At 52.1% G+C, this 66,054-nt stretch overlaps 2 protein-coding genes across 3 annotated transcripts; one reads left to right on the forward strand and one right to left on the reverse strand.

Annotated features, from left to right (window-relative positions):
* Positions 1-20,479: 20,479 nt before the first annotated feature.
* SHROOM3 (shroom family member 3) lies at positions 20,480-47,924 on the forward strand. Of its 2 annotated transcripts, none has more exons than XM_066184749.1 (9): positions 20,480-20,603; positions 27,992-28,123; positions 30,241-33,433; positions 35,578-35,654; positions 38,544-39,440; positions 40,424-40,918; positions 41,689-41,839; positions 44,893-45,165; positions 45,703-47,924. In XM_066184749.1, the coding sequence occupies exons 2-9, from the start codon at positions 28,065-28,067 to the stop codon at positions 46,060-46,062; spliced, it is 5,505 nt and encodes a 1,834-aa protein (XP_066040846.1). In that variant the 5' UTR covers positions 20,480-20,603; positions 27,992-28,064; the 3' UTR covers positions 46,063-47,924. The 2 variants fall into 2 exon arrangements, with proteins under 2 accessions (XP_066040846.1, XP_066040845.1); XM_066184748.1 differs by having other exon boundaries at positions 20,529-20,603; positions 40,427-40,918.
* Positions 47,925-53,568: 5,644 nt separating this feature from the next.
* LOC136290402 (16 kDa beta-galactoside-binding lectin) lies at positions 53,569-56,347 on the reverse strand. The gene is made up of 4 exons (XM_066184750.1): positions 56,266-56,347; positions 54,572-54,651; positions 54,270-54,441; positions 53,569-53,777 (listed from the first exon to the last, which is right to left on the reverse strand). The coding sequence occupies exons 1-4, from the start codon at positions 56,272-56,274 to the stop codon at positions 53,634-53,636; spliced, it is 405 nt and encodes a 134-aa protein (XP_066040847.1). The 5' UTR covers positions 56,275-56,347; the 3' UTR covers positions 53,569-53,633.
* Positions 56,348-66,054: the final 9,707 nt, after the last annotated feature.

Raw genomic sequence — 66,054 nt, forward strand, 5'->3', positions numbered from 1 at the left:
CAGAGAAAACACGGACATTTCAGTGAAAACCAGAGTTCCCCCCAAGCGCAGTTGCGCGTCCAGAGACTGCGCCGACCAGTTTGTCCCTGTGAGGCCGGCATTCAGTCAGCCTTTCCGGCGAAGACAAACAGGGTTATCTCCTCGAGTGTGCTTGGAGCTGCCATGAAAGGGAGGCTCTTGTGCCCACTTCCGAGAGGAACCAGGGTTGATGCTCTCCTGTCACGTCGGGACCTTGTTGTGCCTGTTTGTCCCCGGTTAATGACATCCGGTGCTGATCGCTGGTGCCACGGTAGCTTCCAGCACTGCCCACTCTGGGACTTGATTTTCCTTGTGCTGCTACTCCAGATTGCCAAAATGCAGTAGATTAGAGGCAAGCTTTAATTTGGGAAATTCAGCCTGACCTGGGATCTTGCTGGGAGCTCCTCTAAGACTTGCCCAGGTGTCTGAGGTGGCCCATTTCTCCTCCCTGCCAGGGTTATGGTGCAGCCAAGTCCCTGCCTTGGGCTTTTGTGGCTCTGCTGTGGCAAAGGAGAACGGCTCTCAGTGTTTCCTTGCTCTCACACACTGGAACTGTTTGCACATTTAGAGCAAGCAATGCTTTATACTGTTTACATGAAAGGAGGAAGGCGAAATAAATTTAACAAAAGGAGAGTGAGAACATCTTGTGAACCTGCTGTTCTCAGATCTCTCCGATAAGGACAGTTCCAAGTGCGTGAGAAGTCTCCTACTCCAAGATTTATTTACTTCTGAAAGAAAAGCCACCTTCATCTCATTATTTTATTTTCAATACAGGTTTTAATTTGGTGAGAAAATATCTTCCCCTTAAAGAACCTATTCTGCCTCATTAACTCCTATAAAAAGCACCCCCCCCAAGGCTGAAATGTTTAAAGAAGCATAAATTAAGGCTAAGTTTGTTGTTTGCCGCTTTCATCAACAAACAACCTTAAAGAGGACTCACAAAAGGTTCTGTAAACTAAATTTATTAGTGAGCAGGAAAACAGGCCCTCAGCTGCAGCCTCCTCCCCTTCCCAACCCCCTGGATTTGGAGGGGGGTGGGTTTTTGGAGTCACTGGTTTTGTTTACAGTGTCTTATTCTCTTGGGCAGCTTGTTGTGGTCCCATGGATCTCTGTCAGACTTTTGTGATGCAGCTGAACTGAAGTGACTTGGGACAGTCTGTCAATTAGGTCTTCAAACCCTTCTCCCTTTTTTCTCTGCTGTACAAACGTCCTTTTTTTCCTCTTCCCTAAATCTTTTTGTCAGTAGCTCAGAAGGAAAAAGGGTTTTTTCACTGCCAGAGCAAACTGCCTTCCCTTCACCTCTCTGGGATGATGGAGGAAAAGTGGATTCACATGTGTTTTGTGCACTTTTCCTCTCCTTGGAACGTGTAAGAAGCCTTCTGTTATTTCCTCTTTATGCTATCGTCACGATGTATTTCTCTTAGGGATGTCTCCACGCACAGAGGGGTGCTCACGGTGACTGCAGTACCAAGAACCAGGGGAAAACTTAGGGGCATAATCTAGAAAGTTTCCGTGCAGAGGACAGGATAGTTGAATAAAAACATTAGGAATTAACTTCCCTGAGTCGCCACATCTGAATATGGGATTTCTTTCCAAATTCCCCTTAGAATTTCCTCCTAACAGTGAACTTCTGCAGAAACCTCTTGCATCCAGACTCAGTTCAATCTCAATCTTTTCATTGGGTTTATTTGGGTGAAGTCTTCATGAGGAGATTTAATAATCGGTTTTATTCATTGCTGCAGGACTTGGACTTCCTCACTTAATTTTTTTTCACAGCTATCTTAAGTTCAGTCTGAGATATGCAGTGTAGGAGAGGTCCTATAAAAATCCTTTTTGTTCACTGGAAAAAATGGCCTTGACCCATTAGAGAGCAATTTGATACTTATCTGAACACCTCCTCACCTTCCAGGAGTTAATTTGACTTGGAGATGAGCCAAGACAGGGAGTTTCTCTGAACTTCTCCCAGCTTTTCAGGCTTGGATTCAATGAGTCCTGGCTCTGAACAACTCATGGTTCAAGTTTTCCAAACTGAAAGGCGACTGGGCACGGTCTGGAAAACCGAGCCTCCCTGGGAGTTCTGTTCCCCCCCGACTGATGGCCCTGGCTCCAGCCCCTCTGTGCTCTCACTCTTCATGCCCTGTGGGTAGGTCAGCGCCGCCAACACCCCTCAAAGGAAATCATCCTTCTTCAATGCAGCCCATGGTTTATCTCAAAACCTAATTTCCTCTGTCCAGCCCACGCCTTCCCTTCCTCCCCCGGCAGGCTTGACAAGGGTCTCACATTTCACACCAGCTGCCTGAGCAAATGCAGGATGGGCCCTACCGTGCTGCAGCCTGGCATCTGCAGTGCCCCGCAAGCCAGGGGCACGAGGAACAGCCACAGCACAGACCTCCTTTGGGGCTGTTTCACGTTGCCTTTTCATCCTCCACACAAGAGCTTTTCTCCATCTCTGAACCAGCCACATCCCAGCCCTGTGTCCAGCAGCTCATGTTGCCAGAAACAAGAGGCTGAGAAAACAGGGAAGTGTGGGATGAGGGGGAGAACAGGAATCCAGAACCACTCTTCCAGAGCCATCACTGTGGGCATGCAGGGCTCCTCCCCCTCACAGCTTTATTTAAACAGGAAGAGGGAAGCTTCCTTGGTTATCCCGTGCCCCCAGGAGCACGCTGTTCACTGGGCATGGCAGTACCGGGCATCCAGCTGCCAGGGAGCCAGGCGGGTGGAGAACAGGAACACTGGAGGGGTTTTTGTGATGACTGGAAAAAAAAACAAAAGAGAAAGTACTCCTGGATGAATGCCTGAGTCCCTTGGTTCCCCACAGCAGAGAGATTCCTGTCATCTCTGGGAAGGGATGGGATGTGGATGTGCATAGTCCTAGGGCGTCTTCATCTACTCCCAAGAGCAAACAAAGACGATGCCTGTCGGTGGTGGTGGTGGCTGTCAGACGGTGGTGTGCACACAGAGTTTTTAGGCTCTCTGTCCCTGTTCCAGCGCAGCTGGCAGGCTCTGGAACTGATGGCAGCAGTGTGTACACTGCCTGTTCACTGTGACGTGGGAGCTGAAGTGAAACTACCTGCACGCTTTTGATCCAGGTGGGAAAGGGCAGGGAGATGGGCAGGGGCTTCACTGGACCTTCCAGACACCAACTCATACCTGTTTCTGCCATAATTCACTCCACTTCCAGTGTAACTTGCTGCAACTGGGAGACACAGGCTGGGAATCCACCTGGGCACTGAAGGGTCCAGCTCTGGTTTCTTCAGGTTTTCTGTAGGTCCAAGGGCCGCCCTTTTCAAAGCAGTGAGAACACCGGCAGGATAGAGGAAAACTTACAAAGACCCGTGATCGTTGAGGGAGATTATGTGACTTCTCCTTTTTGTGCTTAGATAGGATTAAACTGCCGCCGGAAGCAAACACCAAGTAAGAAACCAAAGTCCTGCAGAAAAATATTAAAAGCAGCCCTCTGAGTCCTCCCCCGGTTCTTACCCCTGGCAGGATATGATATTTGATACTGGTGTCACAAGAGTCACCTGATGGAGAAATCCTCATAGTTACAGATGTTCTTTCATTTTTTTGTACGGAAGGGCTCTCTTCCCAGAATAAGCACTGAAGGGCACGTAGGCTGGTCCTGCTGGAAAAAGTTCTGGAGGTAGCTCAGTGGGAGCTGAGCTGTGCTGTCCCATACGGGACATGCCACCTGCGGCTGCTCCACCTGAACAGGGAGCAAACACTTTTCCATTGAAGCAGGATCGGGAGGCAATTGCACAAAGGCCAAGGTGTGACCAGGATGGGTTTAGCTGTGTAGGGCCAGTGGGGCATTCCAGCTGGGACGCTGGCATGAGGTGAGCTGTGGACCTCCAAGATGTGTCTGCCATCAGACAGAGCTCCCTGCAGCACCTCAGCTCTGGGGTGTGGGTGTTTGGACCCATGCCCAATCAGTCTGGAAGAGAGGCTGTGCTCGCTGCTCCAGGGCAGCACAGATGGAAGGTGTGCGGAAGGTTTCGTTTTGTCAGCAGTATGTGCTTGTTGTGATCCCTCCCAGTGGATTCCCACTTGGATTAGCTGCCTGTCATCCGCCTCAGGGCGAGTCCCTGTGCTATGGTAAGTGCTGTCTTGCTTCAGTAAACAGTCCAAGGTTATGGGGAGCTTGGAGTTTATGCTACGGGTGGTAATGTTTTTGTTGCTGTTTTTATCACAGAAGGACAAGTGTTCATGGGTTTTTATGATCACATCCTAAACCCGGACTTTGTTTCATTGCCTGGTAACGTCTGTGACCCTGTTTGCCACTCAGTATCTTGCCAAATGGCTGGCCAAGATGCAAAGTACACTTTAAAGTGTTTAAAATGCCAATAAAACCATCTGGAATTTCACGGAGCCAATGGTCCTGGGTCCTTCTGGGTCCTAACGGAATGATCCTGAGCAGGTGGCATACACTGCATGTGCTGGTGTGGGAATAAACGGTGTTCCATGTAGCTTCCCAGTCAGAGAGGGGAGAAACCATGCCTTTGGGAGAAGTGATAGCAAAAGCCATGCCTCCTGCGGGTGACATCTGCTCGGAGGAGCTCCGCTGGCAGCAGGGTCACCCTGGCTGGTGGCTGCAGACATTGGCTCTTGAGCTGGATGATGGGTGTGCTCGGCTTGGATCAGAAAGGGCCTCTTGCTGGGAAAGGGGACGGGAAGGCAGGCACCACCTGAGTCATTCATCCTTATTACCAGGCTGTTTAATCCTGCTTCCCAAACCTGCCCTTTTGTGTCACAGGACAGAGATCTAGAGCTGTTGAAATTATTAACCCATCATGATGACGGCATCCCCTCAGGCACGTGCGTGGGAGGGGTCTGTTGTTGTCCCCGGTGGAAATCCAGCTGTGAGAGCTCAAAGCCATCACAAGACAGATGTGTCACAGCACCCCAGGTTTCGTGCAGACAAAATACTCTCCCTAGGAAGCACAAGTGAAAAAAATACAGAAAATGGCCCTTAATCTGCTGAGGGAGGTGCCCGCCTGATGATGGGTTTCATCCTTAGGACTCAGGAGTGACACTCACTGCCTTTGTAACCTCACCTCTGGTGTTTCTTCTGCATCTCCCGTGCTGGTTTATTACTATGATTTCTGCAGCCGATGAAGTGTTAACCATTTCAGGCTGTTGATTATGAGTGTGCAGGCAGGGAAAGAGACATCAACATGAAAACTAGCACTGGCTGACAATTTCACCTGATACAGACGCACCCATTCAATATTGTAGTTCAAATGAGACCAGCAGGAACCATTTTAAGCTAAGTCAGAATTAAGTTACGTATAAACAGAAGGAAAATTATCTACGTAACATGTGATAGCTTAACAGTGGGTGAACAAATGGTTTCAGGGAGGCCAGTGCCTCTTGTGAAGAGCGTGGTGGGAGTGGGATTCTTTCCTGCTCAGATTAAGATCCCATCCCTTTCCCTCACTCTATAAAATAGCAGTCTCTTTTTATATAGAACCGGGGTACTTTGGGGTGATGTTTGGATATTCCTGGATAAAAGATCCATTAGGGGCCAGATACTCACATTGTGAAGAGCAACTTTTCCAGCATCTCCTTCAGTCACCTCTTTGGGTTCAAAAGGTATTTTCTTCCCTTCACATTCCCACATTTACTGTCTTCATTCTGCATGGCTCTCTGGTGCTGCCAGCAGCTTGCAGAGGAGTTTGAGTTCAGGGGTTGTTAAAAGAGCGGGCGCTGTATTCGCATCCACGTGCAAATCCCAAAAGCAGGGATGAACATGGAGCCACCCTTTGAGGGGAAACAGCTACCAGATGAAAACCAGGAGTCTTAAAGGAGGGTACAGAGCAGAAGGGGAAAGGCAAGTGTTTGGCATCAGAAGGGCAGGAAGGAGGATGCCAAATGGTGGCAGGGTGGGAAAGCAGAAACCGATTTCATTTCACCTGCAAAATCTGCCACCACTGAGAAGGGGAAAATTAAATCCTGCAGCCTTTATCCAGGAACACGTCCACACCACCAGGTCTGGCCACTTTAATTCCTAGGCACAAACCAGCTTGGCTCCGACTTAGCACCATGCTTGTTTCATGCCAGCCGAAAGCAGGGCATTAGAAGTGCAAATTCTTACTTGAAACTTGAACAGCTCCTTCCCTTGTGTAACACAGATCATTGTGCGGTGTGAAGGGTTTTCTTTAGTTTTTCACAACAGTACGAGAAGTGGAAAGGGTTTATTTACTTTGTCTCTGCCTGTCGTCTTCCTTTGTGAGACACAACAGTTCAACTTCACGTAGTTTTAAAATAATTTTAATATAGCTCATTTGCTGGTTAAATGTCCCGAGTGAAACTAACTTAGCAGGTGACAGCGGACGCTGTTAAAGCCACCACGGCAGTAACGTGGCTCTGCTGTGGCCCGTGCCACTCGCTCCCGAGGCAGGACCTCAGCGGGATCAGCGGGCAGTCGGAAGCACCCGCAACGGCCTCTGATTTATGGCAAGGTGCGACCGGACTTTCACAGGGACAGGGGAAGAGCGGCAGCGCTTTGGAGGGAGCCCGGTTCTCCGAGGTCTGCGCCCGGCCGGGAGCTCAGGCGGAGTTCGCGCTGGTGGCGCGGGGATGGAGATGCGGCGGCCGGGATGCGGGGGCGTGCGGGGGGCTCCGGGCTGCAGCCGCCGTGCCGGGGGGGGGCTCCCCCGGTGCGGGGCGGCGCTGGGGGCGGGCTGCCCGCCGCGGCACCTGCCGGGGGCGGCCGGAGGCGCCGCCGGGCTCCGGCGCCCTCGCCCGGCGCGGCTGCGAGCGCGGAGCCGTGCGCGCCGCGGGGCGCGGTGAGTGCAGCGCGCTGCGGAGGGCCGGGAGCGGGCAACGCGCGGAGAGCGGGGGAGCGCGGGACGCGCGGGGGCGCGGTGCTGGAGGCGGCGGGGGTGCGGGAGCCGGCGTCAGGGGTGCGGGGCAGGCGCGCTCCTGCTCCAAAGGCCGGGCAGGGCGGGCTGGCTGAAGGCGGCGGCCCCGCAGCCCGGCCGGCACCGGCGCTGTCTCCCGGAGAAGGGCGCCCGCCCCGTCGCCTTCCAACCGCTGTTTCCTTGTTCGGTGTTTGCGGGACCTCTGGGTGCTGGGAAGAAGCAGTCGGGGAGGGAAGTGGTGTAGGATGAGAGCTCTCCGTGCCGCGCTGCCCCCTGTCCGTGTGTGAAACTCCTCGCTCGGAGCGGTTCTCCAGGTGGGAGCTGAACGCCGGCGTTGTGCTGTGATGGCACGGAGGCGTCCGGGCTGCAGCTGGGCAAGGGCTGCGGGCTTTGAGGGTCCCTTTACTGCTCTTTCTCTGGAGGCAATTGCCGGGCGGCAGAGCGGCGGGAGGTTTCGTGTGCGCTCTCGCTGTGTTACACGTTTTAGGAAGCAGTGTAGTGTTCCTGCAGGGAGTTTTGCTGGCAGGCACCTTGCAACGAGATACTGGGACAGAAGCTGAGAAGTTTTATCACCTGGTTGGAATGACTCACAGACTGCTTAAAATGGCTAAGAAGAGAATTACATTCAAATGTAACACTGTTAGCCTGCATTTTTCTTTGTAAATTTGGGAGGCATGTGGCCCTCAGACCTCATTTGCCTTCACTCCAGCTTTCTCCCCTACTTCTTCTGCCCACGAGGTCCAAAGGTCTGCTCTTCTCACTACCTGCTGTAATGCCTTTTAAACCCTGATCTCTGTATGTTCATCTGGCTAAAAAAAACCAGCCTTAAATTTAGTTGGCTTAAATGCCACCCGCAGCACCCACTTGCACACGTTCATTTCCCAGCCTGAGCCCTCTTTAGCCCGGTCAGCAGAGGGCTGAAGCTCAGCAGCTCGCTGTGTTTGCTCAGCCCTGGGGGCCTGACTCTGCTCCTGCAAGGTGCTTGTGCAGATTTTCCTTGATACCAGCAGAAACAGCAGTAGGGAAAACTCAATGCCCTAAAACTCCTTTGACTAAGAGAGGTGAAGTCCAGGCCAGCCTGCAGCTGGGAGAGGGAGGGGTGCTCTGCACGTCGGTAATGTGGGGATTTAGAGGATTGAGAGCTTGTTGGCCCACATTAAATGGTGCTTGGCACCTTCTTTAATCGAAGAGGGAAGTTCAGCTCAACTGAAATCAGGATTACTGTAAATTTTAAGGGAAAGTTCATGTAATAATCACAGAGGCTTATCTTCCAGAGGTCAGCAGGCCAGAAGTTTAACTATAAAACGTTGCTCAAAAGGCAGTAACGACACACAAGGCCAGCTGCAGCCTACTTGGCAGTGCTCTGCAGGGAGGGCTGCTGCCGTGGCGCGTGGGAGCCCTGCCCCTGGGAGACGGGCAAGCTGTGGTCCTGCAGCAGCCAGGGGCCTCCGCAAATCCCCCTGTGTTCAGCAGGCCTGAACAGATCCCTTATGAGAATAAAAGCAGGTTGATGTAGAGCCTTTCTCCCTCTATAGAGTATCCTAGCTCTTTGCAGCAGTGGGAGAAAAGCTGGGGCTCTGGCGGGAGGATGCAGCTGGCATTGGTGAGCAGATGGACTTGGGAAGGCCGCTGAGGGAAGAGCGGTGACGGGGAAAACATCCTTCCTGCGTTTGTTTAGTTAGGGTGGACCCTGCTTTAATGGTCAGCCCTCTGGGTGAGCAGCCATCCTTCACTCGGTGTTTGCAGAGCAGCTGGCACGGTGGGACCTGGTCCATCCCATCCCTGCGCTTCTTCACCCCAGCAGCAGTGTAAGTAAATAAAACAGGAGGATATGACATCAAACAGGGTGTTTTATAATGCCCTGTGTGATTCCCACTTGGATAACATTGGTTCAGGCCCAGAGTGGCTGTGGCTGGCGCTGGCAAGCTGCTGGACTTTAACAGGTGTGGGAGTAGAGAGTGGCTCATGGTCAGCAGGATCAGGCTGTAGCCACGCTACTCAGTATCTCAAGGGGCACACTACTCAGGTGCTCAGGTTAGTGGGAAAGAAAACCTGTGTGTTTGAAACCATGATTTAGGAGGCTGTTCCCAAGTTTAACTGGAATGAAAAGCTTGGCTGCCCTTGATGTGCTGCATTGCTGCGTGCTTGCCTCTGTTCACATGAGAGCCACTTCCCTAATCCTTTACATTCAAGTTGCACCAGGGCTCAAATTAGTGGCAGTGTCCTTGGGTTTAAAGAAGCATGAGGAATTCCAGTCATCAGTTGTTCATGAGGGAAAGGAATTGGGTGGGTTTTTGATGTAGCAGTAACTGCTGTATTGGCTCAGCTCTAGAGGTTGGGATCAGAAGGGTAAATTTATGCCTTTGAAAGAGGAATTTGATGGAAATGAAACCAGCCCACTTCACCCTGATTAGATTTCATCATGTTGTGCCTTCAAAATGCCTTCAGCAGCCTGGCAACAAGGGCAGAGATTTGAGAAACATCCAAAAGTTAAAAGGACATGGTTACTATGGATTATCAGCGTGTCTGTTATTTAAAAAAAAAAAAAAAAAAATCTCATCTCTACTATTCTTTCAGCAACTCAAAACGGTGTTGAAGAAAAGTATTCAGGGAGACAATAAAAATAGCCAGGCCAAGTGCTCTCCAGCAGTGGCCTGATCCCATCTCGTGTGCTGCGGAGGGCACAGATTCCTTTGCAGTTACAGACGGGCTCCAGGCTGGAGACAGACTCCATTTCAGCCTAATTTAAGCAAAGTACGCGATGATTACTGGTGGCCAGTACAGTTATGGTGGGGACAGGGCCCCCTTGCACCATGGCTGCATCCTCGTCATGCTATGGCAGCTTGAATTTCCCAGGCTAGATGGGAGCAAATGTGTGCTATAGTAAGGCATAGCTGTAAAAACTCAGCTACAGCCCTGATGGAAATGTCGCGCCTGGAGTGCGTTTGTCCAGTCCTGTGTTTCCCCATCCGGGCTAGGGAGAAGTAAATGGCATATACCACCCCACAGGGGCAGGAATGATCCGCAGGGAGGAGAAGCTGGGCTCTTTGAAGTGGCTCTTGCAGCCAAGGAGTTTGCCTTGTGAAATCATGGTTTGATTTGTTTGTCTTCCTGTGCAGACATCGTTTGCCTGGGAGCCCACTCACTCCTTGCTGGCTAGAGTGCTTAATTCCCTGCAGGCCAGACCTTGGTGCGGATCTGGTCTGTGTTGGGGAGGGAGTGGTTAAGCCAGGCCACAGAGAGGCGTGTGTTGAGAGTGGATGGAAAGGGAAGGTTTTATGGGGCCCAGTGGCTCTGTTGTGAAGGATGCCAAACCTCCAGGCTGGAAACTGGGGGGCTATCACTGTTGAGGCCAAAAGGGAGCTTAGTTTCCAAGTGGCTACTGAGTTTACTACCTTGTTTCTGTCAAAGGTTTGCAGGGGTGATGCTGATTAATGTCATGTCCTTTCCTCAAGCCTGTCTATTCCCTTCCTCTACCATCCCACCAGGCTCAGCCTGACACTGTTTATTAAGCCACTTGTCCCTTATTAGCGAGGAATAAATATTGACGCTGATGGCTGCTTAACGGGATATGCGTTTGCTGCTTTCTCTCCAAATGAGTTTGGCACTTGTGACTCAATTTGTGTTGGGGACTGGCTCCGCCAAGGTTCCATTTTGGGAGGGGTGTTGGTAATGACAATGATTGTCGGCGTGTGCTGCGCAGGAGGAGAGGCTGGGAGTGGGGATATGTGCTGCTGCCCTTTTTCCTGTTGAGGTGCAGAGATCTCCAGGCTGTGACTCCAAATCACTGCCTGTCCCCAGCAAAGGTGTGGCTTCCTTTGAGAGGGTGCTGCTGTTCGCACTGGGGAAGAAGAGTTTTTGATGTCTCGTTAACCTGTAACTGCTGTGAAAGCCTCAGGTCGGACTGCCCCTTGGCAGTGCTGTGAGTGTTCCTCTCCTCCCTCCTCCCTGCTTCCTTAATGTGCTTGGGGGCGGCCACCCCAAGGAAATGCAGCTCAAGCTGTTTCAGAATGTTTTGGGTGGATTTTTAAGATGCGTCTGAAGTGAGGAAAGTCCCATTAAAAGCTGACAGGCATTTAGGCTAAGTGGGGTTTTCGGGGTTTCCCAAGAGCTGTGAGAGGTTTTGCGTCTACAGAGCAGCACCTTCATGTTCCTGGAAACCCAGGAGGATGCTAGGCTCTAGTGGAATTTCTCTTGACTCGTCCTCGGAGTGCTTCACCTCAGTGGTACTGGAGGGGCAGCTTCACTGGGGAAGCCCCAGCCTCATCCAGGTGAGATTCCCACAGCCCCTGCAGGTGCTAATCCGGTCCTGCAGCGCTTGCAGAGAACATCCCAAGACCCAGGCTCAGACCTTGCTTCGAGCCCAAGGAGCGATTTGGGTCTAGACTCAGGATCATCAGCCCAAAGCCCAGCAGACAGGGTGATGGGGAAGAGTTTTCCTGCTGGCCGGGCACGTGGAAAAGGTCCCACACCCTGGGCTGTGTGCAGGAAAGATGCTTGTGGTATCCCCTCAGCAGAAGGATGGCAGATGACTCCCGATGCTGCTGAAACGGCTCCCTGCTGGGGGGGAGTGGAGTCAGGAGGGCCAGTGGCCCCTTCGGGGTGTTTCTGTGAGAACCAAGGGGATGCACTGAGGCACAGGACCAGGCACAGGACCAGGGGCAGGGACTCCTCTCTCATGTCATGTTCCTTGTCACAGCTGCAGCCCTCATTCTTTTCCAAGCTCATCTCTGCTGGACTGCCGGATGCTAAAAATATTTTGAGTGATAAACTGATATTTATTAGCGTAGCAGCCAGCATTTCTGTCACTTGCGTTGGGCTCTCTCACTGAGCTGGCCAAGCCCTCATCTCCTCACTCAATCTATCACATCACTTTTCACTTGGGCAACTCTCCTGCTGGAATCATCAGGAAGTAAATGGAATGCTGGTGTTCAGGAATTTGTCCCGGAAGAGGTTGGTGTGCAGGATGGAGCAGCAGCTCATAAGGAGTAGCTCATATTCTGGGGATTAGGCATTGCTACACTTTTAAAGGTGATTTAGACCTGTGTGCTCCACCCGTCAAGGAACTGCAATTAAAATCTGGAATACCAGGAAGCACTGCAAACAATCAGGTTAGAGAGAGCTGAGAGACAGCTCAGCTGCTGCAGACCTGAGTTCCTGGTGCTGAATGTCCACTGTGCCTGTGACAAATATGAGTATGAGGCGTTCTTCTGCCTCCTCTGAAGAGATGCTCGGATTGTCACTCTGTTAGCACAAATCACTGAGACCGGTTTCCAGAAAGCAGCTGAGCCACTGTTGCAGCACTTTGGTAGAATCCGTATTTCCACAGGAGAGCTGCTGGCCTAAAATTTCAGGGTGTGTTCCTTAAAGTGCAAGGTGTCGCCAGTGCAGGCGAGGAAGAGAGATCCAGCTGTGCTGGCGGAAGAGATTAACGCCCCACTTGCTCATAGTGCCAGAGACCTCATCCATCCGTCACTGGAACAGTTCCTGTAAGCACTCCCTTAATCTTTAACTTTAAACCATGTAAATTGTTGGTCTGAAGTGACCTAATTTGGTTTGTAAGGAACTTAGTAGGAGCTGCACCAGCGGATGCAGCCTGGTGCCAGCTCCAGGCTGCCAGTGGAGAAGTTTCCCAGTGAAGGCTAGGCTGGCCTTTCAGGTCTCAGGTCTGCACCCTGTGGCCAGGTCCCAGGTGGGACATTCAGACCCCCCTAGGATGGCCCTTTTGTACCTGGAAAACATCGCTGTTCTCAAGGGTGAGTGTAAAAAGAGTAGTTGTGGGGAAATACCTTCTGCTGATTGCATCTCTTGCTGTGGACATAACTATTCTTTCAGCGTGCAGGGCTTGTGGGCTTCTCCTATGGAGTCATTTTAATTCCCAAATCCTAAAATGGAAACTAATCCTTGTATTGTATGAGTGTGACCTTTCCTTCCTCCTTGCAGCTGCTTTTCTTCTTAGGAGCTGCAGTTAGATTTTTCGTTCCACTTACGCTTGTCCTTTAGAGGCAGCTTGTGCTTTGGTGTGTGTACCGTAAGAGAATGTAAATGTTATCGTTCATCAGAAGGACTTTAGATCCACACAACTCAGAGTGGGGATCCCCCAGAAGCTGTCGGGATGCTGATAGACCTGTGTGTGGTGGCCATGGCCCTTACAGGGACCAAGCTAAAGACCCTCCTGCTTGCCTGAGCGCTGCCGTGCATCATCTTCATCTCGGGCACCTCTGCCTGACAGATGTGATGCACAACAGAGAGAGCTGATCCCAGTGTTTTATGGCCAGCTCTGAAGGATTGTTCCTTACAGCCTCCTGGTCCTGAACACCCCGTGAGGAGAGGGGATGCTCTGATTCCCCAGGCTGATCCTGCAGTGTCGCGAAAGGCATCTCTGAAAAACCTCACGAGATGCTCAGTAATGGTCAGGAGCAAGTCTATAGGATAGTCCTGTTAATTGTGGGGTAGAGAGGAATGAAACTGTCATTTCTCTGTGGTTCTTCTCCTGTCTTGACACAATAAGTAGGTAGGTCTGTTTTTGAGAGGGTTAAAGCTCACTGGGCACAAGGTGCAGGAAAGCATTTCACGTGCGGGTGGAAGTGGGGTGCAGGATGGATTGCACACCACTTTTTTGACAGACCGGGAGAGATGTCTCCTCCTGAGAAGGCGAGATCTCCCCTGAGCCGGCGAAGTGCTTCTCAAGTCAGTACTGCTTTAGAGTCCTTTGCTTCCATGGAACTTCATCCCCCATCAGATTTTCAGGGAGTTAAGGCACAGTCCTAGGAAGATCTGGGCCAGAGCTGCACGGAGCACGCTTTGGGAACAGGCTCTCTGGGTGGTACTGGGGCACAAACAGCGAGCTGTGATAGAGTATAACCGTAAACCGCTATTACGAAAAGCCAGGAATTCACTAGGGATAAAAGCTAAATCCTGAGCCCCACTGGCTCTTCCTTCCAGCCAGGATCCAGGTCGTTTTGGCAGGGCCGTGCAGGGAATTCTGTGCTCCAGTGCCGGCTGGGCAGCACAAGAAAGGACTGTGGGCGGCGGGGATGCGTGCCCAACTGCCTCCGAGGGCCAACTGCTCCTGCAAAGCAGGGAAGGCCCCCAATTGAGCAGAAAGCGTGGATTTTGGGTGCCTTTAAAAGGGTGGCAGTGTCTGGGTCGAGGTCTGGATGCAGCGGAATGCTTATTGTCAGAGCTAAAGACCAAAGGGAACCCTGCATATTGTGGGCCCAAATGCAGCTGGCACAAACCAAAAATGTGCATGTGAGTGCCTTTCTAAGTACCCAGTAATCCTCCAGGGCAAAACGGGGATTAGGGCTCTCTCCCAGACAAAGAGGGAGTTCATTTTCTCAAAGATCCCTTGGCCAGTGAAGTGAAGAACCCAAATGAATGCCAGGGCTCCTTTCAGCTCTTTGCTTGCAAACAGGTACAGCGCCCCGAGCAGCTGGTTTGTGTGGGGCTGTGCAAACACAGCGCGGCCGGATTGTGGGACTGAGGTCAGGTCAGCTAAAACCCATCCAGTCCCAGAGAAAAGGGGAAGCCAGAAAAACACTGCACAAGTAGGGCTAGACAGTGTTGCACAGGGGAAACGTGGTCTCCGCTCTCCAGATTTTTTCTCTCGGCGGAGCTGAAGGTCGGCACTCAATTGAGGTTGTTTAAGTTGGAGTCGCCTGAGTGAAGAGCCCTCCGAGAAGGAAAACTGTGAGTCTGGATTAATTCCAGGTGACTTCTCAGCCTCTGTCGCTTTGCCCTGAAATTCTGCGTGCTCGGAATCTCCACACAGGAGGCAGTAGATTGAAAGTGATGGGTGCCTGAATGGGGGATGTATCCACCTAAAATTCGCCATCCTGTGATTTCTTTAATTTGCCTTCAAGCAATGGCCTGTGCAGGTAGAAAAGCACCAGCTCCTCTACAGTGTTCCCGGGAAAATTCTTCTTTTCCCTTTTGAGGACTGGCTTACGGCACAAAGATCAGCTCTAGTAATCCCGTTTTGCCAGTTATCAGGGTGGATGTGCCTGTGATGTGTACAGAAAATGTGCATTAAGTAGTCCTGATTCTTAGATGCAGCATCCAGCAGCACTGTGAATGGTTTTGAGTTGTGTGGGTTTTTTTATTCCCTGAGCTTTACTGACCCATCTGAATCCTAGACATGGATATTGTTGTTTTTGCTCGAGAGCTTGGATCTTGCCGCAGATCTCAGGGAAGAATTCAGTCCCAAGATTCATGTGCTCAACAGGCCTTCCTGAGATTTCAAACTACGTCTTGCTCTGCTTAGGATGAAAATGTGCTTCCAGGAGTTACACAGGTGGAGCCTGTTGCGTTTTGGATTCATAAACCAGTCTTGAATTCTTCATGGACCTTGCTAAGACTGTAGAGCTAAACCTGGCTGTTTGCCTCCTCAGGTGAATGTCCCAAGTCACAAGCTGGAGGTTTTACCCAAGGACTGAGACTTTTTCTGGCCAAACTTTCACAGGTTATTAGTGTGAGAGGTCCCAGTGCAATTTATAATTTTTTTTCTCCTGAAAAGCTGTTTTGTCCACATGTTTTCCCCTGGTCTTGGCGTGGCTCAGGGGTCCCGTAAGCACGGACTAACAAATCTCTGCAGGCCTTGCTGCTGCCAGGAGAGCACCTGGGCCTTTGTGCTCTGACACACGGGGCACTTCCAGTGCAGCTAAAGGAGATTCTGGGAGCGTGACAGAGATGTGGATTACGGGCTATTTCTGGGCCAGCCACAGGAGGTGACAAAATAAGAAATACGTAAGCAATCCAGTCTTTTCACTTCAGGCGGAGCGGGAGGATCTGTCAAGCAGATTGGCCACAGCCAAGGTCGGTGCCTGGGATGAGTGTGGTCTCTCCCTCCCTCTGCACCCCTCTCCCTGACAGCGTGGAGGAGACAGGAGGGCTTGTACTTTGCCAGGAGATGGGGGACTGCCGTGCCGCGGAGGCGGCGTTTGCATTCCCAAGGAGACGTAATTCCGGCTCGTCGGCTGCTCAGAGCTTGCCCGTGGGATGAGGAGAGCCAGGGGTGAAGCTGCCCGGCTCTCCTGATGTCACTGGGCTGAGCTGGGGATCTCAGGCTGCCCTGTGACATTGTGTAACGTGCGGTGCTGTGAGGATAAACCGCCAGGGTTAGCTGCTCTGGACCCTCCTGCCTGTGGGAGCCCAGCTAGGCTTTGTTGCTGCTTCTCCGTATTTTTGTGTCTGTGAAGTGCTGTTGGCTGTTTCTGTAGCGGAGGCGGGTTTCCTCTTAGGTTCTGATTTAGGGAAAAGGGAAAAATATCGTGAAATACCCACAAATAACTGTACAAGTTGGAAGAAGAGTTCCTTGCTTTCTTTGATCTCAGTTTCAGAAGCATCATTGTGTGAGCACCTGTGTTGCTAGGATAGCTTTTACTTAACTGTCAGTGGTTACTCCTGTTGATTCCAAATGATTTAAAAATGCAAATGTAATCTCCATCCTCTCTCTTCTAGACCAACACTGGATTTAGAGGTAACAAGATATTAAAAACTACTAAACCTGTTAACATTTGGGGATTGGACCCTCTGGGACTTGGGTCGTCTATTACTGCGGCAGCAAACCGGGTGCTGGTTTAAACTCAGTAATCGTGGCTTCAAGAGGGGGGACCTTTAAAAAATACCTATTCTGAAATTTTTTTTAAAAAAAAAGAAGTTAATAATTTGCAGATGTAGTTGCAGGTGCTGTTTATGGCTCATCTCAGGCATATCCTAGACTCATCCCTGGAAATACAGGCAGCTAAGCCAAGAGTACAAGGATGGTAGTGCAGCCAAAGGAACTGTAATGCTGTTGTCCTGAAAAAGAAATACTGTGAGCAGACAAAACTTCCCAAGTTGGGTTTGTGCCACTTCCCTGTGCAAAATCTGTCTCCTCCTTGGGAATTGCAGCCAGGCAGCTGAGCTTGCACTGCATCATTTCCTCAGTAAGAGCAGTGATTTATGCTGCTGCCATCACTCAGGGAACTATTGTTATGAAACACGGAGTTCAATTAATTAAGAATATGATCTCTGCAGACTCAGATAATTGCCGGGAGAGCTGCTGGGCAGAGGCACCCACCCACACTTTCTGTCCAGGCTGGCTTTAGAAAACCAATCTGTGTTGGAATGTGAAGGCTGTAAATAACGATAAGGAAGACTGAAGAAAGTGAGGACGAAGAGCCGGGAGCCCAAAAGGTTAAGATAAGTGCTGTGAAATGTTCCAAGCACGCAGGTAACGGGAGGTCAGCACAGGAGGCACATAAGGTGGCCAGAGGAGCTCAGAGTTGGCCCTGCTCAGAGGCAAAAGATCTCCCTGAAACAGCAGCCGGGTTCTGCAAGGACTCTGGCAGCTCGGGAAGGCCATGAGGCATCAGATGGCAGCACCTGGCAAACCAGTCTTACGGGGAATTGATTAATATAAAATAAGGCCACCCGTGCATTCTTGAAGAGCTCTGGGGAAGGTGGGGGAAAGCAGGGAGAGTTTCACAGATGTCTGCTGTGGAAAGGCTCTGCTGGCTGTGCGGGGAGAGATGGATGCGGGGTCAGGAGGTGCTGCCTTTCTTCTGGAGGGGCAATGAAACTTCCGAGGGAGATTTTCCTTGAAAAAAGCCCTTAATCTCTAGCGCTGTATTCTCTCAAGCAGCAAGGAAAAAAGTCCAACAGGCCGTATTTTTAGATGAGGGAAAAGCTGAGCAGAGCGTACTCATGGACGTGTGTGGTATTAAACACCAAAGGCACCACGGAAGCGAGCAAGTCTAAGTAACAATTCATTATTAAACATGAACTTTGCAGAGAAGAAAAGATTTCAGAGGCAGCTGCCAGCCTCAGGTGGGAGGTAGAGGAGTTTTAAATAGACTGTGTATGCCGTGTTTCCTGTCTCCCACTTGAGAGCTTTATAAACAAGACGATAACAAAAGGAACAACTGCAGGCCCCTCCTTGCCAGGGATACTTTTTAGCTATGGAATTGCGAGGCCCTTTGCAGCATCCCAAAATAAAATGCAGCCCCGGGCTTTAAGAGCATCCCATCGGGCTGGGTGCTGCCACAGGGAGCTGCAGAGCTGTCGTGGGGCAGCTGGAGCTTTCAGAGAAGGTCCGCTCTGAAGAGGAGGTGTGAGGACAGCCAAGAGGAAAGGTAGGCCCTCAACACCTTTGCACAAGAGTGGCTGTCTCCACATTAAGTGTCTTTATAGGGATTAACACCCTCCTGGTTGTCGGACTGCGCTGCCTTAGTTAGAAATGCGGTAGAAAATGTTCTGGGATAAGCAGCAGGATAAGGCGGAAGGCTGCGAGTGGAGGACAGGTGCTGGGCTTGGGGTCGTGTTTGGGGAGGTGTCCAGCCCTGCAGCCCTGGCTGGCTTCAGCTCTTCTCCCGCCTGCTCTCACAGGAGTCACCCCTGTGTGGGGATCGTCCCTCCGGCTGTGCTCTGGCCCTGAGGTGGGTGTCCTTACCAGGTGGAAGGATCCTCATCTCTTTTGTTCCCCACTGGGCCTGATTAATGGTGCTGTTCTAGAGTGGCTGATTGGTTTTCAGTGTCTTACTGAGCTGGCTGTGCACCGCAGAGCTCTGCAATTACAGTTTCTTAAGAGGCTCGGGGGGGGGAAAAACTCCTTTGCATTTCCTTGTTCCCCCCCAAGAGCACCTCCGGAGCCCATGGACACACTAATTAACGTGTCTTTGTCTCCCGAGGTAAAGCCCGAAGTTATGCATGCTGGCAAGCACTGGTTGCCCCTGTGAGGAGGAACACCCAAGCTGCTTTCCCTCCCTCCCTCCCTCCGCTCGGGGCTGCCCCTGGAGGGTCAGGCTGTGCGGGTCCGTATGGGAACGCGTGGAAGGGGCTTTCACTCAGAAAGCTCTGCACGCAGCAGGGTTTAGTGTCCGTGGTGTCTCGCTTTCTTAGCATCCTTCCAAAACTGCTTTTTCTATAAAAGAAAAAAAAGAAAAGAAAAAGCCTAAGTGCTGAAAGATCACAAGGCTGTGGTGCCCACAGAGCTGTAAGCACTTACTGCTCCTTTCTATCAGTTCCTCAGGCCGTTGATGACTCTTTTCTTGGCACAGGGGCAGTTTCCCAGCCCTACGTATTGTCACTGGCTCCCTCTGAGACAGCTGGCCAGATAGGAGTACAGCTGAGGTGTGGCCTGGCAAAGCCAAACCGCTCTTCAGGAAACGAGCAGGGAAGCACAGGGTCTGTCCTCGAGGCGCTGAAGCTGTGAATATATTTTGCTCACAAAACTGTAGACCTGTTTGTATAGCTAAATTTATATGCAGTCTTTTAAATCCTCGTCTGTCGCAGGCCTTGTGTCCTTTCTGCGTCTTGCAGAGAAGTCTCCTCTGGTAGTTTTTCACGGTAAGCTTGGTGAGCAAAGAGAGCTGCAGCATTTAAGGAAATTGGCTCTTCCAGGTCTGCAGTAAAGGAGACTGTGCTCCTGGTGTCCAGTGAGGCTGGAATGGGAGCAGGGAAGGGAAACTTTCAAGTTTGACCAGAGACTCGACATCATCTCAGCGGAGAGGAGTGGCAGAGACAAAGCAGGACAGGATTTGGCACATGGAAAGAAAAGGCAGCCGAGGCAGGATTTGGGGTAAAAATTGGATGAAGATAAGCAGGGCGAGCCAAAAAAGGCCATTCCCGACCAGTCGCTTTCCCTAATCTAGGTGAAAGTGCTGCTGCGCTTCCCTGCTGTATCTCATCCGCAATGTGGGGCTTAACATTCCTGCCTGGCACGTGGGGGCGCGGGGAGGGGGCGCGGGGGAGGACCCAGCCGGACACAAAGACGGCCGGTCTCTCACCGGAATGGCATCCGAGCCATCTCAGCCATCCAAAGCCCCGGATGCCGGCATGTGGGCTCAGCACACAAGAGGCAATTCCAGCTTAGCCCGGGCCAGGCCTGCCGCGAGCAGGGAGAGGCGCAGGGGGTCTTTCAGCCCTGCTTTTATTCAGCGTGGGGGTTCCTTGAGCAAGCCGAAATTTCTAATCTCTTCTGCGCTTCAGGGCTAAAAACGGGAGCGAGTGGGAATAGTGGAGCGTTGCGGGGGGACGGAAGGAGCTGGAGCAATGGTTACACTGTGTTCGCGTGACTTGGAGCGGGGTAAATACGCGTTTGCTGACATTGTGGAAATATCAGTAGAAGGGGTAGGACGGGTTTCTCTTTCTCCCTCTCGCTGTGTGGACCTTTCTCTTGGCTTTTCTCTTGTGTGTTCGGAGCGTTCCCTGAGCTCTCGTAGGTGGTTACGTGTGGAAAAAAGCGTGTGCCACAGTGGAACCCCTGAACTCCACACTTGGGGATTGAGCGTCCCCAGACGCAGCTGCAGGATAATGAGTTCTGCACCATGGTGCTGGAGCTAATCTGGCTGCTGTGCGCCGTGGGATCGGGCAGCTCTTCCAAAACAGTCGTGAGGGACACTTGCAGAGCCAAGCACTGCCCGGACCAGAGAAAAAACCAGCGTCCACATGGCTTTCTGTGACATGTACTTCACTCTAGCCTGATGCCCCTGCCTTGCCCTCTGAGTCTGTGCATTGCCCTCTTTCCTAAAATCCCGATGAAGCGTTGGCTAAGAGGGCTGAGGTTTTGCGTGGTGGTGTTTACGTGTCCTTGCTCTCCTTTGGCAGGGACACCCATGCAGGACAGGGATGCACGGAGCTGTCTCCCAGCCCGCTCAGCCCCGACTGCGTGACCGCTGACTTCCAGCCCAGCAAAGCCGCGTGGGCGGCAGGAGTCAAGTTACGGCTGAAGACCAGGTGAGAGTGTGTTTGTCTGTGTCCCTGACACATCTGCAAAGACAGGGTGGAAAACAGTTACTGCTTTGGCTGCCAGTGTGCCTGAGGGGCACTCACGGGGAAGGAGCGCTGAAACTTCTGCTCAGAAGCCTTTGTCAGTGCTGGTAAAGGTCATCAGAAATGCTGAACCAGAATATCTCCACAGAAGTGGCGTAAGTCTTCTCTGACTTGAGGTGCCTGGCATTCCAGAGTCACCTGGCTTCTTCTGAGTCTGGGAGTTCTGGTGGGAGTTTGGCGTTCATGACTTCTGAGTACTTGTCTGCATTTTTGAACGATTAAATATCTTCAGAAATCAGTTTCCTGAGCTGCTCTGGATTGGCTGGTGTTGTGACCGAGCTTGACTCCACTCCTTTGGCCATGCAGTTTAGGATCAAATCCTACAGCATTCACTCAGACAGAGCTTTTGCTGGCATCAAAAGAGCCTCTTACATCAATCAGATGTAATCTAGGTGACTTTGTAGATTTTTGTGTCTCAGTATTCTGATATTTGTACCATGAAGTCGAAGCAGTGGCTTTTCTTTGCAACATTGCATTTGGGCCAGACCTTATTTAAAGTCAAAAAGCTATGCTGGTTTCCTGGAGCTGGTGGAAATGTGACCTAGTTCCTCTGAGTGGGCAGCTGAGAAGGGAATTCCACACTCTGATCTTACTAGCAAGGATGCACCTCTGGAGCAACCTCCCTGACCTTAGTGGAGATGCTCCAGCTTCTGGCAGGCATGGATGCTGACCCTACCCAGCCTCGGATCGGGCAGATTTTAGAGGCTGAAATATCTCCTCAAGCTGGTTTTGTTGAGAAGTTTGTCTCTGACTGAGGAGTGGGACTCTGCATTCCCCCAGGTATGTGACCCACAAGGAATTTGGGAGAGGAGCTCGCCTGCATCCACCGCCTCGGTATAACAATGAGTCGTTCACCATATCCCCCCTGTAAATTCTTCTTGCCCGTCAATTCTGTGGCAGATCTTCACACAAGCTCTAAACCTTAGCGTTTCACTTGGGAAAATTTGCCTTTGGGTGCAGAGCCAATGTTTTGCTTTACCTTTTCCAGCAGTGTTGGAGGCTGCTTTAATGTATGAGAATGTGCCTGTGGGAGGGTGTTTCAGACTCGGCAGCCTTTGCTTCGGCCCAGGCAGCGGGAGCAGCTCCCCGGCACATTGGACTTGCCCTGTTACCCCCCAGATGTGTGCAAGTGTCTCCACACATCCTCCTGAAGGCCCTGCTGCTTCTCTCCTGTTTATCCCTCCTCCACGAGCACTTGGATGTGGAGCTCAGGAGCGCTGCCCGTGATCTGTAGCCCTGTAGCTCAGGGCAGAGCCCAGCTACGCCTGAAGCCTTGCCCTGCGGATCCCCTTGGTTACCTGCCGTGCCTCATTGTCTGCGTTCCGTTTGGATAATCGGGCTCACGGGGCAGTTCCTCCTAAGCACTGAAGGAGGCCAGGAAAACACATTCCTTCCATTGTTTCCCAGTCTCTCCTGTTGCAAGTTGCTGTGTGTTAGATGTGGGGTTGTGAAAGAATCTAAGCTATGCTTGGGTTTCTGTCTTTTTAACTAATTTACTGACTGGAGGAGAATAAGAAAAAATGATTTGAATTGAGCCCGTGGGGCCGGTTCATCGGTCTGGATAAATCAGTGCAGCTCTGAAGAGCCGTGGGCAGGGAAGCCACTGCAGGCTCTGGCTGCTAGGATTTTCCACCCTTGCTCTTGGGAGAGGTGATGTGAATCCCTGGAGAAGACAGGGAATAATAGGGTCCTTCCCAAAGACTGTGAGTCAGTCAGCTGCTTCTTTTCTACGTCCGTTCTTTCTTCCTCTTCTTCCAGCAAAGGAAGCAGAGTAAAATTATAGAAAGAAGAAGAAAGTTGCGGAGAGTCTTTGACCCAGTGCTGCCCTGCTCCTCATTGTAACCTATGCATGATCTAGGTACCAGGCTGAAGGATCTCCTGGCTTCTCCATGTCCAAGCTGCAGTCCTGTGGGAACGGCACAGATGAACTATCTTGGTGGCAAGCACTTCTCAAAATAGGGATCTGAAATACTACTCATTTTGTAATTTAAATCAAACTTAGCATGTTGCTTGATAATGCTGTCTTCCAAACAGAAAGATCCCGGTAGGACAAAGTCCTTGAACCCAGTAATCAAGAAGAGTGAAGGTTGTATACATGACCTCTGTTCCTGTTGAAGCCTGTGTCTGGTCAGTGTTAGGGAATGCCAGTGGGACCCTTTCTTTGTGTAGGGAAAAGTCCTCAATCTAAATATTGCCTATCAACCCTGCGCTGGGGTGAAGGGAAGATGGAGCCGCAGCGCACGGCCCGGCTCCGAGCCCCGCACTCTTTGTTTCCTTTGCTGGACGCTGGATAAATGCCTCCTTCTTGGATAAGACAGCATGGGGCTTCTCAGAGATACGTGATAACACAGAGGTGTGACTTGCAGGACCAACGATCATTAATTACAATGTTTGACTGTTCCTAAGTTCAACAAAGGAGTGCCCATTGCTCACAGCTGCCATCGCCTCTGAGCAGTCCCAGCACTTCCATCTGCAGCCTGCGGCCGAGGGCACTTGTGTCAGGAAAAACCACCAGAGAAAAATCCGTCTCTAGATCCACACACGTGGGTGTCGTTTCTGCTTCCACACAGGGATTTTCTTCCCAGTGGTGTGGTGGGGAGCTTTTCCCAAAGAGGTCGTGATGGTAATGGTAGGAATTCTGAGCAGAATCTTCCGATTCTCTTCTTCCTGATCCCTGAGAGACTTCAGGGAGATTGGTACCTGTTTCCCAGTTCCCAGATGGCACTCAGGGCATGGTCTGATGCAGCCCAGACATCCCCAGTGATGCTTATCAAAGGGGAAAAACACAGTGTCTGACATGTCAGCTGGAAACACCACACAGGCACAACACCTGCCTCTGGGAAAGGAGCTGGAGAGAGCAGTGAGGCTGGAGCAGTCTGGGACAGAGCTCTGAACTGGCCTGAATGGGTTTTCTTACTTCTTTCTTTCTTTCTTTGTTTCTTTTTGTGTGGTTTTTTTTTGTTTTTTTTGTTTTGTTGTTTTGTTTTGTTTTGGGTTTTTTGGGGTTTTTTTTTGTTTTGTTTTGTTTAAGACTGAGACTACCAAAAAACCTGTGAGCTAGTTCACAGGGATTCGCTGGGTGTGGAGTTGTCCTCTAGGAGCTGCAACGTGAACATATTGTGGAAAAGCAGGTTGTGTCCTGGGATGAGAATATTGAGAATATTGGCACATTTCACCCAGGTGTTCTCAAGTGAAAGGTTTTTTTCAGTGTGTTTTTTACTTAGGGAAGGTTTTCATCTGAGCATCAATGGGTGGGGGGGGGCGTGGGCACAATTCTCCCTTTCCCCTGAAGATGAGGAGACACTATTGGCCAAGATCCAAGATGTGAAATATCATTTCGTAGACTTCAGGTGTTTCTGAAGAGTCTTCCTTCTTTTTAGTCAAAATTGTGAAGGGACAGAGCTCACTCCAGATCCTTCCTGCCCCAGAATTTACCAGAAGGGCTCTGTGAGCCTAAAAAGAGAGATTTAGTGAAAGACACACCAAGCTGATGCCATTCTGGTCCGACCCCTTTCTAATTGGCCTCGTCTGTTCTGCTTATTTTTAGAACCATGACTGAACCTTAATGAAGAGCGACGTTGCTTTGAGTAGATTGTGGCCTCGCTCTGTCGAAATCCTAATAGGCTTCTGAGTGCTTTGCTTTTCCCTTTATCTCCTGCCTAATAGATGGGCACAGAGGCTGCAGCTGCACGTTCGGATGTCTGGAAAACATCTCCTTGCCCTGCTTCCTCTCCTTTAGAAGTGTCCATCTTGGAGACAGGTCTGTCCTGGTGAGAATTCAGGTGGTTGCTCTGCTTTCCGTTGGTGCGGATGCGCACTCACCCTGGAATGAGGGTCCAGGTGAATGAATTGCTGGGATCAGGATCTCTCCGTGTACAAAGATCCTGCTGCTGCTGCAGGCTCAGAACATAGTGCCTCTGCCACATGGGTTGGAATTATCACCAGCTTGAAATCTTGACTGCCGTGAGGATGACGTGGTAAGGACGGGCAGCTGCCCTCTTGGCTTTCTCTGTTGTGACTCAGTGCCTGGGATCCGATCCAGGAAGCACAAGCTTTGCGTTTGCATCCGAATCTTTCATTTCTCCTGCAGGAGGAGGGTCTGCTGCGGGGCCCCCGTCCCTTCCCACCTCCCCACATGATGGGCTAGGCCATGGCTATTCCCTTCCAGCTCCAGCAACCTCCCACGCGGCCAGCTGGCTGCACGGCTGCTGGGGGAAAGCCCATCCGCAGGGATTGTGGCTGTGAGTGATGGCAGAGTGACCCTCTGGCCTTAGTTCTCTTCTCTGCCCTGTCCCATCTTGCTTGGACACATTAACACCAGCTGCTGGTCAGAGCCATCCCCCCCAAGTTATGGAGATGTGTCCTGGTGACCGCTGCTGCTGTCTGGATCCGCAGGTGGATTCTGCTTTCCGTGAAAGGTTTCGCTGCCTTTATCTTCAGCATTCCTTGTCTCTGCTGAGGAAGGGTTTGGAGCTCGTGGGGACATAGAAAAAATTACCACAAGGTCAGTGGTACAAGAGGCGTTGTTCACTGTTCTCTTCAGCCACCTGGGTGATGTGTCTGATGGATGTGAGAATGATGGAAACAACTCCCCACAAGCTGTGTGGGGGTAGAAGAAGATCGGTTTATTGGGGCACCGATGACCCTAAGCGGCTGGTTAATCAGCCACAACATCCCTCTCTGGCTTTCACTTCTAGCTTTCTAAGGATGTGGAAAAAATGCAGATGGCAGTTTGAAGAAGCAGGGTTGTTCGCCCTGGTTGAAGATGGGCCTTTTCACACTGAAGGACTGCCCTCCTGAAGGACACGGGGCTTGAGGTCCTTTAGAACTTCCAGAGCGCTCAGGTTATATGTGTACTCCAGAAGGGGCAAGGAGCAGTACGTGAGGAGCAGGAATCAGACTGACCACACTTTTCTTGATGTTTTCAGTCTGTAACCTTGAGAAGAAGATAACCTTTCAGTTACACTGCGAAGAAAGCCTCAGATGCTGACTCATCTGTAGAGTTCGTGCCAAAGTGTCTTTGTAAAGTCCCATTCCTGTTTTGCATGCAATATAAAAATAATCTCCAGAGATTACAGAGAAGAGCACACTCAGCTCTTCCTGGTAAGAGAGAGCTGCAGAGCAGCTCCTGGCGAGGGGCCTCAGAGATGTGAATGTGGTCCCTGCAGCCCAGACTGCTCCCAGAGTGTGGTGCCAGGCTGCCACTGAGGAGCCTCTGCTGGGCCGGGCATGTTTCCATCTGCAAACACGGGGAGCAGCCGCTAACAGCAGCTGCACCAGATTAAAGACTAGCCCTTTCCCTTCGGTTTTCCAGTCTCCAGTGTGAACTGGCAGTGCCTGCTCTGTAGTCTGTGTCGCAGCTGCCATCCAGATGCCAGCGTTGCATCGCGTCCCGCTGACTTCTCCAGGTATCTTTGCTCCCCAGCATTTGTCGTGATGCCAGCCTGACCTGGATGCCCAAGTGATCTGATCACTGGGAGTGTTCTTGAGGAACCAGGAGTCTCTTTTTCCAGCCTTGCCATTTACAGCACAGGGATCACTTTGTCTGTCATTTGAAGTGGAGAATTTTTCAGTAATAAGGTCGTCCAGACATCCTCACAAGTACAGCACAGAATGTATAAAAGATAAGGTGATGAGGTTGGTTTGTTGTTGTTGCTACTCTTATTACTACAGTTCTGCAGTTTTAAATCCTGCATGCAGCCTCCTGCACCAAAGTGCCACCTGTTGCTTCTGGTTTTGCTGCACCAGAAGTAACACCAGTTAAACTTCTGATGATTTATTTGTCTTCACTCAAGCCAGGCATTAGCTGCTGCATTTGCAGGTTTTATCACTCAGCCAGTTTGTCTGGGATCAATCAGGATCTGCCACGTTTCCAAGACTGGGTAGGTGTGGAAACAGTGTGAGGTTATCCCACACGGAGCTGGTAAGCTGGTACCAAGTGTCTTGTGACTAAAATTCACAGCTGTGCACATGTTGTGTTATTACAAGAATATCAAACAGAAGAGTTTAAAATACCTGTGGCTCAGCTGATGGGCCGCACGGCTCCCTCGCTGTTTCTACTGATCAAACCCAGGGATAACAGGCCTAGCATGGGATCCTTCGTTTCCCGAGTGAAAAACCCGTGCTGATGGCTTGCACTCCACTAAAGTACTTAAAGGCTTTAAATGTCTGCAGTAGAAAAGGCAAGAATGGGGGTTATTCTTAATAAACAGTTTTGTCGACTTCCCATCTGGCAGTGTCCATCCAGGTTCCTTGTTTTCTGGGCAAGGAGCTTAACAGTAGAGCTCTGTCTTAGACACACCTACACGTGTAAAGGTGAGAAGGTGTTGGGTTCAGCTTGCCCTTTGCAGACCTCCAGTCCAGTTTCCCTTAATCCTGCCACAAGAGGCGTTGAAGGGAAAAGCACGTCCCTTTTATCGTCCTTCTTTTAGCAGACGACGATAAAATAACCAGCGCTTCTGAAATCTGTGTGGAAAAAGTGCTGGAGAAATGGCTCTGCCTCTCACTCTCTGCCTGTGCTTTTGCGTGCTGTACAACATCAGCAGGTGCTGGTAGAATCCTCTCTCAGTGTCTGCGTGCCAAGGGTAATTTAATCCCTGCGGTGATGTGCTCAGGACATGCTGTACTGTGGATTTTTCAGTGAGAGGAACACTGAAGATGTGCCATATCCTTCTCTCGGATTTATTTAGTCGCAATTGTCCTGCAAGGTGTCACGTTTCAGTAGGACACAGGTCCGGTGCTGCTCCTCGTTCTCCCGGGCAGAGTGACAAACTGTGGAAACGAGTGCTAGAGCAGGGGAGAGATCCCTCAAGGAAAGCAGCAGGAGGATTAAGGACGAGCCCAAAGGCTGGGGCAAAGGAGAGCCTGTGTGGCCTCTTCAGGGGATCACTAATCCCCTGCTTTGACTTTCCATTGCACCACTCTGGGCTTTAAATAAGGTGTCAGTGGGATTTTTTTTTCCTCAGGGCTGACAGACGCAGGCCTTGGCGCTGGCGACCGAAGGCACCAAGGACAGCCGTGCCATGCCACGCCTGGGGACACACCCCGGGGACAGCTGTGCGGCCGGGGTGGGGTGCGAGGGACACGCATTGCCGGCTCTTGGTTGTCACATCTCACCCTGCGTTTTTAGCAGCACCCAGGAGAGATCAAAAACCCCTTGGCAGGCTTCCACCCCCTTACGGCATGGTGCAAATACCCACTTGAGCAAATCCGAGAGGGAGCGTGCTGTGGGGAGGTCAGGGACGTTCACGCGTGCTTTCTGTGGGACTTCAACCCCTTCTGCTTTCCCCTAGGCGGAGTGAAACTCCCAGCCGACCTCACTCCTGGCATTCCACCAAACTCGCAGAGAACCAACCCGATCCCAGCATGATGCAAATATCTCAGGGTACGCTTGGCACCCCTTGGCATCAATCCTACCACTCCAGGTAAGTAGTGCACAGTTGTGGAGGGAAGGGAGGAGGCAAAGGTATAGTGGGAAAACCGTACCAGTCGCCTGCGTACAGCTGCACAGGTTTACAGTCAGGGTTCAGGTTAAGAGGTAGAAAGGCTTCAGTTCCTGTCTGGTTTCCCAGATAAAGTGGCTTTGCTTTCCTCCTATAAATGCTCTGTGAGATGATTAGCAGCTAGGAAATTTAATTGCTTTTAAAATCCCCCTTCCTGCGAAGATGGGAGCCCGCTATCAGCCAGGGTGCTGATAGAGCTTTCTGTGGATACCCCCGCGTAGAAACACAGCGTGGTTGTTTCCCCAGCAAAGGGAAAGAAATCCAAAGTCTAAATTGGCCTGTTGGAAAAAAAAAAAAAAGGAAGAAAAGAGTGTAGGTAGCAGAGCCTGTCAGTGTAACGGGGCAGCCAACAGCGCAGCAGCGACAGTGCTCCCAGGGTGAGGAGTTCAGGGAGGGATTTCCTGGTTTGGCAGTGGCTTTCTGCAGGAGTCGGCTCTATCACAGCCGAATGTGCAGGGCAGCTTGAGGAAGGACAAGTTTAAATTCTGCCCTTGAAAGATTTTCCCCAGAGAGGCAGAAGGGTTTGAAACTCTCCATTATGGCCTCTGGGATTGAAACATCACTTTTACTGGCAAGGCTGATCCTTGGCAGAGGAGAGGAAAGAGAAAAAAGAGCATTAAAGAAAGTGAGGAAATGGTTGCAGAAAATAAAGTGTGTTGGCCTCAGCACAGCTCATGCTGGAGCGTACTCCTTTCCCACCAAGGGGCTTTGCTTCCCAGGCAGTTCCTGGCAGAGCCTTTGGCAGCATGGCTCTGTCTCCTGGGTGCTTGAGGAGGAGCACGGGGAGCATCTAGTGGCCAGCTGGCTAGGGCTGTGCTGGGCATCGCCAGGGAGATGATTATTTGAATCCAGAATAGAGCGGTGCACTTAAATGAGTAAACCAGCTTCGTCCTGAGATTTGCCATTTCTCCTCCTGTCCGTGTTCCTCTGCATCTCTCCGCAGAGCTGCTGTGAGCACGCTTCCTTAGGCCTTTTCTCGTCCTCAGCAGCCTTCTCCCCTGGGTTTGGCCCTTGGTTGGGATGTGACCTGGAGCCAGCCTCCAGCTCTGTGCCTTGCCCTGCCACAGCCCATCCCTTCCTGCTGCTTCCCCGTGGCTCTGCCAGGAGAGCACATGTAGTTGCACAGGGAACTAGAGAAAGTGAGACCTGAGGAAGGGAAGCTGGGAGGAGAGGGGAAAACAGTGAAATCCTCAGGCTGCATTCTCCAGTCCTCGGTGTATTCGCTTGAATCTGGAAGGGGAGATTGGCAAACTCTGCAGAAGTTTGTGATATCCCCTTGAGAGCTGTGACAAAGGGACTGTGACTGGCACAGAGAGCTCCCTTCCCATGGGTAGAAAGATCTCTGAATATCCTTTTTTGAACACTTTTCTGGTGGCCATGAGTCGTCTTTGGACACCTCAGAGAAAGTGCCAAGGCGTACCTGCACCTGCTAAGCTACCAGAAGAGGTGGCAGTGCAGACTTCCTGGGAATTCTCAGACTGTTTCTATGGTTGCACCCCACTTTCCTCCAGGCACAGGCACATACGTCTCTTCTTGTCAGCTTAGTTTTCTCGCAGCAAACAAACTATCCTTGGGACAGCTGAATTTCCAGGAAGCCTGCCAGGGCATAGCCTTCATCTCCATAAAAAGAAATGAAATGGGAAAAAAAAGAAAGAGATTAGATTCCCCCCAGAACGCCCCTCGTGCTCCTCTCCACCTCCTCATCCTCCTCCTCCTCCTCCTCCTCCGTGGCGTCGGTGCTCATTCAGCTTTCCAAGGGCTTTGGATGGGTTTGCTGGGCAGGGTTGATCCTCCCTGGCTCCAGAGATGCACCATCTTTCTGTCTGTCTTTCCCTCCCGCCCTTCTGTGGTAAATAAGAGCCATGTGTTGCAATGTCAAGCAGTTCCTCTTTGTGAACTGGGATGACTCCAAACAGGGGATGGAGCAAGGCCCAAATATGGGTTTTCATCTCAAAACCAAACGTCTTGCTTCTGAGCTCACTTATAAGTTGTCGTGCCTCTCCTCTGCTGGTTTTCACTCTCCTCTCGCTGTCCCCCAGCTCCTCCACCAGCGACCTCTGTGCGTACGAGCATGGCTATCTGAGGAGGAGCCCTGATCAGTACAGCTCCCGCGGCAGCATGGAGAGCTTGGACCACTCCTCCCCTGCCTACCACCCTTGCCACCTGTCCCCGGCCAAATCCACCAACAGCATCGACCAGCTCTCCCACCTCCACAGCAAGAGAGACTCTGCCTACAGCTCCTTCTCCACCAACTCCAGCATCCCCGAGTACCCCGCGGCTCCGCTGGGCAAGGAGCCCTCGTGCTGCCCGGACGGCACGCAGCCCCGCGGGGGGCTGCCGGAGGGCATGAGGCAGGCGGACATCCGCTACGTCCGGACGGTGTACGACGCCCAGCAGCGCATCTCCCAGGAGTACGAGGTGAAGCCCTCGGCCCCGCTTCCCGGCGGCGACGCCCGCGGCAGGCTCCACGCCTTCGGCCGGCACGGTGCGGCCTCCTCCTGGGCGCAGCCGGCGCAGGGCCCCTCCGACGGCAAGAGCCAGCCCCCCAGGGGACCGCCCCTGCCTCCCGCCCGCAGCGACAGCTACGCGGCCATCAGGCACCACGAGAGGCCCGGCTCGGGCGCCGGCCTGGAGCCCAGCAAGCCCGGCCGGACCCAGCCCAAAGGGGCCTGGGCGCCGCTCGTCGGCTCCCTGGCCCAGGGGCCGCTGCTGAAGCTGCCCTTCGGGGAAGGGCACCTGCACACCGTGGTGGAGAAGAGCCCGGAGAGCAGCCCCACCATGAAGCCCAAGCAGAGCTATTCCCAGGCGGCCCAGCCGGGGCAGCCCCTGCTGCCCACTGGGGTCTACGCCGTTCCCTCCCCAGAGCCGCACTACGCCCAGGTGCCCCGGCCTTCCGCCAGCAGCGCCGGGACGCTTTACCCAGCTCTGGCCAAAGAAAGTGGGTACTCCCCAGCCCTCCCGGTCCCGTACGACAAGGCTGTAGCCGGCGGCGCCCTGGGCTCGGATGAGAACGGAAACCAAAGCACTACAAACAGGTCGACCGTCTTCTACCAGCCCCCTGCCGCTGAGAAGAAGCATGAAGCCAAACTCCTCCAGCAGAAACCTCCCGGCGCAGCAGGCTCGGAGCTCTGCCTGGCTGTGTCGCAAAAGGAGGAGCTGTTTCCCCTTTACAAGGCAGCACACGGCCACCGAGAGACCACGGGTACCACGCCGGCCTCCAAGCCCGTTTTCCAGGGCCCACAACCCCAGCCGAGGGACGCCAGCGAGAGGAAAACCCATTACCAGCCCAAAGAGGACTGGACACCCGGATCCCAGGAGGACAAAAATGGCAACGCACAGGTAAATGAGAGAGACGCTGGTGCTCCCCACCCGTGGGGTCACAGCAAGGCCAAGCAGTACGGCTTCTCGTCCTTGCAGAACATCCCAGAGAGCTCCAGGAGGCAAAGCAGCTCCGAGCTAAGGGAGATGCAACCGGGCGAGGGTTATTCCATTACCAAACTGTCCTTCCTAAACAGCAGCAGCAGAGAGGAGAAGGATCACAGGGAACAGGGGCACAGACAGTGGAGCGATGTGGACCCACAGGCCTTCACGAGGCAGGAGGAGGAGGGGGGCACGGGCCAAAGCCCGAAGTCCAAAGATCCCCCTTCTCCTCAGCTCCCAAAGACCTTGGATTTCGGGAGGAGCCGGCTCAGCTCTAGCAGCACCCAGGGCTTTCCCTACAGCAGACCAGAGGCTGGCAAGCCCCGCTGCTCGGTGCTGGAGAAGGTGAACAAGTTTGAGCAGCGGGAGCAGAGCACTCCCCGGCCCCAGAGCGCTGGCATTCCCAGCTTTGGCCAGCACTACGGGCCGAGCAGGACGAGCCAGCCCACGGGCACGAGGTGCTCTGTGCACAGCCCAGAGGACATGAGGAGCAAGCTGCCCAGTGAGCCAGGCAGGGGCTCCAGCCCGTCCATCAGGAACGGGAAGCTGGAAGAGGCTGACTGGTGCCCCGTAGAGCTGCAGATGGTGGCTTCGGTGAAGCAGGCAAGACCCAGCGAGTATTACAGCCTGTGTCCTGAGAACGAGGTGCAAATAAGGGCAGCTCAGCTTCCGCGGAGTAGAAGCACATTCCAGCTGGGAGGCGAGCCTGAGAAGGAGATCCTCTGGAAGGATAACATCCAGGATGCACACGGGTCGCAGCTGGACACGTCGTTTAACAGGGCCTACAGGAACAGCATTAAAGATGCCCAGTCCAGGGTGCTGAGGGCCACCTCCTTCCGGCGGATCAGCCCCCCGTTCGGGAACACGCCCAAGAGGGTGCCCCAGAGGCCTGCCTCGGCCCACGTGGGCACGAGGAGCACGGCGGCATCCCCACACACCCCCAAGGAGAGGCACAGCATCACGCCCACAGAAGGAGGCTTCTCCAGCCTGGACTACACCAGGACGCAGCACGTGCTGCGCATCGGGGGCCGGAAGCGGCTGACGGCAGAGCAGAAGAAGCGCTCCTACTCAGAGCCCGAAAAGATGAACGAGGTGGGCATCTCAGACGGGGAGCCGTCGCCTTTCTCCTTCCAGAAGAAAAGCATCCATTTTATCTTTCCAGAGAACACGGTGGCCGACCGGCGCAAGATCTTCGAGAGGGACGGCAAAGCTTCCTCCACAGCCAGCCTGTCCAAGCCGGAGCTCAAGCAGCTCCAGCAGAACGCCCTGGCCGACTACATCGAGCGCAAAACGGGGCGACGGCCGTCCTCGCAGGACATCGGGCTGCTCCGGGAGCGCTCCCACAGCTCCTACCTGCAGCTGGGGGGCCCCGACAGCCAGAGCCTTTCCTCCGCCTCCAGCATGAATTCCCTCCAGGACCAGAACCTTTACCGCCGCAGGGAGTCTGTAGAGCGGATATCCAGGACGGGACGCTTGTCTTCCACCCTTCCCCCTGGGCTGGTGGACTACTTGGACACGAGTGGAGATGAGAAGGCGCCAGGGCGCCAGGACAGCCTGGTCGCCAGCCGGCCCAAACCTGAGAGGTGCCGGGACTACAGACCCCGATCGGATCTCACCAAAGGCACGCAGACAGACCCGCTGGGCATGCAGGGCCAGCCTCGCTACGGGAAGCAGGTCTTTGAAACACCCTCCACCGCCAGAAAATCCGGGAAATCGGTGTCTGTGGAAGACTTGCTCGATAGGTACGACAATCAGCCGGTCCCTGTGCACGTACGTTCCAGGTCGTCTCCCACGGCGGATAAGAAACACCAGGTATGTGGGAACGGGATCACGTGCACCCACAGGCGGGGCTCTCAGAACCAGGGAATGGGGAGGGTGTTGGACAACAAGCTGATGTCCAGTCTAGGCATCAGTGGCTAGGGCTCCATTGATTAGAGACGGATCCAGCTGAGGCAGTTTAGTGCACCTTAATTAAAAGATCACTGGTGGGGTTCAGCTCTCTCCCTGCTGGGCTGTGTCGGGGCTGTCAGGGACGCTAGGATTTCAGTTCATATGCTGGCGTGTTCTTGCTGCTCTGGACATCCCACCTGGGGTGTCTTGTCCTTACCTGCCAGCAGCGGTAGAGAAGGACTGAGCACTTTTCTGATGGAGTGTCCCGCTAGGATGGTGATTTGCCTCAGCCCATTTTCCTGGTGCAGAGTAGAGAGGATTAGAGCCTGCTTGGAATTGCCTTGGCTCCCGCTGTGCCTGACAGTGCTGAGAGGTGCTGGGCAGAGGCACTGCCAAATAACCATCATGTTTAGCCTCCAGCCCTGGAGGGACACATGCAGGGAGAGAAGGCTGAACAGAGACCCTGGCCCTTCCATGTCCCCTCTTGGTGGTTGGGAACATCTTACTGATGTCACAAGTGGGGAATTCGACTGACTCCGACGATGGTAAACAGTAGAACCAGGCTAAATTCTTAAAGAACAACTGCCCAGGCCAGCCCTTCAGCTGGCTGAAATCTGTTCAGACCAATTTAGGAAACTGCAACTGGTCGAGCCCCATGCAGTTACAGTAGTGCTGGGTCTGCTGCCCCATCCCTATATCCGTGCCAGGCTCCATTCATCACGGAGAGAGGGAACAACCAACCAAAATGTGTGGACAGGCTCCTAGCCCCAAATAGGCTGAGCGTTTGGAGAGGCTCACATGCTTAGAGGGCAGCTGAGATCCAGGGCATCTCCTTCTACTCGTGCACTCACTCCTGGCCCAGAGCAGGTTATCCAGGAGCAACAAAGTGGTCCTGAGTCAAGTGACAAGAGAGGAGGCTCTGGACAGCATCTCACAAATTACCCAAACTGGGGTGGGGGGAAGAAGCCGCCCTCCCAAACCCATTGTGTGCTTCATTCTACACATCCTCCCTCAGCAGCTCTCGGCTCCCACACCACATCTTTAAATAGAGTGAATTGAAAAAGCAGCTTGTGAATATCAAGTAACCGGAATGCACTTCCAGAACCACCCCTGTCTCGTCCCACCAGCAGTATTTTTCCACCCCAGCCAGGCACCAGGCCCATCTGTGCCAGTTTGTCACGCTTGCCAATCAAAGCAGCAACAAAACCAGACATCCAGAGAGACAAAAATCACCAAAGCATCCTTTTCCGTGGCTGGTTGGATGACAAGCAGCCCCAGTTCACTTCTCCTCACCCAACTCTTATCAGGCAGGAGGTCCGGGGCAGTTCTTGAGATCTTTATTTCCCCCTCCTGGCTCGTTTTTAGTTGTTCACACACTCAGCAGCCAAACCAGAGGTTCTGCCTGTGGGAAGCCAAGTTGAGGAAGAGGTGAAGAGCACTGCAGAGCTGCTCACAGGATCTTAATTCAGGTGCTGAAGAGGGGAGAGCCCTTACAGCTGTTTCCCAGAGGGATTTAGCTGTAACCACCTGTGGAACAGGGGTTAGTCCCATAGGCTGCAAGGCACTTGTGAAAATCCCGTTCTTAAATCCCAACTTGACTTCCAGCATAGACACCAATCCACAGGGTCTGTTCGAAAGGGAAGTGTATGTTGAAGTGCTTTCTTCATTAGGTTTGTTTCTGATCCATCTCCAATGCAAACACACAGCTATAAACATGGTGGTCAAAGCCAAATCAACAGGGTGATATTTATTTATTTATTTATTCGATTTCTTTTGGCCTTTCCAGATATTTTTCCGTGGGAAATGTTTATTTCCAGTTTAGCAGCAGACTTCTCTGCCTCACTCACTGTTCGTTTTTCAGGGCCTTGTGTACAGTGCCTAATGTTCCTCTCAGGCTGCATACAAATCACGTTGCACTGTCAACTGCAGGCATTTGTTTAGAGATAGGAAGGAGTGGATGGCCACGGGGAACGACTCGCTCTCAGGCTTTGGAAGGCATTCTCATCCGTGTTTTTGGTATTTTGTTTTGCTTTCTGCCGGCTGCTGACGCTGTCTTGGTGCCCCAGGAGCTGCTGAGAAGGGAGAGCAGTGAATTCGGCCCCGTGGTGAGGGACCCTTTCTACGTGGTCAGCGCAGGAGCCAGGTGGGTGCATGTCCATGTCCCCTGTGTCACCGCGGGGCCAGCTCTGGCCATCCCCTCCCTGCAGCAGTTGTCATGGGTTGTCTAGAGCCAAGACCCGCACAAACACAGTTCCAGGTGTGCTGTGCCCAGCAGACTTAGGAGGAGTTGCTACAAGCTTTTTCTTTCGCTACAGACATTAATTTACTATCAAGTCCTATTCGTGTCATCGTGGAGCATGTTTGTGCAGCAAATTTCAGCTCAGGTAACTCCTAGAATGTGTTTGATCTGCTGTTTGACATTTGTGTTGGATGACACCATCACTGAAGGATCTTGAAGGAAAAAATACCTCGATGTAAAACCACTCTGGCTGGTTTTATCCCATCCAGGATGCTACCTCCCCAAAAGTGGGGGACTAAACCCAGGATATTTCCTTAATCATGCCCAACTGGGAGGTGGCCTTCGGGCTGCTTCCCTTCATCGAGGCAGGATGTTTTGCTCAGCAGCAGGGGAAAGAGAAATGTTTTTAAAAATAGAAAAGTGTAAGCACAAAACTCAATGTCTTAGGACTTACGTAAGTCTCCGCTTAGCCCCGGATTGTTTTGAAGTTAATGAGAACTGAAGTCGATCGTGCTGTATTTACATTTAAATAATAAATAGATGTTTGCCCTAAGCCCCAAGTGCCCAAACAGCTAACTCCCATTACAGTAAAAGCCATCAAGAGGGACTAAAAGCATTGTTCACAAAGGAGCTCTGTTCCTTACAAACTTGCAGTAAATGCCAGCCCTCTCCGTGGTCACAGTGGGAGTTAACGCTGCTGTCTCCAAAGGTTTCTCCATGCAGCTCTGGGTCAGCTGGAAGCGGAGGAAGGCTCCTACTCTGGCTGATCTTACTTCTGGCCATTTTTGCCCCTAGGAACACGTAAATTTGTTTTGAAGGGACTTAATCTGCCTGTAGGATTATTTAAAACACGCTCATTTTCTTTGATTCGGAATTATTTTTTCCATGTTTTTTCCTAAGAGAACAATGCAGCTGTTTCAATTCCTCCTGCCTCCCCTTCTCTCCTAGAGGTGGCATTTCATCCTGCTGCTCAATCACTACTTGTGCCTTCCTTTTATATTTTTTTTTTCTTTCCTCAACCTATTTTCCAAGTAATGGGATTGAACACCCAGACCGAAAACAAGTTTATTGGGGCACGAAATGCAGGTTTCTCATTTTCGTGCTTCACTGCACAAAGATTATTGGTTATTAACAGTTTTATGATGTTCGTGCAGCATAGGCATCCGGCATGCTTCCCAAGCACATTTCTTCTGGGAGATGGGAGGTTGCTTTCCCTTCTTGCTCAGAGTTGGATTTCTCAAAAGATAAAACAAAATGATAGGAGAAGTGTTTTCCATGCATGGGCCCTTCAGAGAGGCAAGGCAGGCAGTAGGAATTACAGTTCTGGGTTTCCTTGGGACACAGCTGCCCCATGTGCTGGAGAGGAGATGGGACCATCCCGACTACCTCACGCTCGAGGAGGAAAACAGTCAGATGGTTAAGTGAGGAAAACCTCGGTCAGCAGTCACTTGGTCCAGTCACACGTGCTCTTCCTCTGCCCCCCAGGTGTCACACGACACTGGGAACTGCTCCACCAGTTTCAGAATCCACAGTTGCTTCCACAGTAGGAGAGATCCCTGAATTAGAGAATCACCATCTGGCGTTCCTGACAAACGCTGAGCATCTGAAAAGAATACACACTGCTACTGTCCAGGAACCACAGACAATACCAAGAGCAGTCTGTCTGGAGAGTTTCCCCACCCGCAGGCGCAGGCTGCCAAATTCTATTCTCAGTCACACCAGAATAAAGCCAGAACGACCCGTGTCTTTGGCAGAGTTATTCCTAATTTGTACCAGTACGTCACAGAGCAGATTTGGGGCCCAAGTCTCCGGCGTCACAGATTGGCAGTGTGGGCATTATTTGACAGTGCATCTCAAGAGCAGAAAACGCACTGGCAGTGGAGCTTCATTGTGCTGTACTGGTTTATGGTACGGCCTCATGGTTCCAGGCCACCTTGGCTTGCATCTGCCAGTGCCGTTGTTACTGCTCAGTTTGTTTTCCAGCTAAACAGCCAGACAGGCAAATAGGTTTGGCTCTAGATTCCAAGGAGGATCCGCACTCCAAAGGCCGGACGCTGTTTCTCAGGCTCACTTGTGTACACCCTAAATGACATGGAAGGAGCAATTCAGTCTGCTGGCTTTGCAGCCCTTAACATCCGTCTGTGGCTGGAGTGTGTTGGGTTTGGTATTTGTCACACCTGCCTGTCTGATGGAGCTCTTTCTTCTCACAGGGTTCCAAGGCTGCAAGAGCTTTCTTCAGTTTTCTCTGTAGTCAGAATAGCGCATTTTTTGGCCTCGCTTTGTTCTTGGAGACAGTTGAATCATTTTAATGGCACCTTTCCAAAAGGAGCAGATAACATTATGGCAATATTTGGCCCATAGAGCTGAAACTCTTAAGATTACAAGCAATTGAGAATGGAGTTTGATGGTAGATAATGTCAAATAGACTGTCTCACAACAATTGCTACTCACCCCATCTGTAACAAACAAAATTGAAAGCAGAGCGGGAGAAGAAGCCAGGCATTAGGTTTTCCTAATATCTTTTCCATTCAGTTACTGCTGTGGTATTTCCTACATGTGTGATGTAGGAAGCACACACTGAAAATGGTGGGAGATGGTGAGAGGGAGTGGATCTCACTCAGGATTTCACTTCCAGTTTCAAAGCGCAGCCGTACCTCACCTAGAGGTGAGGTGCAAGCAGCGACACTGGCCTCTGACAGTGTTGATAACTTGCCCATTAAGGAGGCGCACAATAAAGTTCCCTGTTCATTGATGAGTTACTAATCTTACCATGGTCTGTCTCTTGGTATTTAGGTCTTTCGGCAAGAAAGAAAGAAGCTGCTCGGAGAAAACGGTGTTCACAAGTTACTATCCCCATCCCCTCCGCAGCACAGAGGCTGTCGCCGGGCCTGCCACACCGGTCGAGAATCACAAGCCCTCAGAACTTTCCAGGCCAGATAGCAGGACTTCCGCATTTCTCTCGGCACCAACAGAAGCAAGGAGTCACTATCCCGAGCAAAAGCAAGGCTTTAAACCCTTGTTCCTTAACCTTACTCCTTCTGGTCCTGGCCGCTCTTCCCCCAGTACACCCGCCCAGGCTCCCTCAGACTTCCAGAGCACAGGTGACAGCCAGGCTCCGAGGCAGCACCGCGCCAAACGAGAGGCTGTTCCCTCTGAGGGCAACGGGAGCGCTCAGGCACAGCCTTTGGATGCTGTCCAGCACACATCCCCTGAGACCCCCACGGAGGAGATGATGTGGAGAAGGAGAGCCGGGCTGCTGCACAGGTCTCTCCAGCCCAAAGTGGCGTGGGCTCATTCGGCCAAAGACAGCAGCTACGCCAGGGCCGTGGCGTCTCCTCCAGCGGCCGGGCTGAAGCCCTCGCAGAGGTGGCAGTCCCTGCCCACGCAGAGCAGCACTTCCTCTGACCCAGAGACTCCTTCTCCCCAGGCCACGACCCAGCTGCGGATCTCGGAGTCGGGGCTGCAGCTCACGCCCCCGCCATCGCTGCAGGACGAGGACGATGAGGTGTTTGTCGTGCCTTCTTCCCAACCGCCCTTCTCCCTGCCACCGCCACCCCGTCCTCCTCCCGAGCTGAGCTCTTGCGCTTCCGCCAACGGCAGGGAGGAATTCCCACCTCCTCCGCCACCCGTTGAGGGGAATGGGGCAGCTGGAGACAAATCCCCCCGGCTCCCGGAGGAGGCCAGCGTGAGGTAAGGGCGGGCTGGAGCGCGGCGGCTCGGGCGGCGCGGGGCCATATACAGTAAGATATGCAGGGCTGGGACAGATGGGGCTCGTGCCATGGGCTCTGGGACCCCCAGCTGCCGGCCGGCCAGGGGGTCAGGGGACAGGGACGGACAAACTCACTGCTGGTCTGCCACGAGCAGCCCCAAAGGATGTGGCCAGAGCAGGGCACACCAGCAGGTGCGCTGACAGGTGCTCCCCAGGAGACTGTGGGGGAACACTCCTGGGTTGGTTTTCCCTGCAGATTTCAGTGCAGTTCCTTCTGACTCTCTCCAGCACAGAGCTGGAATGGCTGCTGGCTCCTTCTGGTTACTGGATTTTGAGAGACAGCTGTGAATATCCATGATGGGTTTTTCCAGAGAGTTAGGTTTTCCCAGAATATATTTTGGACCTGGCACAAAATAACGCTGTTATGAAACGGTGACCGTCTGCCAAGAAGTGACAACGCAAACATGTCACGGTCAAGCTGTATAGGGAAATCCTCCTGAAGGATAGGACTTTGGGCGAGGTGCCCAGGTGGTTTAACTCAGCACAGCTTCCCTCACTCCCAGGGAGCTGCTCTGACATCCATCTGGGAAGAATCAGGCTGGGGCTGTAGTAGTGATTGGCTTTTCCAGCACAGCAAGGACAAATGGGTGGAGGCTGCTCAGGATGGCACTCCCGGGTGGGCAGGCGCAGCGTCCCCAGCCTGCCAGCAGTAAACAAAGTGACTTGGTGTTCACTGGTTCATTCTGTGTTGGAAGGACAATCCAGCAGCGTCCAGGTTGAAGGGACAAAGCAATTCTGGTGCCAGTGGCTTCACACTGTGGACCCTCCATGTTGGAATGAGAAGCGAGACGCAAAAACAAGTGAGAGAGAAGGAAAACTAGCTTTTTGTAGGCCTTTACTTTGTGTTCACAATGGTCCTGGGTGGCAGGTTTCTCTTCATCTCACAGAATGTTTCTGTCCGTAGCAGCTTCAAAAGCTTTCCCAAAGCCCTGGCTGAGAGGGAGGTAACAGGGTTGGGCACCAGCACCAGTGAAAATAACTGGCCAACCCCGTTAAAGAGGACTGGCTCTCCATCTGCTGTGGATCAGCAGCACCAGTCCCCTGCTTCTTCTGAAGGGCCTCAGAGCACTGACAGACAGCCCGTAACTCAGCCTGAAGGTAACCCCAGAGAGCCAACATTGGAAAATGCCAGCCTGGACTCCGGGATAAGCAGCACGGCACCCCCAGCGAAGGCAAAGAGCAAGACCCCAGAGGACATCAAGTCAGAGGCTCTAGCAAAAGAAATTGTCCATAAAGACAAGTCTCTGGCTGACATCCTGGATCCAGATTCCAAAATGAAGACAACCATGGACTTGATGGAAGGGATTTTCCCCGGTGGAAGCAGCGTGCTGAAGGAGAACAACATGAAGAGGAAGATGTCGCAGACACGAGCCAGCAGGACGGCAGCGGCGGGTGACACGTAAGCACTGCTGCGCAGAGCTCCCTGCTCCCTTGCTTCTAAGCACAACCTGTGCCAAATTTTTCTGCATGCCTGTAGGTGAGAGTGAGTTTTGCGGTTCAGAGGTATGAGGCCTGGCAGTGCATTTCCAAACAGCCTTTCCATGAGCTGGGCTCTGAGCTCAGCTCTCTGGGCTGCGTAGAAAACAACGCTGAGCTTGGAAAACAGAGCAGGAAATGAAACGTCCCTGGAGGGATAATTGGATTTTGCTGTCTGAACCTTGGTAATCTGAAGCAGTTCAGTCCAAAGCAAAGGAGCAGAGACACGAAAGTAAAATCAGGATAAAAATAATGACGGGCACAGAGATAACAAGCGGCCAGTTTCTGGAAGGAGGGGTCAGGGGGCGTACTTACGACAAGATCAGCCCAAGTGCCCCAGTGTGGGTTTTTAAGACAGAGACTTCCAGGTGGCACCTGGAGAACTGTCCAGAGTTCAGGTGTGCTGCGTGATGCCAGGTAAGGTCAGTCTGGCCACCTGCAGCCGAGCCGAGCCGGCTGACCATCAGCACGGTAAATCCCGTGCAGAGCTGTGTCCAGTCACCCTCAGACCCAGCGGCCGTGCTGTGCTGGGACAGCAGCTGACACGCACCCCCTGATGGCAGGAATCCGCCTTGTCCTGCTGGGTGATGGCCGGGGAGGGACCAAAGAGGGACCCCTGGAGAACCAGGGATCTAAACACGGGGAAAAGTCAGGCTCAGACTGAACTCTTCCTTTTCCTTCACTGTGCTGTAGGAGAGAGGAAAAGGAGGCTCCTGTCACCCTGATCACCTGTCCTGCTTACTACAGCGTTTCAGCGCCCAAAGCAGAACTGCTGAATAAAATCAAGGACTTGCCGGAAGAAATAGGCGAGGAAGAAGAGCTGCTGGACATCAATGAGAAAAAGGTAAATTCAGCACACAGCACCGTTTGCTGCTCACATTCCTGAAATAATAATAGGCCCTGAAGTGAAGTGCATTTCTGTTTTCTGTCAGCTTTTGGCAGCACCCAAAATTGCGTGGGAGCGATTAGGCCGCCTGCGAAGCTTCGTTAGAGTGACCCGAATTGTATAAGAGACTTAATCTGAATTACTCACTGCAAATTGAGTACCAATCTCGCACCGCCCTGAGGCGGGCCTGCATCATACCAAATGCTGAGTGTACAGGTTGTCAGGAGCAGTCCCTGTTCCACAGCAAGGAGGGAAAAGGGAGAGGTGAAGCAAGTTGTGCAAGGCCAGCTTTGGCTGGAAACCAGAACAGAGTCCAGCTGAGTGCAGGAGATTTTTTTTTTTCCCTGGACTTTTCAGTGAAGTCAGTTTACCCATTTCACCTGCTGTCTGCACTCGCTGCATCCAAAGAAACACCGGTTACTCTTTTCCCCCTCACTTTATTGTTTCTCTGACCCACTGAAAGCCACTTGCATCTCAGTGGCTCAGTCAGCACAGCCTCCGAGTGATGGCTTGGAAGGGCAGAGAGCAGCAGGAGGAGGGGAGGACACGTCTTGCTCTCTTACTGAGGCTGCCTTTCACTGTAGAATGGCCCCTGCTGCCCTTGCCGGAGGCTTCCATGCTCTGCTTCCAGGGCTCTTGCAGGGCCTTCTGATTTGCCCCCGTGGTTGTCTCACGTTAGCTACCTGGTAATTACAGACACGCTGCTTAGCTCCCACATCCCAGGGAGCCACAGGCAGGTGTTTGTGGCCTCCCGAGCCTCTCTTACACACCTCCTGCCTTCCTGTCAAAAGCAGCCGAGCCTGCCTCTAAGTCTAAACCATCCCACGCTGCCACAGACGGAGCAGCGTAGCCCAGGTCTCGTTTTCTCTTCACCACCTCTCCTTTCTGTGGCCTTACACAGGTTCTGGGTCACAAATACACCAGTGGGTCACTAATCAAAAACTTTTGCCCAGGGCCTTTGCCTGCTGCTTTCATCATCTGGCCCAAGCCACTTGTTTGCAGCACACCCAGCTCCAGAGGGAATGGCAGCCCCTGCCATGACCACAGCATTCCTTGGATTCCCTTCAAAATCTGCCTGCTCATACCAAGGTGAAAGGTGCGGAGTGACTCAACAAGGCAGGGGTGCTGCACCACGAGCCTCCGTGGAGGGCAAGTCCCAGGCCTCAAAGGTTACATTTGCATGGAAAGGCAGAAACAGATGGGAGTGGACAGGCCCAGAGAAGCGGCACAATCTTTGCTCACTGTCTATGTGCAGGAGCATTTGCACAGGCTTACCTGACAAGGGGCTCCTGAGGGTTACCTGAGAAGGCAGCTCCTCTGGGAGATCACTTGGATAGACCAAGCTCGTTTCCACTCTGAGTATGGAAAGGAGCTCTGTTGGCTGGTATTTGGGATAGTCTGAGAGTCACTGATTAGTGAACACAAACCAAGGTCGCAGACCCCTCCAGCTCCCAGGCCTTCAGAACAAGGGCACCTCACTCTCAGGAGCCCCATAGCCTCCTGTTACAGTTGGACGGCAAATCTCCTGAAGCAGGAAGGAGCAGCTGCCAGTTCCCAGCAGCTCCATCCACCTGAAAACTTGCTAAGGTTAATGCCAGACTTTGAGACCGCCCCGTGGAGTCCTGCCGTAGAGATTTCCCCATGTAACTGTAACCATTGAACACGGACCCTTCCTTTTGCTCCTTGGGATTTGGTCCAGCACTCAGCTGCTGAGGATCTTTCTTTGGAAGGGGGCATTGGAATCATAGCCCCAGCGAAGGGCAAGGGCTGGGTTTTGTCTCTGGGTACTTCTTAGGGAAGAATTCCCATAAAGGAGTTTTGGTTGACCCTTAGGAGGTGGGATTTCGTTCCAGCTTTGCTCCCTCTCCCCTGAGCTACCCTGCTAGGCAGCAGAGATCATTGCAGGGAATGGATGTTTGTTTTCAGGGAACATTACTGGCCTTTCGCTCAGCCTAATGTGGCAGCTGAGAGCGGGCTGTAGTGCAGCCACAGAGCAATGCACGCCCAAGTGTTCCATCTAGTGGTGCCTGGCCGTACCGTGCCGTGTGCTCCGTGCTGCCAAAGCAGCCTGGGAACCCCACTGCCAGCCCACCCCGGGCACCAGGGCCGGCTCAGTGACCCCAGCCTGACCGGGGTTTGAAAATCCTTCCTCCTCTGAAGCAGGACTGCCTCCTGCCTGGAATGACACTCAGTTGTGATGCAAAGAGGACTTCCGAGGGAATATTTTCAGGCCACCTTGTGATTGACTTGTTTTCATCCTGCAGTGGAGGAACACACAGGTGTTTGTGCCTCAGCGGTGCATGAACTGGAGACGCTGAGAATCCCTGCCCCTTGTGTGGAGAGCTTCTCCTGCTTGCGGTGCTCTCCGTTCCGAGTAAACGGAAGCAAGAATTGCAAGCCCTAGGCCAGAGACTTGCTTTTGCATATGTCTTTCCACTAAATCCTAACAGAAATTAGGAGCACATGTGCAGCACTGCTGTTCCTGGAGTAGCTGAACCCCGGGGGCCTCCTTTTCTTTGGCAGGGAAATAGGTGTCAGTGTTTTTGCAAAAAGGGTGTGTGCTCTGTGTTCAGACACTGAGTAAATCCAGAGCATCTTTGGTGTAAACACTTCCTTGGTGCCTCTCTGTGCGAGGCACTTGTTTGGCGCAGCTCAGGGTGTTTCAGGCTGGGCGTGAGGAGCACATCAGAGATGTGGCCGCAGCTCTTTTCACTCAGGTTTTAAAGAGCATTCATCTGTGTGTAGCTGGGAATCAGAGTATGGTACACCAAATCAGAACTCCCTTTTATAAATATTCATTGAACAGATATATCCTCATGCAGCCTGATGGACTACTTGGGTTATCCCCGAGGTGGGGAATTTCAGTATTTTCTCCGTTTCCTCCCTTCTTTGTCAGCTGTTGCTGACCTGACCCTGCTTCTCAGGAACTGCAGCCACATCCTCTTGTTGTCATCACCCATATGAGCAGGGTGTTGGTAACAACCAACGTGGCAATGCTTCCCCTTCCACAGGCTGAGCTCATCGGGAGCTTGACCCACAAACTGGAAATCCTGAAGGAAGCCAAGGAGGGCCTGCTCGCAGACATTAAGATGAATAATGCCCTCGGAGAGGAGGTGGAGCTGTTGATCAGCACGCTGTGCAAACCCAACGAGTTTGACAAGTACAAGATGTTCATTGGCGATCTGGATAAGGTGGTGAACCTCCTGCTCTCCCTCTCGGGACGCCTGGCCCGCGTGGAGAACGTCTTGAGCAGCCTGGGGGACAACGCCAACAGCGAGGAGCGGGTACGTATGGGCACAGCCCTGGCCTGCCCGGGGCGTGGGGCAGCAGCCTCCACCACCGTGGCATTACAGCGACCTCCCGGGGCTGCCAGGAGGGCAGCACAGCGCTCTTGGCGCTCACGTGCCAGCGGTAGCTCAGACGTTGTCCCTGGGAATCTTAATCCTCTCTTGGATAAGCGCCTGGGATCCTGCAGCCTTTGTCCGGACACAGAGCAGCTGTGTTGGGGACAGCCACGTTTTAACATTTTTGGGGTGGTTTTGAAACCAGATTTTGCCGGTCGTTGTTTCTGTCAGGTAAGGTTTCCTGATGTCATTGGAGCACTTTCTGCCTCCCGTTGGCAAGGACGTTCCTAATCCAGTTCAGCGGGGTTCACATTCGCTCCATAGTGAGGAATTCGTCCTCCTCTCCCAGGCTTTTGACTTCGTGTCTGGGAGCTTAGCAGCCATCTCCAGAGGTGGCAGGCGTGGTGCTGGGAGAAAGGAAGGGCGGGTCAGGGCGTGTGGTGCTGCTGGTCCTGAAGGGCTCTCTCTGGTGTGCAGAGTTCACTGAACGAGAAGCGGAAGCTGCTGGCTGGCCAGCACGAAGACGCCCGGGAGCTGAAGGAAAACCTCGACCGTCGGGAACGGGTGGTCTTGGACATCCTGGGCAACTACCTCTCTGAGGAGCAGCTCCAGGACTACCAGCACTTTGTGAAGATGAAGTCTGCGCTCCTCATAGAGCAGCGAGAGCTCGACGACAAAATCAAACTGGGCCAGGAGCAGCTCAAGTGCCTGATGGAAAGTCTCCCCACGGACTTCACGCCCAGGGATGCAGCAGCAGCAGCTGCCCTGGCTGCAGCACTTGCTACCTCCTCCGGGGTCGGTGGTAAAACACCTTCAGCAGCCTCTTCCTCACTCTAACCTGTCCCAGGTGGAGCTGGGATACAGCCCTGCCCTTTGATCCCAGTACTTGGCAGATGATCCTTTTCAAAGACAGTGGACAGACACAGGTCTAAATCAAGATTTTAATGAAGGAAAAAAAAAATAGCAATAATAAAGGTTTTATTTTCCTTTCCTTCCACCTCTGCTTCCTAGAAACTTAAATGAATGTGGAGGGAAATCTCCTGCCAGAGATGAAGAAGAATCTCACAGGAATTAAACACGTGACCTTTAATAAAAAACATGACCTCCTCTCTTCTCTCCCTTTTCTGCCTACCTGACACCTCATTAAATAATGAAGGATCTAAGAATGAAGCCTTAAAAATAAAACCAACCCATTTTACTGAACATTATTGATATTTATATTTTTTAAAGAACAAGACAGAATGTGTAAGTTTTTGTACATACTCTAATCAGTTACTTGATTCTACTTTGTTCTGTATGTAGAAAAGACACTTAATTTTGTATTTCCTGAAGACCTTAACAAAAAGAGGGAACCCCAAAGATAGTCGTGCAGTAGCTTGAAACATCTCACCGTGGTTTTGTTGCTGTTGTTGTGGTTGTTTTTTTTAATATAATAAAAGGGCTACCAGAAGCAGCTTCACCCTCTTTCAACACATGCTAAAGATGCCATTAAGTGGGCTTACAAAGGAGATTTTGGCCACAAAAATAACAAATTTTTCCTCTTCTGGATCCTGTGGCCCTCTGAGTCTGAAATTCAAACATCTTTTATGTCAACCTGCATCTCAGGAGTCCAAGCTAGCATGAAGCAAGGAATTCACTGCAGGTATCTGGGGGAAATTCTGTCTTTATTTTGAATACTCCTAGCTGTGGTCTGTGTTTCTGCTGCAGCCTGAAAGATTTCCCTGAGGTGTGACAGAGATCTCTACTGACATGATTTATAGGCCCCGCTTTGAGTAGAGTTTCAGGGAAGCAGAGGGGGGGAGCTGTTTCAATCTAATCAAGACATTTCATTTGCCTTAAAAAAAAAAAGTCCTACCCACTGCTGCAGTTTAATTTATTGGATTTTAAAAAACACTTTTAATTCAGATTGATTTTTTTTTTTTTTTAGCCACCCTTTCATCTTACACTTACCAAAACAACTCACAAAGACGTGGTAGATCTGGGAGGTGTTTGTGTATTTTCCCTTTAGTGAGTTCTTTCCTGAAAAATACCAGTCCTGCCATTTATCCCCAGGTCAGGAAGAGGCTCCATCCAAACAGGATCTGCCTGTTTACTCCAGGAACCCGCGTGGCTTCAGGGGTAGCACCTCCAGCAAGTTTGGGGTGCGTAAGGCAAGTCCTGTATGTGTTCCCACAGTACACAGAAATGCCAGCTAATAAGGCAAGTGATAGGCACTGATACTTTTATAACAGCTTTTATTTTCAAGTGAGAAACGAGTTAAAGCCACAGTTTTTGTGGCGAGTGCAGAAAAACTCTGTTTGCACAATTTTGTTCAAAAATCACCTTCCTAACTGCAAAGTTTACTGAGTTTGGTAGAAGTACACCTTGTATATGCACTTGATATATGTACTTGACATGTATTTAAAGGTAATTAAACATCAGGCAAGCCTGAAGATGTACTTCTCGGGCGAAAAGATTTACTTCTTTTACTTCTGGCAAAAAGGGGAGCGCATTCATTGCTCTTTATCCCACCTTGCTTTTTTCTTGTGGCCATGAAACTAAAGGATAATGGCAACCCAGAATTTCCCAGACTGATTACATGATTTCATAGGAATACCAGGGACAGAATTTTACACTTCCCGTCCAGTCCTTGTAAACTTACTGACACAAATCTGTATTCTTGGGTCTGGCTGCATGAGATTGTTAAAACTGAACCTGTATCGCAGTGGCTGCAGTGGAGAAAGCCAGTACACCAAATACAGTGAGCATGATCTGCTGTGCTACCCAAAACACATCTCGGGGAAGGGGTTTTCAGCAGCCTGGCAGTTTGGGCTAAAAATGAGCCTTATTTTGATAACAGAAACATCTGGTTTGGGTCAGTTTATGGTACCTGGGTCAAGCACCTTCTCCAGAGCTGTCTCCAGGTAAGTCATGGACTGTTGAAGGATCGTGTGACAGCCACCGTGGGAAAGCACGGATCTCCCTTCAGTGACTCGAGGAAAACCCTGGTAAGGACAGAGCAGTTACACTTCTGACACGTGGTGTCAGTTCCAAGTAAAATCTCCTTGCACAAGACCAATACCATTGTTATATCTGCACATTAGCTAGGACCGGCCTTTTTCCTGGGTCAGCATCCCTTAGATTATTATCTCCCGTCAAAGCAGGCCAGCTCTCAGTAAGGCCTCACGTGCTTTTAGCAACATGCATGTGATACAAGCGCCAGGAAAATCGAGTCATCCAGCTTCAAATTGGCCTCTTTTTTTTATCAGAGCCCTTGGGCAACTGACAGTCACAAGGAATTCACGTCGGATGCCTTCCTCAAGACTAGATCTAGTCAAGAGTGTTTACATACCAGGGTCTGTTGGTTGTAAGTTTGCACACAAGGTCTTTTGTGAAGGTTACCTATAAAATTGGTCCAACCCAGAGCACAACAGTTTATGTGTCAGTTTATCCATCATCTTCACAAGTCGTTGTCATGGTTGTTTAGGCCGGTAATTAAGCAAGTAAAGCAGACTGCATAGCATTCCATAGTCGCTCCGCATACATCCTCTCCTTTGCAAAACGGGGAACAGGGCGAGCTTTTCATCCAAGAGCCCCTGCTTTAAATCAGCGTGAGCAAACTGAGGCACGCCTAGAGACCCCATCCCCGCTTCCTCCGTGCCTCATTCAACCGCCCTCCAAGCCGGTGTCGACGTAAGAGCTGTTTATTCCTTTACACCCCGTGTCCTGGCTGCGGCACACTGTTAGAGCCCGGCTGTGTTCCCGCAGGAGCGCTGCTGGTGCCTCCGCACATGAGCCGAGTGTCCTGCAGCTGGGGTGCGTTCCGGGGTTTTGCCACCCGTGCGTTACTGAACGATCAGCCCTTTGCGTCGTGCAACTGGACGGGTGTCTGCGACCAGCCTTTGCGCGGCTTGGTGTGCACCGGTGCCAAAAGCTATTGCGATAAATCTGCTTGCTCCTTGCCCGTTTCGAGACGTCGGGGAGATGGGGGCTGCCGGTGTGGCTCTGCCTGCTTGGGGATTAGGAAAAAGGGCTTGTTTAGGAAACAGGGTCCACGTGAGCCAGGCAGCTTTTTCCTCTGTGCTTCGCAGCCTGAGGCCACGGCCTCCTGCGAGGGCTGCGCTGAGAAGCAGCGGGACTTCAAATGAGAAAATCCAGCCGTACTTCTTAAATTCTTCCTAGTTTTAGCATTATATAAACTTAGAGAACTGAAATGCAAGAGGAAAAAAAAAATAATTAAAAAAAAAAAACACCAAGAAAAGAAACCAACAAGGACATAATTCAGCTGGGGAGGGTAAGAGCTGGTCAAAGCGTGACAGAATACGGGGAAACCGCTCCTGAGGCGCTTGTGTTTTTACTGAGGTAAAACGAAACTCTGATTAAACAAACAACCCCCGCCGGCTTGGAAAGGATGAAGCCGGCACTCGAGAAGCTGTGACGGGAGGTTTTGGAGAGAACGGCGGCCCTGAGCGGGAGCTTCTTGTGGCAGTTTTTGGGGGGAACCATTTCACCTCAGCCAGGGCTCCCCGCCGCCGCGCTGGGGGGCTGCTGAGGGGAGGGAGCCCTGCTGGCGAGGGGCTCCGGGCACCCAGCCCTCGGCGACACCGACGGAAACCGCAAAAAAGCACCGCCGGCCTCGCTGGCCGCCCCTCCTGCGGTGTCTTGCCGGCCAACAGCCGTGTGGCAATCAGGGCTGACAAGGGACAGCTGGGCCGGGGGCAGCCGGGCGGCGGTCCGCGCCTGAGGGGGTGCAGGAGGATGCGCGTCTCAGCCTGAAGCCTGCTGAGAAAAGGTGAGTAAAGCTAGATTTTTAATTTTTTTTTTTTCCTCTTTTCGCGGGGCACGTTGGCAGCATGCAGCATTGGAGGTTTAAGGGGTAAAACATCCCCGTTTTTTGGAAAGCAGGAGCGTTTGGTTTCTGAAAGGAGGGAGCTTGCTGGCCTGTGGGAGAGTGCCCACACCAGGGGGGTCTCAGCATGGCAGGACTTGCCCTCATCCCTCAGCTCCTGCCCACAGCCCAGACAGGACAGGGACAGGGTCTGTACCCACCTGACCCCAAGGATATCCCACCCCAGCAACATCCAGTCGTGTGCCCAGACCTCCGTCGCACCCTGGGAAAGGGGAACGGTGTGTTTATGGTTTCCTTTGTGCTGCCCCAGAACAGTTACGAGGTAACGCAGCACAAGGCTTGAGGCTGACTTTCTAAAGTGAGGACTTTCTAAAGCGAGTGGTAAAGTGCCCTTCGCTTTGTAAATGTTAGAACTGGGGCTGCGGGAGTGGGAGGTGAGGGAGGGCACAAGGGAGGAGCGCGGCAGAGGAACCTCCCACAGAGCTGGCCGGTGTTGGCCTCCTCATTTCGGACACCGGTTGTTGGTTAATTTTGTACGCGTATTGTTTGGAAGAAATTGTCGGGCAACATTTTGCTTGTAAATTCCATGGGAAGCGACCCCACTGGCTTCTCTTGCCCCACCTAGGGCTGCCCCTCAGCTTCCCGAGCACGCAGTTCCTGCGTGCACAGTGTCCTCCGACTGTGTTTTGAGGCTGTGACAATCAGTGCCACATGCAGGCTCGTGTAGCCGCTTGGATGGCCTATTTCTGTCGAGTGAAGTTAATGTGAACCGCTCAGGGAGAGGTTATTTTCTGTGAAGACAAAGCTGCTGGCCTGTCTTAGCCCTCACTGCTCTTCCAAGTTGTGCATGAGATTTTAATTCCTGTCCAACCTATTGCTTCCAAACTTATCTTTTTTTACAATTGGTTATTTGTTCTCACCTTCCGAGGTGTGAAAGCACCTATCGCTTAATCTGTGCTGATAAAATCATTTAGGTTAGAAAAGACCCTTAAGGCCAAGTGCAGCTGTGAACCTAAAGCCACTAAATCCACCACTGTGCCCCCAAGTGCCACATCTCCACCTTTTCTAAGCACCCGCAGGCATGGTGACTCCACCACTTCCCTGGGCAGCCTGCTCCACTGAAGAAATTTCTCCTCACACCCAACTAAGTGTCCGTGTTGTAAGACAAAGCCTCACAGCCGTTTTGTAGGGGGGGTTGAGGTCCTGTTTTCTCTCGCCTTGATGGTGTAAAGAAATAAAATGGTGACTGCACACTGTGCGGGATTGAAATTCAAAAAAGAAAGAAAACCTGCACCCTTAGGTCATGTTGTGGTGCTTTCTGCTCCTTCCAGCAGCAAGCAGGGCTCAGGCTTCTCCCTGAAATCTTGACATGAGTTCCCTGTGTTCAGGAGAGCACACTTGGCAGGGACAAGTGTCACTTTCCCGTTCCCTGTGACCCTCTGCAGCGGGCCACGGAGTTGTGGCTTTCCCGATGGCTTTAGCAGGAGACAAAGCCTTGTCACCACTCCAGGAGCCAGCCAGGGCCCTGTGCATTTACTGGTGTCACTTAGAGGAACAGAATTATTTATAGCTCCTGGGCATGGGAGAAAAGACTCAAGCAGCAGGAAATGCTGGCAAAGGGATGCTTCCTTCCTACCCTTTCTCCTGTTTTATAGTCTCCTGAGTGGTAACTGCCAGGACTAAAAAGCAGGATAAAGCTAATTAATTCTTGTGGGAAGTCCAGGAGGGGGGCGGCCCCCGGGAAGGCGCTGTTTGTACCCTGAGCACCGCAGTCAGGAACACTTGTGGCTAACCTACTTGCAGTCAGGACTGCCAGCTCAAGGGCAAAAAATGGGATTAGCTTTGTTCTTGTCAGTTCTGAGGCACTATTCTTGTCAGGTGAGACAGACCTCACCTGACCAGGGCAGCCTGGAACAGAGACAGAGCTGTAAGCTACATCAGGGCCTTGCACTTTTTCAGTGTCACACACTTGATTGAACTTACCTTCAGCCAGGTTACGTAACAAAGGAACAAGACAAAAAGTGTTCTCTTTTCCCCAACTCCCCACCCCAAATACCCTGCAAAACACAAAAATCCCGAGTCTTGCTTGACAAGGCAAAGCATCAGCAAGACTTATCTTCAGCTTTCCCTAATAAACACACGCAAGCCTCTAAGCACTGAGCTTCCTGTCCCATAAAGGATGCAGTAGGTGCAGGACAGGAATGAATCCCTCCATTATCCGTGGCCCTGCCCTGCAGTGCAGCCGGGCTCCTGCCATCTCCCCTGGGGGTGCCCAGCTCCCAGCAGCTGCTACAGTGCAGGGCTGGACAGTCAGCAGTGCTGCTGACATGAAGGCAGCCTGTCAGCCTCCCCATAAAAAGCCTGGGATGGCTGAAATACTCCACCCAAGCAGCTGGCCCAGCTTCTCAGCTGTTGAAGGAGCAGCTGTGCCTGGATTAACCAACAGGGATCACATTCCAGCCTTGGGGCAGCGTTTGGCTAAGGCGGCCTCACCTGCGCAGGCTGTTACTGACTGAGCCGCACCGGGCAGCACAGTCACACAGCCACAGAGGCAAACTGTCCAGGCTCCCAGTTCCACACAGCACGCAGGACTTCCTTCCTTTCCATCGGGTCCTCAAATCCACAGCGCTCCCAGCTCCAGCCCTGTCTTGGGTCAGCGTGACCAGCAGGCTGTGGGGAAAGAGCAGTAGCAGGCACACTCCAAGGCATTGCATGAGCACAGAGGTCGTAAGCAGAAGCGACCCTCTACTAAGCTTTGTCCCTTCTTCGCCTGCCTAACTGCAGTTAGTTGTGCTCAGTGCACTCAGGATTCAATGCCCCCGGTAACTCTGGTGGATACAGCCCTTTAGCAGGGAAGGGTTCCAGACACTGACCCACAGGCCGCCACAGGGTTTGTCCCCCATACCTGACCTGTCACAGTACCTGATCCTCTGTCTCTGCCAGTGTCAACACCTCACGAGCACCAGGGACAGCCCGGATTCTCTCGAGTCACTCCTAAGCTTTCTGTTAGGCTTCACCTTTCCTTCCACATCTTTTCCCCAGCAAGTGCAGGTAGCCCAGCCTGCCCACTCTCCTCTGCTCCCCAGGTACACCAGTGCCAGCCTGCAGCGCATGCAACTGCTGAACACATTCTGGGAATGCAAAGCTCCAGGCAAGAGCGCAAGCCATGCCAGGCGTTCCCTGTCAGTCCCCCATCCCCAGCAGGGAGCAGCATTTCGTGGTCAGAGATGGCACAAGGAACACCCGACACACACTTGTTCCTGGCTGGGAGTAGCCCTACACTTGGGAAACCAGACAGGGGCCACTCAGTGCAGCCAGCAGGGTGAATGCAGCAACTGCTGCCACGGCAGCTTCACTCACAGTCACTCGGGCTTTGCCCGGCTCGTGTCTAGCTCAGTGCCAGCTGCAGTGTAAGGAGGAAAATGGCTGCATACACAGCCCCTCCGTGCCCACCCCACCCAGTGCACACACAGGAGCAAGCAGATTAGAGCAGGAAACAGCAGAGGAAGCAGCCATTGCAAGTTCTGGTTTATTTCACTACACAGGGGGGCAGAAAACAAAACAAACCAAGCTATAGCTGTTAGCTGAACTTAATGGCTTTGACTTTGAAGTCACCCTCCACAGCCAGGTATTCAATTTTCTCCATGCCCAGCCGATTTGGGAACTTGAACTCTGCCTCGGGCAGCTTCACCGTTGCCTCGGTTTCATCGAAGGAGATGCATATCTGTAGAGAGCCATGAGAGGGAAGGAAGGAATGAAGGCTGACACATCACAGCTCCCAGGCTTTGCTCACTCCCCCTCTACCTGCAGTCTGGGTGCAGGACAGGCAAGGTGGCTGCTGCTGCCGCCAAGGCCGTGCTCAGCAGCTCGGCCTCCTCCCTGCCCAGCAGAGGCATAGAAGGGAGGAAGCTTCTGCAGCGGTGGGATGAGACAGACCCAGTCTGAGTCTCACCTCGGTGCTGTTACTGCACTGAGGAGCATGGCTTCCAACAGGAGCCCAGAGTGAGGCACTCAGCACATGCGAGCTGCTGGGCATTGACTTGGGCAGCGCAGCTCTATAGACATTTCCTTGGCTTCAGCTGCCAGACTCTTCCCCTGTGGCTCATTCCCCTTTCCAGGCTTGCTCCCTTCTGCACCACAGAGGCAGGGAGCAGCATTTAAACTTGTGCCCTTAGCCCCTCAGTGCCAGGGCCTTGTGCACACCCTGGGGCCTCACCTCAACCTTGTCACCATGCTGGAAGGGAAAGTCAGCCTTCCTGTCCTCCTCCCCCCACGTGCCATCCTCCTTGGAATTGCACACGATGGTGTTGACATCCCCGTGACAGTCAAAGCGAGGGTTGAAATGCAGCATGAGGGTGTTGCTGTCCTTCCCAACATTCACAGCAAACCTGCGGAAGCAGAGGCATTGCAGAGGGGGTGCCAGTGCAGCGGCTCCAGCTGCCAGTGCTGACAAGCTGAACACAGCGGGAGCTCTGGCTTCCCCCAGTGCCCCATCAATCCATTTGCCACTTCACTCACCCTTTGGCATCAGACTGGATCTTCCCTTTGACCTTGATGCACTCACCAGGCTCGACGTCCAGCTGAGTAACAACCAGCCCCTGCAGGGCCAAACCACAGGAGTTAGTCCATCCCAAGGCAAGGCTTCCAATCCTGCTTTGGCCAGGACACAAAGCAGCTCTGGCAGACCCAAACATGACTTTTGGGCTAGAGGAAGGGTTGAGTCAGGCCACCTGCCTGTCCCAGCAGCCACGGGGATCTCCCGCTCCCCTAAGCGGCATGAGGTGACAAGAAGGTGTGGTGGGTTGGCCCTGGCTGGATGCCGGGTACCCGCCAAAGCCACTCTGTCACAACGGGATGGAGGAAGAAAATACAACAAAAAGCTCATAAATTGAAAGAAAAGACAGGGAGAGGTCACTCACTGATTACCGTCACAGGCAAAAGAAAGTCATCTTGGGGAAATCAATTTAATTTGTTACCAATTAAAATTAGAGCAGGGTAATGAGAAGTAAGGGATAAAAATGCCTTCCCTCCCTCCTTCCCGGGCTCTACCTCTTACCCTTCCGTGGCACAGGGAGACAAGGAAGTGAGGGTTACAGTCAGTCCATCAGGGTGTTTCTGCTCAGGGAGAGGAGCTCTCCCCTGCTCACTGTGGCTCCCTCCCACAGTCCTCCCCTCCATGTGAGCTACAGCTCTTCACCAACTGCTCCGACATGGGTCCCTTTCCACGGGGTCCCAGCCTCCTTCAGGCATCCCCCTGCTCCAGCACAAGAGTCCTCCCTGGGCTGCAAGTGAATTTCTGCCTGCCTGTTGACATCCGTGGGCTGCAGAGGGACAGCTGGCCTTGGATGTTATCACAGAGGCACTCCTGCCACCGCCAGCACTGTGTCTGTCCTGGAGCCTGCTGGCCTTGGCCCTGCCCGACACGGGGGAAGCTTCTGGCAGCTTCTCACGGAAGCCACCCTGGCAGCCCCCTCGGTTACCAAAACCTGGCCACAGAAGCCCATTGCAGGAGGTGATTCACCAGCTGCTGCAGGAGCAGGGTACTGAGCTACTTAACCGTGTGCCGGGTCAGGTAGGAAGGCAGATTGCAAATTAGTTTGCTTGGGCAGTGCCTGCCAGCCGCCTCCCGCTGTCCTTGCCCTCCTGCCTGCTCCCTGCTCTGCCCACACACAGCCTGCTGAGGTCAGGGTTCCTCGAGTCACTAAACTGCTTATCCCCACGGCACTAACTCTGCCTCCTGGCTCTGGAATGCAGCCGCTGCGCCCGGGGGGTCTTTCGAGGAAAGGAAAGCTGCGGGGGCAGGGGTGGGTTTAGAATACACCGCCAGCCCGCTTTCCTCTCCTGTTGCATTAAGAGTTAACCCACTCGTGCAACCAAAATGCATCTTTCCAGAAGAAAAATACACAGATTAAGGGAAAAAAAATATGAAGAGTCTAGAAACCGTAGAGTTGCAAATGGACCCAAACCTTTAGAGTACTTGAGAACATAAACATTCCTCAGCTTCCCCATTTAGATAACGCGCTAGAGAAGAGGAGAAGAAATACGGCTGGTCAGCCCTAACTATTCCTCCCACAGCCATGTAACAGCCTTGCATTTCCTCTCAACTAATCCTCTCTTCCTCCTACCCGTCACCACGCCCAAGCCCCAGAGGCAGCCCAGCCGCCGTCCCAGTGCCGCTTGGCACAGCACCCCGGCTCGCAGGCGGCACTCACTTTCTCCATGCTGCAGACGGAGCACCCCGAGCCCCTTCTCCCAGCCCGGAGTGACGCAGCGCCCAGCTCAGCCGGGCAGGAATATCACATGATCGGGAGCGGCGGGGGGGGGGCAAGACCGGGATTGATCGATCGCAGCTGTTCCCAGCCATTCACAGGAATGTGAGAGAATTGCGGGAGACCTCTCTTCATACTGGTCTTTGCAGGCAGTTTGTGGATGATTTTAAGGACTAGTGGTTGTTTGCTTCTGCGGGATCCTAAAAATCCTTACTGGAAGCTCTCCTGGCTGCTCTGCAGCGTCTGTTGGCTCCGATCCCAGGAGCTGGAGTGCTGCTCCGTGCTAGGAGCGAGGTGGCTGCTTTTTGTTCGGCGGTCTGTGTCTAAAATCGGGGTTGGGAGTCCTGGTGTTCGTGCTGCAAAGCGGCTGCCTCTGTGGATACGGGTGGATGTGCTCTCCCAGCCCAGCCTGGAGCCTGCAAGGAGCCTGGGCTGGCGGGAGGCCCTGGGTACAAATCCTCGCTGCTTGCAGTTAAATGAAAACCACGGGCTTGGTACAGCCCGTGTCAGCATTTCAGCAGCGCCTAAAAGGTTAAGGTTGGTGATGTGGGGCTCTAAGTAGATGTGAGAATTCAAGCTGCGGCTTTTGAAATGTAGCACGACCTCGCTGGTTCCATTCCAGCCTCGCAAAAGGCTCCGGAGGGAAAAGAGAAATGCTTTGTTAGGGGAGAAAGAGGCCGGGCAGGGCTGTGTGCAGCCGGCCGGACGGGCGAGGAGGCTGCTGTCCCAGAGAGTGCCCAGCGCCTGCCGTTCCCCTTTCCTGTGCCCGCAGAAAGCACCGAGCATGACCGCCCCCGGGGTCTGTGCAGCGCAGGGAGGTGAAGGGGCCGCGGCTGCCCTGCCCTGATCACTGGATCGGCTTGTTCCTTTGCATGGGCTTCAGCAGGGTCCTCCGGCCTCCGTGCCTCAGTTTCCCTGAGGCCCGAAGCGACGCTAATGACACGCAGCTTCCCAGTCCTGCCTGTAAACCCGCAGTGGAGCTGCTACGTAAGCGCAGTGTGCTCCTTGCTCCTGAGCTGGGACCAGCCTGCGAGGTACCTGCCTGCTCTTGGGAGGGCTGCACCGGGCACCTCACAACACAGCGCAGGGATTTGTGGCTGGGTGGTGGTGGGAAACACGCTGCCCTGCAGGAGGCTGCTGGAACTTCATGAGAGCTGTTACAGGAACAGCATCCTGACTCCTGATGCCACCCTTTGCCCCAGATATCCCGCACACTCATTTCAGAACATTCCTGTGGCATTTCAGCAAAGCCGAGCTGCGTTTCAACTAAAAAGTCACAAGCTCGGATTGCAGCCCTGTGACTGGGGTGCATAAAAGACGACAAAGTGCTGACTGAAAGTGCTGTAGGGAAAATCCTGCACATGCTGTTACCTCCAGCTCAGGTCCCTGGCCATCCTGCGCACGCACAAGAGCCATACAGAAGTCGGGAGTTAACCGTGGGGGCAGAGTTCATCCAGATAGCAAAGGTCACTGAGAGCAACCCTCCTCCACGGAGGGTTTGGAGAAATCCCAACTAATTGCACCTTAAGTTAGCCCCATTCTCCAGTGATGCTAGCCAGAGTCACGTGTTAGCGATAGGCTTTAGGTGCCTGAGTTACTGTGTGGTTGTTCCCTGGCTGCTGGCACGTGTGAGGGGTTGAGCAAACTCTGTTTGGTCGGTTGGGTTTGTGTATTTGTTTTCCTTTCAGCTCTGTGAAATCCCTGGAGACTTCTCCCTCCTTTCAGTGCTGGGCCCTCTGACTCCCGAAATGCATGTTTCATGGGAGCTGCTCTTCTGGCCTCAAGTTCCCTCCTCCGACCCTTCAGACAGTGAATTACCTTTCTAATAACACACGGAGACTGCACTGTTTGTTTTCCTTGAGTGCTCTGCGCTGGCAGCCTGGTTGGTTTACCAACAAAGCCTTTGGTCTTTCGATTTAAAGCACTCCTTGTCGTGAGCCCATCAGGGGTGATCCCAGCCTCCCAGCACAGCACGTGCACCCACAGCAGGCAGGCTGAGGATTGGGGTGTGTTCCAAAGGCCTGGGAGAGAAAGGGAGAGGCACTGCCCTACGCAAGCCCCTCTCACTCCCCAGATCCTGCAGGGGATGTTCTGAGGAGAAACCCTGGCAGAAGAGCCCAAGTGAGCCCTACCTGGGTTATTACAAGGGCCTGCAGTCAGTACAGGCCCTGAGAGAGAGTAGCAGGGCACACAGAGTACCAGAGTTCCCATTTCAGGTGTCCCAGCTCTCTACCTGCTTTTGGAGAAGAGTGTTGCACCCACCTGGCAGCTCTGGCAGAAGTTGGGAGAGAAGAGTCATCTCCTGCTCATCCAGAGGTGATGCACGGAGGAATTTTCGGCTCTGGGGAATACTAAGGCTGGCCTCCCAGTGCTTGGCCTTGCAAGCTTGCTTGTGGCTACAGAGTTCTGCCCAGCACCAGGTCTCCAGCCCAAACTCTTCATTCACCCCTTGGTTTGCACAGGCTGAGGGCAGACAACTGGCCAGTCTGATTTTGTTGTAACTCCCTAGAAATGTCCCACATTTGCTTCAGAAGCAAAGGGTGCAGCATGCTGAGTGTTACCCTTTTTAATCTCCTGTAAGAAAAAATACACCCTAGCCATTGGCAAAGTCATATCCCTGGCTAATCACTGCTGTCATTAGAAATGGCTTTCCCCTGGTTTGGGGAGGTCTGAGGACACACCCTGCTGCTCAAGGACCGGGGTGTGCCCTGGGATGCCGAGGCCAGTGCTGGCTCCACGTCCCCGTGCCTGGTTTGTCGTGCACTGAGCGCACACACCCTGGTGGTTGTTGGTGCGACACATCCCGAGTCTCTCGTGGCTGCAGCTGAGAAGGAGCCCCCACTTGTTGCAGAAAGAGTGAGCAGAAGCTTCCTCCTCCTTTGGAGATGGCTTCCAGCCCTGGGGCCAGCACAGCAGTTCTGTGCGTGCCCCACCCTGGGAGGGCACTGCTGCTTCAGCCACTGCCCCTCAGTCGCTGACACGGACCAAGCAGGGAGAACTGCTCCAATCCAAGGGTTGTACTGGGAAAGTAATGACGAGAGAAACTTCTTTCCCTTTCCTAGTGTGAGAGGAAGCTCACAGTTTGCTTTAAGTTAGTGTTTGTTTTTTCACTTTCTTTGGGGAAGATTTCTTCTTGTCTCTGTAAGTTCTTTCTCAGTTCATCAGGCAGGGGTTGCATCTTTCTGTCACACTGTCTTTAGGGGATATCTGTGTCAGTACTGTCTGGACGGGGTTCTGTTCTCAGCAGTAGCCCCTGGTTACTCTTACAACCTAAATATTATTCTATTACAGTGTAACAGATATATACATTGTATTTCTATATGCACTCACAGGCTGTTTTCTCTCTCTTGGAATATCTGGAGACTTTAACTTCAGCAATCCTCTGTCTCTACTATTGAAATGTCTGGTTCTCTCTGTTGCTACCACAGCACATTAGTTTGTCTCATCCGAGAAGTTTCTGCCTTTTTGCTTGGGTAGTCGTGACTCCCTGAAGAGTTTAGTTGCGCACCATTTCCCTGGACCCTTCTGCAGAGCTGGCTCAAACAATGCTCTCACCACCATGGTGTCTTCCAGCCCTCTGCTGTCCTTGGGGGAAACTCTAGGGCTCGGCTGGATACCACAGAGGAACAGAGCCAGGAAGAAGCTTTAGAAAGCTGCCTTTGAAGACAAAGTGACTCGAGGAGCCACAGTCCAGTGTGGCAGGAGGGTGAGAGGCCCTCCCAGAGCCTGCTGGCACTCAGGCTCCCAAAGCCCTGCCTCAGAGGGAAGTTTGTGCCAGGAAGGACCAGTCTGCACTGGATACCAGCTGGGGTTGCATGGCCACATGTCACTACAGCGTTTTTATCCCTGAGGGCTTCCTGATTTCAGCCTTCCCTACATTGAAAGGGAAGCACCTCTATTCCAGGTTAATTATAAATTAAGTTAATTATAAAGAACTTCTTTCACTGTCACAAAGTGATGAAAGGAGTTTGCTGGTCGTGTCACTGGAATTTAAAGTATGTCTCCTCTATTTTTTTCCCTCATTAACACTGACCCAAGATGATAATCTGTGTGTTTCTCTCTTCTCTCAGTGGATTAGATTTAACTAGAGCATATTGTTAACTACCCAGGAGAACTGGGCCTTTGTTTTGTTGGACTCACTTCACTTTGGCACCTCTCTCCTTAACCTTTTAAGTTTGGAGGTGGCAAACACCTCAGCTCAGAGTTTACTGCCTCATCTGAAAGGAGCTGCTTGCGTTTGTTCCTCTCTGGATGTCCCTGCTACTCTAAAAACTAAGAATCCAGGTCCATCTTTCCCTCCTCTTTGCAGGTCACCAGAGATCTTAGTCAAGCAGCTGTTGCAGTGGGAACTCCTCGCAGAGCCCACGGGTTAGTGACCCTTCAAGTTTCCTCGAGGTCTGTCAACTCAGGCTGCTCTTAGAGCTCGTTTTTCTTAGCAGCACAGTTGTTTATTTTATATCTATGACCACCCTGCAAACTTCTGCCACAGGGAACAGGCCCTGGAACACTTTTCACCAGGCTGTCACAGCAGGATAGCAGCACTTCCCAAGCCTAATGTACTCCTGTGGTCTAGCCCCAGACAATCTGGGGTTGATTTGCACCTCATGATCAGCTGCAAGGGGGCTTGTGTGGGGGCTGAAGATGGGGACCTATGAATTTTCCTATCCCTAACCCACGGAATAAAGCCTGTACAGGCTTTGAAGGTGTCCACATGGTGGACAGGCGGTGAGGAAAGGTAAAAGGGAGTGCACCTGCATTGCCCTCCACAGGGTAACTCCAGCAGCAGAGCTGCTTAGCTGGGTCTGGACCCCATGTGAGTGAAAAGGGAAAAGGGATCCTCACTGGAGCAAGCCTTCCGGGGAGCTTTCATCTTGAGCTGAGGTGGCTGCACCAGGCTGGGGCTCTAGCCTTTGTTTTGTTTCCTCTTCATGAATCAGCTTTTATCACATCGTGTCACCCGTAAAGTTAAAGCTTTGCCAAGTAACCTGGGATGCTCTTCTGAAAGATTTGCCCCGTTCCAGGCCACAGGACTGGATCTGTGTTGTCATGGTAGACACATCCAGGACACAGTAGACACATCTGTTGGTCCTTTTATATTTTCTCCTTAGAATTTTAAGACTGGATTTTCCTTGTGTCACTCTCATTCTGCAAAACCTGCAAGGCAGAGGTTTCCCTTGGACTGAAAGACTGTGAAGCAGTTTCTTGTTTTGGGACTTTGCTCTTATTGATGGCGGAAAACCCCTCACAGTGACTTTGGACAGGGTGGGACTGGTGTCCACAAAAGCATTTCAGCAGCCTTAGGTTAGACTGGTTTAGCAGAGCTCTCTTCTAGTCTGACATAGCACATACAGCATGCCAGGATGGCTTAGAAACTCAAGCCATCTGGAGTTCTTTCCCTCAAAAGCATGTGTGTGCCAGAATTGGTCTCCTTTGAGCCACCCACAGTGAGGAGGGATTGTATTTAGGCTGGCTCAAGTTTCTTGAATTCAATTTTTAGGCAAGAGAAAATTGTCGGCAAGTAATTGGAAAATGCCTCGGAAAGAACATGGCTGATTAAAAATGTAATAATCTTTGAAGGAACATTAACACTGTCCATTGTGAGCCAGGAGACACTGAAGAGCCATCAAAATGATGATACGTGGGGTGAAGCTCCTTCCCCTTCCTGCCACCTTCGCCCCCAGTGATTTGTCAGCCCGATTTAGGGCTCACCCAGAGTGAGTCATGAGGACTCCCTTAGTTCACAAAAGAGCTCTGAACTTCCCTGGATGTTGCGGTGCAAGAAACAAATAGACTCTCGGGTTTAAGACTGAAGCCCTTCTATAGAGCAGCTGTAAAAAAGTATCAAGAGCAGGCAGATCTTCTGGTTGTCTCCCCTTTTTCATGAGGGGCCATTTCACAGGGTGGCATCACGTCTGATCGGTAAAGAGGAGACACCCAGTTAGAAATGCTCAACATGCACACACAAATTTGGAAATACATTTAAAAGTGGCAGATCAGTCAGTTCTGCTGGAAAGCAAGGGCATCATTTCCAGGCACCGTGGGCAGATCAGAAATGCTCCTCCTAACCCCCCTGAAGGCTGTGGTGATCCTGGCTGGGCACATAAAAGGATTCTGGCCGCAGCATGGTGAAACGAGGCAGTGGTTCAGAGCAAGGAAATGGAGGGCAGACCGGATTTGTCACCCTGACAGGAAGGATTGGGAGAGTGTGAGTGATGGCAAAGCCATGCCTCGGGCCCAGGGTTGCACCCTCAGCCCCACGGGAGAGCATAACCCCAGCTGGCTGCCCTAATGCAGCCACCACTGCAGCAGCCAGGGGATGTGGCAGGCTCCACTGAGGCTCTGCCCTCCCGTGGGAAGTGAGAGTCTGCCCTGGGTGTGCTCAGCCCCAGAGAGGGAACAGCCTGGCAGCTGGGCTGCACAGAATCCCACAGCACGTGGGGACATCTCAGCCCCAGGACAGGCAAGGAGCATGGCATGCCTGCCGAAGTCTGCAAGAGACCAAAATCCAAGGGAAGCACCACTGCACCCGCCCTCCCCTTTGGCCACAGGCAGGAGTAGGACTTTCCAGATGCCCTGCCTGATTCATGGGCATACAGATCCATGGCTGACTGCTGCTCATCTCCAGCGCAGACCATCCAGCAGCTAAAAAGTCACCCGACATTAAATCTGCAGGCAACCACTATGAGGAACCTTGGGCTTCTTGTGAGGCAGCAATGAGAAACCACGGAGAGGGCAAAGTTGCAAGATCTTTGCTTAAATCATCCACTCAGTACTTAAAAAGCAAAGAGACAAAGAATCCAAATCACATGCAAATATCTCCTGAGCTCAAGCATCTGCATTCCCCCTGAGCATGCCACTCAGCATATGACTAAATCAGTTCTAGTGTTTATGCAAAGAAAAATGTGCAACTTCCCTTGACTATGCCTGTGTGTGCGTCTTAACCTGCAGGGGAGACTGCCAGGCTTAGTGACCTCCTGGAGATGGTGTTTATTAAAGCCACCTGCCTGGAGGCCTCCCTGCTTTGGCAAGAGCATTTCATTCCTCCTTTTCCCCTCTAAAACACTCACGCCACGTCTAGTCAATGAGATGTGCAGCTCTGCCTGGTGCCACGCAATGGCTCATCTTTTTGTGGGAACAGGTGTGTTTCAATCTATGCATACCCCGTGTTGTGAAACAGCCTCGCTCAGGCCCCCTTTCCAGGAGCCAGTCTTTGCCTGTAGGGATTTCTGATGGGTTCTGTCAGCTTCATGTGCTCCGTGGTACATTCCTTGCCTTTGCCTGTGGGCTGCGGTGACTATGGATGGGGAGAACCCGTACGAGTTAACAGCCTTGTGGCTTACAAACCTCCAGCAGAATGTATGTTAAAACAAGAGTCAGGCTTTAGGTTCTTTGCCAATGATATGACTCAAGCAGAGCTGGAAACTCAGGTTAAGTATTTTAACACGAGGAAGGAAAAGAACAAGATCGTTTCTTAACGCACTGGACTGTTCTACATACGTTTGCTTATGTAGGAGTTAATCCCCTTCCAGTGTTTGCATTCTACACTCTCCAGTAATATTCAGCACATGCCCAGCAGAGGTCTTCCTGCCTTCGGGATGACTTGATGCCGCTTGGCACGAGCACAGATGCTGGTGAGGGGCCCAGCCTAGCTCAGGCACAGGAGGCAGTGCCACTTTGGGGGTCAAACCAGCACAGAGCCCCACCTTGGTTCCCCAGCCTGCGTGTGTGGGCTGAACCAGGAGCACTGGCATGGCCAGGCAGGGACATGAGGCAATCCACAGTGACGAGCAGGCTTTCCCTCGGGTGAAGTCACAGGGAGACCAGAGCTGCAGGAGTGGAAGCCAGCAGTGGTGCAGGGGAGGGACTGCTGCTGTCCCCAAGCTGGGCAGAGCCTACACCAGAGCCCTGCAGGCTGTAAGTGAGCAGCAGCATCTGCTTCTCCCTTGGCCCCACTGTCTTCCCTGGCCACTAGCAGGCTTGCAAACAGCCTGGCTCTGAAGACAAACCCTGCCCTCATCCTTATCAGTTCCCCTCCTTATCAGCTCCCTGTTTTGTTCCAGGGTCACTTCAGATACCATCACCAGGCAGTGTGAGAACCACTGGGGAGATAAGGAGGGTGCAGTGTTTGTGGATGGAGGGAGCACAGCTTACATCCCTGTAGCAACAACACTCCCCATTAAGGTCTGGGAAGTACTTGTCATCTCCCGAAGTGAGACTCGAGACCTTCCCATTTCCCTTTACACATTCTCTGCTATTTACCAGTGGCATGCACCTCCCACGTGGACTTTGGACAGCCTGCAATAACACCTGCCCCGTGCTTGGCTGTGCAAAGCTATTTGTTCCCTGTGGAATTACTATGGGGCTCCAGGTCTGCAGCTCGCACCAGTTCAAATTCTTCTAAATCCCACTTCCACTGAAATATTCTGGACTTCATTAAAGTCTCTAAAATACCTCTTCTGGTATCAAATTCATCAGAACATTCCTTCACTCTAGAGCTTTGACTCAGGAAGACCAAAAGAAAATATTTAAACCAAGAGCTCTCTTTACAGAGGCCCCTCAGCAAGGGGGAAGCTGCTGGGACACGTCTTGGAGGATTTTGGCCCTTGCTTGCCATGGCAGCATTAGAAATGCAAACTGAGGCCAGTCCACACAGATGGACGTGCTTGTGCGGAGGACCTTGCCAATAGTTTTGATGGGTGTTTCTTTGACAACAGAAACTAGGGCTTCCTAAACAATTAATTTTAAATAGCTTGTGGCTTTTGAGCACATAGAGCATGGCTGCCTGTGAAACACTGCCACATGGCAATGAAAGCACACAAAATCTTTATCAGACCCATCTGCCATGAGCAGTTTGGTGCTTTCCTCCAGCACCATTGGAGCTAAAAAATCCTAAGAGCAGTGTAAAGATATAGTTCACAAGCAGATCTTGGGTTGCTTTTATTTTATGACAGGCTGTACAGTAAGAAAGCCCTGATGGGTATGAGGAGCTTAAGTGCCTTTGCTGAAATCCAATCCAGGTTTAAAATACCGTGAGCCTTAGGCTTATTTAAACCATCCAAAAGGTAGTTTGTTCCACGGGGTCAAATTAACAGCTCTAAGGAAAAAACCAACCTCCACAAGATCACCCATCTGTGTCTCCACAGACAAGTATTGCACTATGTGCTCAGTTAGGTATTTAACACAAAAGTGCCTCTGTACCAAGCTTTTCTTGGTATCCTAAAATATATTTCTTTTAATTCATGGTAAAACACATTTTCTGTGCTTAAATAGACTCATGATGGGGATGAGGGGTACTAATTAAACTAAACTAAGAATTCTCCTTTTAGTGCTTTCCAGTGTGACTGAGTTTCCAAAGACAATGTTTGTTTTTTCCCTGGAAGGCTAACAGTTCTCATTTACTGGGGAAATTTAGGCTGTACTGTTAATTGGGGGCAGGGGGTGGGGGTTCTTATTCTAAACCCCACTCTGCTAACCTACCATCTGCTGCTACTTGTAGTGAATGCAGTCATGAGAAATTCTAGCTTTAACAGGATTTAGTAGCAATTTGGATTGTTTCATTACTTGCTAAGAGTGTGCAAGACTTTCTTCTCACTGTGGAGTTGTATACAAACTATTTAATTTTAATGACATTTGTCACAATAGGGAGAAAAGTGTGTTTTGTGTGATGGCTCTTCAGTTTTTTAATTTTTTTTTTTAAATTCTAAAAGTTCTGTTTGTCTCTGCTTCATAAAG

This window comes from Chamaea fasciata, unplaced genomic scaffold (genome assembly GCF_029207755.1).
Source record: "Chamaea fasciata isolate MVZ Bird 193981 ecotype frontalis unplaced genomic scaffold, bChaFas1.0.hap1 SCAF_6, whole genome shotgun sequence".
NCBI classification, from domain to species: domain Eukaryota; kingdom Metazoa; phylum Chordata; class Aves; order Passeriformes; family Sylviidae; genus Chamaea; species Chamaea fasciata.

Bases quoted from the DNA above. Each gene is read 5' to 3' on its own strand.
- SHROOM3 (XM_066184749.1), top strand. From the start codon at position 28,065: ATGATGCAAATATCTCAGGGTACGCTTGGCACCCCTTGGCATCAATCC. The intron at 28,124-30,240 runs GTAAGTAGTGCA...GCTGTCCCCCAG, and splicing joins CATCAATCCTACCACTCCAG to CTCCTCCACCAGCGACCTCT. The intron at 35,655-38,543 runs GTGGGTGCATGT...CTTGGTATTTAG, and splicing joins GTGGTCAGCGCAGGAGCCAG to GTCTTTCGGCAAGAAAGAAA.
- LOC136290402 (XM_066184750.1), bottom strand. The intron at 54,442-54,571 runs GTGAGTGAAGTG...CTGCTTCCGCAG, and splicing joins ATCCAGTCTGATGCCAAAGG to GTTTGCTGTGAATGTTGGGA. The intron at 53,778-54,269 runs GTGAGGCCCCAG...GGCTCTCTACAG, and splicing joins AGCATGGTGACAAGGTTGAG to ATATGCATCTCCTTCGATGA.